Raw genomic sequence first — 72,089 nt, forward strand, 5'->3', positions numbered from 1 at the left:
AAATTTGGTAAGATGTAATGTTTTTAAAGAAAAAATTAAAATAGTATTTTTTATTTTTAAAATTAAAATTTTGAAATTTTAAAATTAAAATGTAAAAGAAACCTGGGGCCTTTCCTTTCTCCTCCCACTGAGCCTCATCTCACTCATACCATCTTTCAGAATTCTTTTCTTTTTTCTTTTTTCTTTGTCACATAAAAAACCAAGTACATCTAAAAACACTACACAATACATGATACCATGTATCAATGTTTTAATGGGACACAGGTGAATGCCACAGCCCATTTCTGCTCCAAAGTAGATGTTTGAGGAACAGTGGTGTCTCCCCACATAGGCTGTCACCTGGTGCAGCCTGCACCCTATAGTGATGCCACTGGTGTCAAGATCCAATGTGGTGTAGTAGTCTGATGCTGGACTATAGCTTAACCCACTCTGAACAAATCTTGCCCAAGAAACCTCATGATAGAGTCGCCTTAGGGTTGCCATAAGTTTGAAATGCCTTGAAGGCACACATCAATAAATCAAGTATCAACAATATTCCTCCACACACACTTATATACTATTAAATTTAACAATATTTTATAAGAAGCAACTATGGCAGCAATGCTCATGCAATTAATCAATAAGATGAATAGATTCTAAACCTGTTGATCAGTAAAAGCATGACCTTAATTAATCTAGAAGCGTATCTCTCATTTTCCCCCCCTTTTTAAAAGAATAAGCGCTGTTCTAATAGAAGGCTTAACAAAAACAATTCTAAATGATAGCACCATCTTGGGTCAAGTCTACATTGGCCAGAATACACTGAGAGCGGTGTGGATTATTCTGGCCCCAGAGCTGCCCCAAATTCCCCTGTTACCTGGGCACTCCAGAGCGATGGTGGGCTGCTGCTTGCACATGCATCCCACTATGTGGTCTTACTGCTGCCATTGTGTCACACTCTCTGAGGTCAAAAATGAAGTGCCCAGCATCAGTCACATGGCTGGGTACCTCATTCTGAGAAGGAGTGACTCATCCAGCAGTGATGGCAGCAGAAACACAGCAGATCACATTGTCAACAGTCACCCTGAGTTATTCCAAAGTGCTCTAAACATTCTGTGAAGTTCTGGAGCAAAATGCAACTTTTAAAAAAGTTGATTAAAGGAGGGATGGCCTGGATTTGCTGCAGAACAAGCTTCCCAAGTGAAGACAGTCCACAAGGGAATCAGGTGTTTGGCTCTGCATCATGTGGACAGGGCAATGCAAGGGCAAGGAGGGCAGAGAACCAGGACATTTGGCCCACATAGACATTCCCTTGGAAAAGCTGTTCTGTGTTTTGGATCCAAGAAGGAATAACATCTTGATGCTTGCTGCAATGTTTGCACCTCAACTCAAGCATGATTTTTCAGTAATATTGTTTTATTCATATGCAAACACTGCAGAGGTAATCGATTCATATAATCTAACAATTGGATAAAGCTCATATGATTAATCAACTAAATTTTCTTTGCATTGGGTGATGGCCCTAATATTAACATTTATGCAGAATTCATTATTTGGCTGAAAAACTAATGCATACTTTTGCAGCTCTAATCAAGAAATTTGCTAAACCAGAAAACCTAGATTTACATTTACTTCTCATTTGGGGGTGGGGGTGGGGGGAGGGGCAGAATTGCTTATACTGTGCAGACTTGTCAGCATTGATCCAAGTCTTATAATATTATTTATGTGATTACTTAAGTGGGGTGCAAGTGATACGGAGTTTAATCTGGTTTAGCACTGATGCCATTGTTGTTTCTCTTTACTGAAGTGCTTTTCACTATATCTTTAATCTATCTTTATGTTTTAATAACATTTATTTTTATTTGATGGGTGCTCTTGCTTGGTCACCTTGAGTGCCACTTTTTGCTTCCCCCGGCTGTGCAGCCATTTCCCCACATCAGGATGGGTGGGACCTCCAGGTAGGACCTCTAGGTCTGGGGAAATGGCTGCATGGCTGGGGGAAGTGCCACACAGGCCATGGAAATGACCACTTTCTGCCTGCCTGGAGACCCTTCCGAGACCTGGAGCAGCACCCACATGGCCCCAAGGAGTGCCTGTGGGGGGCAGCCCCCCAGGGATGTCACTGCTCCCACCTCCTGCTACCTCTTGCTGCCTCCTTCACTCTCTTCTTCGCTCCTCCTCCTCCTCTTCCTTTGGCGCTTCTGCCTTCCTCCTTCTCTGGCCTCTTCTTTCCTCTTATTTCCTCCACTGGGTGGAAGGAAGCCATGGAGAAGGAGGAGGAAGGAGTGGGAGGAAGTGGCAGCAGCAGAGGTCCTTTGTTGCCAGCCACCCATCAACTCAAGTGAAAGCAGGGAGGGAGAGAGGATGCATCAGATGAAGTCCCATTGTCCCCAATGGTGGCGCACAGCCATGCCACCATTGAGAACAATAGGACTTGAGCATGTGTGGATTTTGGTATCCGTGGGGTGAGGGGGGTCTGGAACGGGTCCTCTGCAGATACCGAGGGCCCACTGCATACAAGTTGAACAGCTAGAGTGACAAGATGCAGCCTTGCCTGACCTCTTTGCCAATTGGGAACCTATCTCTTTCTGCATGTTCGGTCCTGAAAGCAGCCTTCTGTCCTGGATAAAGATTCCTGATCAGGACCATGAGATCTGTTGGCACTCTCATGTCTTTAAGGGCATTCCATAGTCTTTCGTGATGTATGCAGTCAAAGGCCTTGCTATAGTCTATAAAGCACATGTTGATCTTCTTTTGGAATTCTTTGGTGTGCTCCATTAGCCACCGTATGTTTGCAGTGTGGTCCCTAGTGCCTCTTTCTTTCCTGAATCCTGCTTACACCTCTGGGATTTCTCTCTCCATGTATGGTTGGAGTCTAAGTTTGGAGAATTTTGAACGATTTCCTGCATGGCAGAATGGGGTTGGACTGGATGGCCCTTGCGGTCTCTTTCAACTCTCTGATTCTATGATTTTGCTTGCATGAGAGATTAGAGCTATGGTCCTATATTGCTGCAGTCTTTTGTATTTCCTTTTTTGTGGATGGGGATAAATAGATAAATATTAATTACACAAACAAGTATTCCTTTGGTTGTTGCCTTTGGTGAGTGACTCCATTTGGTTAAGCAGACACCATATAAATCTGTCTGTTCCACTTCTTCAGTTGTCCCATATATGCTTTTTTCAAATCATCCCTTTATCACATGCACATTTTTACTAAGCGGCTCAATGAATATTTATGGTCTGCCAATAAAATTTCAATTTGTGATTTTGAGTCATGTGACCATTACATTCTTGAGGCCATTCTACTTTGGTATCCACAAGAGGAAGGGTGAAAAACTCCATCAATTAGTCTCATTGGAATAAGTTGCCATTGGTTCCTGACTTTCCAAACAACCTCCTATTGAAATCAGTGGCAAAATCACAATTGTCTCAGTTTGTAGCCAAATAAAGTCAGCCATTAAAGGTTGTGGTGAGACATATACTAAGCAGAAAATATACAGAGTATCAAAACCATTTCCATGAAAAATAATGGCTAAACCAAATTATTTCTTATACAGTGATATTTGAGCCCTTTTCTTCTTTACTTTAGAAATGAAGAAGATGCACATAACATCCTGCTATGTATGGCAATGCACACATTGACCTATGTTCAGTTACTAACCCTACCCAGACTAGATTGACATGAGTTAAATGCTGAATGCATGATCAGTTAACGCTATGCCATTGATTCAGTTGGTCTACCCTAGTTGGAAATTGCAATTTGATTTAAACGATTGTCTCCAACTATCTGCAGACAGGAGCTCAACAGCTATCTTCCACCAGCACAGCTGCTGTTCAGCTTTAATATCAGCTTAAGAGGGTTGGAAAGCCACCCTGAACAGAGTTTGAGAGTAGCCTGAAGGGATTTGGGAGAGGGAGAAAAGAAGAGTGTCCTGCTGAGGGACCTATGTGGAAAGGAAAACCCCCTTTTGCCCAGGTCTTCTGAGAGGACTTCTTCTATTGGTGTAAAGTACCCAAATGAAGTGTTCTTTGAAGAGCTTGGAAATGTTGATTTGGTGAAACACATTTGACCATGCTGGTTAGTGTATTCTGGCAATTGTAGTTCCCCAAGTAACTTTTCCAAATTCTGGCCACATCTGAAATAGCCCTTAATATGCCTTAAATCCAAATAGCCAGTTTAAACAATTCAATTGATGGGTTACCTGAGGGCTCAATCAAGTAAGTTATTCCATAACTACATTTTATATCAGGCCTTATGGGGATATGTGCTGGACTAAAACTTACCTAGTCCTTTGAAAAAGCATACAAACATTAATTTTAGCATAGGAACTTTAGAGGCTTGTTCTATTTTTCAAAACCTTACAGAATGAAACTAGGCTATCTTGGGGAAAGCAGGGCTTTCTTCTACCTTAAATTATATTGGTATGTTTCTATATAAGGAATGTTTAATGTGTTTAATGTTTCAAATATTTTTCAATATTTAATGATTTTAATTTCATCTTTTATATAAAGAATTGTTGTTGCACAAGATCCTAAAATAGGAAGGCTTGAATCATATTTTGGCTAAATGTAATAGAGTTAGACTTTGATCGTAATGTTCTGTTAAGCATTATTAATGGAAAAAACCTGATGACCCAATTATTCAGAGAAAGTGGAAAATCAGAACCCAGTATCTGGATTTGAATATAAAATGCTGAGATGCATAATACATTGGAGTTAGATATCCATTCTGTTTCTATTTCTTGTTAAGAAGGTATAAAATTATCCAGAATTATCAAGGGAGAAAAAATCAGACCGCAGTGAAGCAACGGAGCATTCAGCAGATGAACATAAATTACAGCTTTTACAGAGCAATGATATACCTATGGATACTCATAAGTAAGTACCACTGAGTACAATGTAAATATACATAGGACTGGAGTTCTAAAATTCTATCTATGGTGGTGAGAGGAATTTTCCCCACATCTTCATCTCATCCACATTTGTCTACTCTCCTGTCCACTCTCCTGTCTATTAATGACACCATTCTGATAAAAGTAGGAAAGAGAGAGGCCAGGGGCCCTTTTACACTACACAAATATAGTGCTACAATTCCTCTTTATTTGTCATGGCTGTATCCTTTGGAGACTTCACATATATTCCTTGGTGGTACACTTGAGTTCTTTGAGAAATCTAAATACCCTTCCCTATAGTACAATTCCCAGGATTCCATATGATGAAACCAGTGGAATCACAGCTCTATAACTGTGTAGTGTGAAAGAGCCCTACGTCCCTACTTCCTCTTTTTCTTCACGAAAGTAATGATTCTACAGTATTTTCCTCTTCCTGGAACTGGTCACTGGTTTGGGGGTAAAGTTGGGATGGAAAGTATTGAAAATGCATTTCTCCTTTGACTGCAGCCATGTGTTTGTTTCTCCCCACCATTACTGATTATTGGTAGTAGCCAAGGATGGATGAGATTTTTGTCTCAATTTGTTGCTTGAAAAAGAATGTATAAAAAATCATTTTTTAAAATCCAGCTTCAAATAGACTTCAGATGGAAATAATAATAATAATGTGGAAGAAATGGAAACTGTCACGTTTATCTACCCAGGCCAATGACACTGATTACTTAATTCATAAAAATGAGTTGAAGTCCTGTGTACTCTACCTTGTTAGTAAAGCAAATAGGATTCCTTTCCACCTCCAAAGGAGTTTTCCCTCATTTTTATGGAAGCCTGGTACAACATGCTCTGTTCTCCATGTCAGGAATAATTCTAACTGAATTTGGACTGATGGCAGAAAATTTTGTTTCTGTTTGTTTTTGAAGAATTTACAACAGTCACAAATTTCTTCATATTCATGATTGAAAGAACCTGAGATTTAGAAAACCAAAGTATGAGGGAAATAAAACTGAATTTTCTGATCCCATATGTGAGAGCTGAAAAGGTTTTTGTCACCTTGGTATATTGTTCCCAAAAGGAACATAACTTTTCCTTAGACATTTTCATAGCAGTCACTCACTGATTTGGGGAAATAAAAAGACACACACTTGTGGACACCACTGTGCTGGTTGCTAAAAATGTCCCTAATGAATAGTTTAAAAAAGTAAGCTCAGTTCTGTTCTGACATTTTAGCCTATCCTATAGAGTCCAATGAAAGTCAGCCTCCTCCCCATCAAATTTGCATAACCTAGCAGTATGAAATTCATTTAATGACACCACTCTTCTTTTCTCCTTTTACTGTTTGACAGAACTGCTAGATGCATACAAAAGTTTTAGTACTCTTATGGCATAGTGGATTCCTGTGGTCCTGAAAAAAATATTAATCTGTATTAATCTGTGTAATTTATTGGTGTGCATTGTGAACTGTTCAAAATGAATAACACCCTGGAGCGAAGGGCATGATAGGAGACACGTCTTTCAAAAATAATTCATAAAAGAAAAATAATTAGCAGAACAGTATGAATAAGTGCAAAAGGAGGAAAAATACATTTTTGCATTCTGGGGCTATATTCAGTGACATTTAAAATGGCATCCTGAAACATAAGTCATTCTTCATATTGGGTTGTGGGGCAGTATTTGTCCTTCTTCAAGTCCAATATGACTTTGGGGTGAGGGGTTATTAAAAAAAGGAATGTAGCTGACATAGTATGCCTCTAACATGCAGCACAGTCTTATGAATGGTTATTTGAAAGTGGTTTCCCTCCTAGTAAATATACTTAAGGCTGTATTCAAAGCTGTGTATCTAAGTTGGATGAAATGGCTACTGCTAAAATTGACATCAAACTCTCCACTGCAACCCCCTGTGTACCCTGAAAACCTGGGGCCTATCACACTAGACAATTACAGTGTTATATTCCAATTTAAGTGCCATGGCAACAGCCTATGGATTACTGGGGCTTGCCATTTGATGAAGAACTAGAGCTTGGGAATTCTGAATTCCCCTCACTATATTGCAGATTCAAAGATTTCATAGGTCTGGACCATGGCAGTTAAAATGAAATCATAGCACTGTAATTGTGTAGTGTGAATGGGCCCCTGGACCAGAATGTTTTCCAGCATTAGGAGCTGCAGAAGGAAAGTAGATTTCTGATTGAAGTGGAATAAGTGGGAATTTAAATACCTAACTGGATCCTGGCCTAAATCTGCATAAAACCTCTATATCTTCCAACATTTCAAGGAGGAAAATTGGGATACATGTGACCAAGGAACATCAGAGTGTGGTCAAGATGTCAAAAGTTATTAATAACAAAGAACACACAAGCTAGAAGAGGCTGAAGCAGTTTGCTTTTCCTTGAACTACTGGGAAAGGCAAAATTTATTTATTTATTTATTTATTTATTTATTTATTTATTTAGGTATTTATATCTCGCCCTTCAGCCCTAATGGCTCTCAGGGCGGCTTACATTTATTATTTTTTTAACCAGACAGTTCCCTGCCTGCAGGCTTACAATCTAAAAGACACGACACAAAAGGAGAAGGGAATGGTGAGGGGGGGAGGGGATCAGATCCAGCATTCCCTCTGAGGCCTGGAACAAGGCAAGTGGACCGGAGGGAGGGCTCTGCTTCTTCCAGGCAGGCCTGTTGGAACTTGCCTGCCTTTCTCCCCTTCAAGATGGTGGCTGAAGGGAGGGCTCTGCTTCTTCCAGGCAGGCCTGTTGTGTCCTCTCTTCTCCCTCTGCTGATTTAATTGAGTGCAAATTACTTTTGCATTTATAATTTGGTTTGCAACAATTGAAGTAAAATAAGGACAAAGAGGGGAAATGGGAGGAGGAAAGAGAAACTTGGACATGTTAAAAGTAAATGAAAATGTGAGATGACACAGAGGATTTATTGAGACTATCCTTCCCAAATCAGGACAATTAGACAGTATGCTTTGCCCCACAAATTGTAGATTCATGCTTTTTGGCTACAGACTTTTGAAAATATTTCCAAACTACTGTTTGATATTTTGATGTGTCAGGCACCCTATTTCTGCATCAGATGGGGTGACTGGGGGGCTTCTCAGATGGATGTTTTGCAGGAACAGTTTAAACTACCTCTGTCAGCTAAATGACAATATTTACAACTGAAACCTTTGTTAAAATCCACGTTTGTCCTTGAAACTTTAAGTGCATCTGAAGTTCCCTTAAAATTAGCGATATTAATTAGGGCCAACCAAATATCCAAAACAACAACTGATATGTGTTATGTATAAATAAATATGACATGCAAGGTTTACAGCAATAATAGAGAACTTTAATAGCATGTTCTGGCTAATCAATTGCCACTGGTTTTAACATCTAAAACTAGTATGACTACAGAGCACCAGCTACATCTTATACAACAGAAATCGCTCTTTGGGGTATATTGATTGCTACAACATCTATTCAAGAAAGGGCTTTCTAAATCAAAAAAACTGTTGGAGATGTAATACTGCTAATGTTTCCTTGATGCAAATGCTTTGGAGCTGTCCCATAGCAGCTATATTTTGGGAGAAAGAAAACACATGAGTAAATTTGGTTTTGGAAACTTTCTTAATATCCAGGAAAATGTTCTTTTGAATTATTTACCCTTTTCTTCACATGTGATCCAACAGACAAGAAGATTTAACAACATTTGTAACATTTGAAAGAATGATGTAAAGATGAAATTTACAAATATATTTGGACATTTGGTCAGCCTTTATAGAAACTTATAGCTGATGTAGTTATTTCTCCTCCTCTCATGTTTTTATTTTCTGAGTTTTGTTATAGACTGAAACATTACTGCATGTAACTGAGATCTATCTGAACTTAAATATAATTTTTAAAAAGTTTGGGTCTATTGCAGACCCTATACTGCATATACCAAGGTCTACAAGGAAGTGAGGCTGGCCAAATTACTTCCTATGTGCTATTTTAACAGAATGATCCACTATTTGTCTATTATGTGAGGCCTCACCATTGTATCAACTGCCTCTTTCTAGTAATCATGGGGACCTGGGTTAAAAGTCAAACAACTTAAAGAAGTTAATGTTTCTTAATAGTGTTGCTCACTTCTGTCAATTAACAAGAAGGTAATGGTGATTATTTCAATCCTATTTATATAAACTTTGTGCCATGTGAAACTGTCTTCCATCCCTGAAAGCAACTGTTGTAATTCTACCAACCATCAGCAACCCAAACTTCAAATACAACCTAGGCTATTAAAGTGGCAGGCTGCATAATAGGCAGGAATCAAATAGCAATCTATCTGGAGAGATAGAAAAGAAATGGCATCTAAAATGAAACTTTTGTCAAATTTGTACACTGTCTCATCCCTTGCTATATGTTGTAAAGAAATGTCCTTCTCTACAAAATGCACTACAAATTAATTTATTCACTTGAACCTTACTTGCTACAGTCTCACATAATTACATAATCTCTCCCTGTGTTTCTATATTTAATAGTTTTACAACTATTCCTCTTGCTGAGAGAGGATAAGGCACCACTGAGGAAGAGATTAGCAAGTGGCAGGAGATGGGTGAATGAAAATTGAAAAGCTGAAACATAAAAGGCAGGATGCATTTTTAATAATAAGAGACCTAAATACATCAAAAATAATAAATACTGAAATATCTGTGTTACAGAGAATATCCTAATAGCTGAGAATATGGAGAATCATGAGGCTATGTTGATATTGCTCGTGTGTCTGATGAGTGTCAAAAAATGTCCAGTAAAGGTTGATAGTTACTTAACAGTCATTGCCAGTACCAGGTATTTATCACACAGGCATAGGGTTTCCCCAGTTTTCCTTGTAAATGTTGTGAGAAGAAGTTAGTTTGATCAGGCTGAGGATACAGGGTCTGGAATTCTGTTGATGTACTACTCTGATGTAACTAAGGATTTTAGCACACAGCTAAAAAAACCCCATGATTTACTGCTGCCAAATTCAATTTTAATTCAGGATGTATCCTGATAGTATCACAAGAATTTTGCTGCCAACACCACTCGCCAGGTAAATCCTGGGTAACTTCCGGCTAGAATCCAAGCTCAGCCAGCCTCTTTTCAAAATCGGGAAGCTCCTAGCTTTGCAAATCAGCCGGCTGAGCTCAGATTCTAGCCAGAAATTACCTGAGATTCACCCAGTCGGAGGTGGCAACAGAAAAACGCATGTGAAAATATCAGGATACATCCCAAATTAGAATTGAATTTGGCAGCGGTAAGTTGCTTTTTTTAGTTGTGCACTAAATTCCTAAACCAGTGTAAGGGATGGTTGGTAGCAAAAAAGTTGATGGTACAGCAGCTGGGTGGGGTAATGGTTTGAATGCTGGACCAGGATTCTAGGAGGCCAGAGTCTGAATCCCTCCTTGGCCATGGTAACCTACTTATTGACCTTGGGCAGGTCATACTATCTCAGTCTGGGAGGAAGACAATGGCACCTCCCCCCCCCCCCCCCCCCCCAGGATAACTCTTGTCAAGAAAACCCCATGATAAGTTTGCGTTACAGTTGTCATAAGTCCGAAACAATGATGATGACAACAACAACAGCCATGAAGAAAGTCAACCATAAAATAAATAGGTTGCTTGGAGTCACAGATTTTGTCTTCCTTTCCTCCCCACTGCTGCCCAGCAATGGAAAATACATGTTGTTAGTGTAGTGTACCAAGTCTCTGTTCTTATCCATATTCTGTAATTCCACATTCTTTTGAACTATAGTCTGCACAGAAGGCGAGATACTCCTCTATAGCACTTCTCAACTCACTTCACCCCATACTTTCCTCTGCTTTGAGAATTTTCTCACATGTATCTTCTGTAGTTCCTTGAGGAAGCTAGGCTACTTATATACAATAAGGTTACCCTGTTTCAGCCTCACAAGAAGTCTGGGAGAGAGGTTTTTTATACATGTTTCTCTATCCCACTGTTACTGCTCAGGAAGCAGGTTACTATAGGCTGAAGTTCAGGTACTTGCTGAACCACTGAGCTCCATTGCTAGATAGCGGTTTGAACCTAAGCCTTCAACAGTCTGTACTCCACTTCCATAGCTATCTTTTGAACTTGCCTTTCTAGGATAGTTATCCAGATGCTGAATATATGTTAGCAACTAGAAGATGGTGGGCAGGGGGAGGGAGAGAAGGAAAAGTGGCTTCCTGTCTACAGTAAGACAGAAGTTACTTTTTAAAAAAAATTCTGAGGAATTTTAAAAGATCTAAGCTGAAAAGTTCAAAGAATCCAAATTCTCATATTTTTGAAAAATTGCATTTTCCCCCAGAAACACCATTATTACTTGCTTTCTATTTTCCACCTTGTAAAGTGTGATATTATTCAATGCAAATCATGACTACAGCTCATCCAGTTAAGAGTATTGGAGTAAGATATTCAAAATGAGGCAGTTTTCAGTGGGCAAGGGGAACATGCCACCATTCCCCTTAAACAGGTAGCATACCTTCTACCCGTAGTTATCAAGTAAGCACACCCTCAGTGTACATTCCAAGACCCCTCCAAAAGGCATAACCTTCCTATACCTCAACATGAATAAGTTCCAAGAAAGAATATGAAAGTCCTGCTATTATCTCCCAGAAGACATCTTCACCTGCCAAGCTGTCACTCTAATTTCAGTTTGGTGCATTGAGCAGGAATATGTCAGCAGTCACTACTCTCATTGGTTTCAAAATAGCTTTTTTTCCTTTTGGAGCAATGATAGGTCTTTGTGTGTACATTTAAAGAGTGAAAAAGCAACACTGAATTTTAATTTTTAGGCCAGTGGTGCAGAACACTAATTCCTAATCACACCAGTTGTATTCTGAAAACTGTAACATGCTGGTCCAAAACACACTGCAGAAACAGGGAATGCTAGGGAATTCTGGGAACTATAGTTTTCTGAGACATTCAGCTTACTCTCTCAGAAAGCTCTGGTGCTACAATAAACTATAATTCCTATGATTCCCTAACACTGAGCTAGGACAGTTATAGCAGTCTAAAACTGGATTATTTCTGCAGTGTGTTTTGCACCTTTATGATCTCCCCCCCTTTTTTATATATGTTTAAAGCAAGCAAGTAATTATTTGGAGCCTTTTGTAGAATTATTTTATTTTGCTGTAGCCTGTCCTAACACAGATGCTTCATAAGAACTATTACACAAATTATCCAGAACTGAACTTTTAAGACAGAAAAATAAATAGATAAATAGTAAGCGAATTTGAGTACAAATCAAATGATTAACATAGGTTCATTTCATTTCACTTGCTTACTGACCAAGAATACTTAATTTTGTAGGGTTTTTTTATATTTTTTTTGGCTATGTGGCCGTGTTCTGGGAGATTTTATTCCTGATGTTTTTGCCAGCATCTGTGGCTAGCATCTTCAGAGAATGCTGGCATAGAAGTGAGTGGGGTATATATATTGTGTGACCATTCATTGAGAGCATATGATTTACATGTTAATCTCTGTGTTGGTCTGATGTTGAATGTGTCAGTGTGTCTATTTAGTTAGTGATCCATTGTCTGCTGGGAAACTCCCCCCTGACTCTGGGTGGATTTAATTTGTACTTGCTGGGTCTTGATTTTAGTGTTTTTCAGGACTCGTAGCCAAATTTTGTTTACTTCCATGCCAGCATTCTCTGAAGATGCCAGCCTCACATGCTGGCGAAACATCAGAAACAAACTCTTCCAGGACATGGCCACATAGCCCCCAAACCCCACAAAAAACTATGGAGCTGTGAAAGCCTTCAACTTCACAATAATTTGTTTTGCATGGATTTTGAGTTCTATGATTGGATACATTAAATAAATTCAACAATGTCTTTAGAATGAGCCAGGACAAAAGTCCTATGGTATTCAGGTGTTATTGTACCTGAGTAAAATGAACATGAGATGGAGAAGCATGCTATTCTCACCATTCTGCTTGCCCTTTATCTCACCTGCTTATGCAAGGAAAGTGATAGTCTAATCCAGAGAACCTGGAAGCTTTCTGAATTATTTGGTATCTAAGAGTATTTATACAATTACATCAGTTTAGCACTGTCTTAACTTTCATGGCTCTATCTTCGGATTTGTAGCTTGGTGGTATATTTAGAATTTGCTGCTAGAGAGTTGCAGTTGGCCCTTCTTATACACAGACGTTTTATACACAGATTCAAGCATCCACAGTTTGAAAATATTCCAAAAAAGTATAAATTTCAAATATCAAACCTTGATTTTCCATTTATTATAAGGGACACCATTTTGCTATGTCATTATGTTTAATGGGACTTGAGCATACACAGATTTTGTTATCCACGGGGGATCTTGGAACAAGGCCAATGCGATTTTAGGTTGCATCAATAGAAGTATAGTGTCTAGATCAAGGGAAGTAATAGTTCCACTCTATTCTGCTTTGGTCAGGCCCCACCTGGAATATTGTGTCCAGTTCTGGGCACCACAATTTAAAAAGGATGTTGAAAAACTGGAGTGTGTCCAAAGGAGGGCGACTAAAATGGTGAAAGGTCTGGAAACCATGTCCTATGAGGAACGACTTAAGGAGCTGGGGATGTTTAGCCTGGAGAAGAGAAGGTTAAGAGGTGATATGACAGCCCTGTTTAAATACTTGAAGGGATGTCATACTGAGGAAGGAGCAAGCTTGTTTTCTGCGGCTCCAGAGACTAGGACCCGGAGCAATGGATGCAAGCCGAAGGAAAAGAGATTCCACCTCAACATTAGAAGGAACTTCCTGACAGTAAGGGCTGTTTGACAGTGGAACACACTCCCTCAGAGTGTAGTGGAGTCTCCTTCCTTGGAGGTCTTTAAGCAGAGGCTGGATGGCCATCTGTCAGGGATGCTTTGATTGAGATTTCCAGCATGGCAGGGGGTTGGACTGGATGGCCCTTGTGGTCTCTTCCAACTCTATGATTCTATGATTCTAAAAGTTAAGGTGATGTCAGTCTATTATAACTTGACATTGTGTATAGACTGAGAGCCTGGAATGAACCAGTTTATTCAGATAGTTCAAGCTGCAACCCTCCAGGCATAGAAGTTATTTGACACACTTAGAATGCTTGAATAAGACTCTACTTGCTTTAAATAAGGAGTATTTAAGTCTACTTCACTGGAAAGGCAGACTAATTGAAATTGATGGCATGTACTTCTGATTTAAAAATCTGGACAAATCAAACTGCACTAGTAATTCCTCATGGATAAAAGTAACAAAAAGCACTGTATGTAGGGGCCGGGGTGAGTGGGTGCTGGAATGACAGGGTAAGCATACATAGTCATCTTTTAATGACTTGTAATGCTTTTAATGTTTAACATTTTAACCTGATAAATTATTTAATCAATTTTTAGATAACTTTGTATTTATACTTTTATCTAAATACTTTGTGTAGTTTTTAATCTGTATTGTTTTAGATACATTGTTAGTCACCTGTAATCCCATGTTGGAGGGATGGCAAGATATAAATAATAATGGTGGTGGTGGTGGTGATGATGATAATAATATGAAAATACTTCCTTTTTGTGTTTTGGGGGCCATGTCTTTCACTTATGAAAATAGGAGGCAAATCCAAAGCAGTGTGGACAATGTTGGTTTTACCTGTTGATCTGAAATAAGTTGCTCTTCTAATTGTCATTTCTATGTGTGTTCAGGGTGCAATGAACTCAGCTTTGTGGATGTGATATTACTGACTATTTTGCCTCAGGCTAGTCCTGAGTCTTCCACACTGGAATTTGTGAGCACTTAGAATGTGCATCACTCAAGGCACCTTCTACTTCTCTTAGCCATGACTTTGTTCAGGTTAGGGGTCAGCAACTCCTGTTATGGTCATGAAAACAAAGGGAGGAAGAGGGATGCTGACCAGCAGCCACTTGTTCTTGTTGTCAAAGTGGACACATTATCTTATTTTGGTGGAGGCAGGGGTGGCCCAAAAAATTCTGAACAGCAGCAGGTTGGAGGAGAAAAGAGAAAATAAGGAAGACTCATTTATAAGCCAATAAACTTTAATTCCAAAACATTTAGTTCCAAAGGCGAGCAACCCTTTTGCTAAAACTGCTCCAGGGCTTTCCAATTTCCTTAATATGGCACTGTGAAATTCACTCAACTCTCGATAGATTGCTAGTAACTGAGGACTGGATAGATCCAAAGTCTTCATGGCAAAAATAAATCTTTGACAACACCAACAACAGCAAAATGAAGCTGGGATATGTATGCTAATGAGGAATTGGATGCAGCTCCCTGTGTAGCCATGAGAGCATTCCCTGAGTAGAACTCTGCTCAAAATGGTCCCACTGGTGAAAAGTGTAGCGTGGGTAGTAGAGATCCTGGTAGATTTCCACTCCCTCTTGGGCTCCTAGCAGCACCTTCTCACTGTTCTTAAGGGATCCCCAAGCTTCTAGCAAATAATTTCAAGAGAGGTTAGGAGGCAGAAGTAGGGGAATTAACAGGTATTGCCTGTTCTCTGTTTTTCCAATAAAATATGCCTTGCTACACCAGATGGAAGGAAGGAACTGTTCTATTGCAACAGATTGAAGGAAATCTCTGTTCATGAAAGGAAGATATTGGATTTAATTCAACACGTTATATAGTAAGGGTGACCACTCTTCAAGGGTTGGGGAACTATTTTTGGCCCAGTAGACTGTGCAAAGACACTTGGCAATAGACTCTTGGGACATCAGAAGTCAATTCTGATCACTTTCTGATATTTTTGTGCTTTTGCTGTTGTTATTGGGTGGGAGGGGAACAGCATTTACAAGCAAAAACACATTCCAATGAGTCTATTTTCAGCTGGAATTTTCAGAGTTTCTGGGAGCTTGGACTTTCAGCATGATGGTGGTGGAGAAATCTAGGTGGGTCCCAGTGATCAAGTGCCACAATGGCCTTGATCAAACCATTCTTTGTTCAGAGTCCACTTCAGCTTCTCATGCACATCTTCATATGCTCACTAACACAGAATTCCAAGATACATAGCTTTTATTATCTGGAAGCAAAGGTAGGAAGTGGCAAGAAAGGGTATGTGGATTTCTTGGTTTTCAACCAATCATCCCATCATGTAAGATGATATACAAACCAGCGACCAGACACTCTATAGGTAGTTGTGTAGACTCTTCCAGAAGCTGTTGCAATAGTTTTTCCAGAAACATTTTTACAAGCTATTCTACAAACCAATTCACTGGTTATTAAGCCATTGTACTAGTTATTGTGCCAGTCTTAAACAATTTCAATTACATTGGATTAACTTGTACTTTATTAGCTGTTGTTGCTTCGCGTGTGATTGCACAATCATCTTTTAATGTTATCCATGAGTATAACATTGCATACAACCCATGGATCCCACAGAGTACAAGAACATATAAAGAACAATACTGGATCAGAGAGAACATCTAACTAGTCCACGATTCTGTCCACCCAAAGGCCAATCAGATGTCTCTGGGAAGCCCACAAGTGGGACATGAGTAGCAGTGGCATTCATCTGGTCTGTACTGGTTTGCCCAAACTAGTTGTTGAAGAGAGAGGGTGTGAGGATTGATCATCCGTAGGATTGATAATCTGGAGGTCACACCACCTTGATCCCTTCTGTCCCCTTTACTGCAACCAAGAATGCACCCACACATATTTCTACAATGATGAATTATACAGCAATTTAAAAAATTGGTTAACGTATGCATTTGGACAAAAAAAAATTAAAAGTAGTTGTTAATTATTTTGAATGAAACCAAGGGACAATGTTTTATGGCAATTGGCATTGGCAATGTTTTATTGGCATTGGCAATGTTTTATTGGCATTGGCAATGTTTTATTGGCAATTGGCATACCTTTTATACAGAAGGTAATGTATAGCCATCATGACTAGTAGCCATTGATAACTTTATCTTCCAAAAACTCATTCACTCTCATAGCCATCCAAGTTGGTGGCCATTAGTATATCATCCTGGAATAAATTCCAGTTTAACTGTGCTCTGTATTGTAAAGTACCTCCTTTTATCTCCCTTGCATCTTCCACTATTCAATTTATTTGGGAGACCCAGTACTGTAGTATTTTCACCTGTTTCCTTTTCATTTTCTGAACATGATTCATTATTTTATACATTGTTACAATGTCGTTCCCTTACACAACCTTTTCCTAAGTTAAAAAGTCCCAAACATTGTAACCTTTATTCACGTGGAAGTTGCTCAGATACTTTGATGATTATGGTTGCCTTTTCTGCACCTTTTCCAGCTTCACAATGTTGTTTAGGAGATGCAGTAACCACAACTATCCATAGCACTTCAAATGTGGTCTCACCTGAGCTTTGTATAAGGACATTGTGATGTCAGCAGTGTTATCTTAGAGTTCTTTTCTAACTAAGATGGACATGGATTTTTCCCTTCTTTTCACAGGTGCCACACACTGTATTTGAAGTTTCACCAAGCTAACCAGCACAACCTTAAGGTTTTTTTTTAATAGTCAGTTATTGCCAGGTTAGGATTCATCAGTGTATATGTGAAAATGTGATATATATATATATATATATATATATATTGCTCCTACTTGCATCAATTTAAACTTGTCTACATTGGACAACATTCGTCATTTTAATCACTCCTCTTCTTTGGAAAGATCCTCTTAGATCTCTTTGCAATTTGTTTTTGTTCTCACCACCACACGGTGATTTCATTGCTCATCCTTATCTCTAGAGTGCTGATGAACAAGCTAAGAAACACCAGCCTCAGCAGCGATCCCTGAGAATTGCAAAGTAGATCTCTCCACTGAGATCTACAATTCATTCTACTTTCTGCTTTCCCTTTTTTAAAACAATTTCAATCTCATAAGAGGACTCCTCTTCTTACAACTTCTTCAATGTGATTGTTCACAGTCCTGCACACCCACCTCCCCAATGGCATAAACTAATATAAGCCAAGGCATAAATTTTATGTGCAGTGTTTAAATGGTTGTGTCCAAATTTCAATTGAATTTGGCCTTCTGTGACATCTTGCGGGTGGCTTCAAACTGTTCTTTCAATTTAGTGTTTAGAAGCATTGAATTAGAAAAAACTCTGTAGCTCAGCACAGAGTAAAGTGTAATTATGAGAATAGATTGCTATGGTTTTAAGCATGCCTCACTTTGAGATGAATTTTGGAATCATCAGAATCTGAGATGACAGGATTCTGAACAAAATAATGAGAATAAAGAACAGAAACAATGGAGAGGCCTGTGAACTAAGGGATGGTGGAAGATGGAAGAAGCAAATGTACAAACATGTTTATTTCTGCCTGCTAAATGTCCTAGGGAAATGTTAGGCAGGCCTCCCCCAATATAAATCTAATTGTGTCTATTTAATATAAACATATGTGCATTCTAATTTATCTTGCATATTCACTTACTCATTAGTGACATTTTGCAAATTATCTGATTAAATTACCTCTTTGCTTCACCTCAGTAATATTAAAATGGTTAAATGGTAATAACTCTGGAAAAGTTATAGACATACATGGGAAATTGCTGGTTTTGTGGGTAACAGAAAATCATCAAGGGGGTAGCTTCACACTTTGTGTTTAATCTATAGGCAAAACATATGCACACCTATAATATCCTGCTATAGTTGAAAATTTCTAACGATGATTGTTTTCAGTAAACATGCAATGGAAAGCCATAACTGGCACAGGGCTTCCACTGATATGTTCATGATGGAAATACACAATGACAATGAACATGTAACATGTGCACATGTTTTTTCTGCTGCGATGTTGCCTCATAGAACTTAAATGTCATCTATCCTGACGGATTTCGACAGTTTGTTTTTAAAGGTAGATATGGCATATTGCAAACAGTATAATTGCTAGTTTAATCTTCCTTTGCACTTCATAATCTTTAGAGAAAAGCTGTATTGTTATTTGAGCAATTAATGATACTAAAGGTTTTATTCTCAGTATTTTACAAAGGTATTAATGTATCTGGTTCCTTTTGCTCTTTTTTTAAATTATTGCTTTATAGACTCAAAAAAGATTCACACACACAAAAAGAACAAGTCTACAAGAGCAAGAATGTGTGTTTATGTGTATGTGTGCACGTGTGTGTGAGAGAGAGACAGACAGAGAGAGAGAAGGGGGGAAAGGGGAGAAAAGAAGATTGTAGTCTCAGGGCAAACCTAATTTTACTGTGGTTATTCATTCCCCTCAGGACAAAATAAACAAATTTACAGTCTAAGATTCCAGTTGCACAAATTGGACCACAAATTATTCCTCCTTACCTTTTATTATTCACTTTATGAATTAGGCTTATCTTACTTGTTTTTGTTGGTGTCAACACATTTTTGAATACTTTTAATATGCAAGTCTGGTCTGTTCTCAAGTTATTGAATGAAGTGTTAACTTCTGAAATAAATAGACATGTGGTGTGAAGGATGAGCTGTCACTTTGGGAGAAGTTTACTGATCTAAATTAAAAGGCACTTCTAATTGGTTTTAAATCTATAGACTATTTAATAGCTTTAAAAATAACACACACAAACACACAGACACACCACACAGTCTGGTCTGGTTTTAATATTCTATAAACTGCCTATACCATCAGTTTATTGTAGTGGTTTGAGTGTTGGATTAGGACTCTGGGAAACTATGGTTCAAATCCCCACCCAGTCATAGAAACTCACTGGGTAATCTGCTGCTGTCAGCCTCAAAGGAAGACCATGGCAAACCTCCTGAATAAATGTTGCTGAGCAAACCCTATAACAGGCTCACCATACATTGAAGAGGACTTAAAAAGCACATCAACGAAGACTTGAAAGGCACAGAACAACAAGAACAGGCCACTGTGATGGGATATTAATTAATTAATTAATTGAATAAATTGAATTGAATAATTTAAAAATTGCAGAATGAGGAGTAAATAAAACCCTTTTGACTGTAATCAAGTCAAAGCTTCTAAGGGTGAAGAATTATAGAAGAATTAATACAAGAAAAGAATGAAGTGATACTGTGTAAAAACTTTCCACAATAACTCCAGCACAGTTATGTAGTATTCAAAAAGCCTTATTGCTTTGTTCTGTAAAATACCGTGTATTTATACAATACAGTATAAGACGTTTTGGATAATTTGTTTCATTCTCATTTTTCAGAGAACTAACCTAACTTCCCAGACTAATGGGCAGATCAGAATGATTTTTTGGATTTTCCATTTCTCCCAAGGATATGCTAAAATTCTCAGCTTAAAAATTGTCTCAAAAATGTATGTCTTGATGAAAGACATGTGCAAATATACACATGATAGATACAGATGCATATTAAATGAATAGACTAGTTAAACCTGCATACAAAAATATTGCAAATTTTCATGCAATGTAGAATGATGTGGAAAAAGGATGGAATGGAATTTTGCTTGAATACATGCAAAAGTGATATGGTACAGATACAAGCTAATCTGTACATCCTTAGACAGTGTTAATAAATGGTTAAAGAAGCATACATAGGTACTGATGGCTGTACTCATATCTATTCGTATGCATAGTGTAATAATGGCAAAGATGGATACACATCACTAGATTCCGAAAGAGTTTTTCTGATAGCTACGTTTATTAATTTAATGAGTCTCTGCCAAATTTCATTTTAAAACAAGCAAGTTCATGGAAGGGGGGGGGAGGGGGAGCCATCTTTAAAGCCATCTTAACCTAAATCGGTTAAATAAGCATGTGATTCACTTCTCTGAAAAGCTGGCAGCTTAAAAACAAATTTGTGTTTCAATTTGTAGGATTAAAAACAAGGTTCAGAATTCTGGCTGTCTAAGGGTTAAAAACTGAGGCCTGTCTATAGCTCATTTCTATAGTAACCACAAGATGGAGACTTTTTTTTAATGGGCACCTAATAATTAGAAAGTGCTAGAAGGTATAACAATATAATGAATCAAAACTGATAGACTTGTGGGTTTCCATAGAAACATGTATAATTATGATAATCGGTCCCTGGCGAACCCTCAAAATCGTATACATTCAGTTAAATGCAATAAACATTAGGCACTATTTAGTGAGCTGTGATGCAAATTAACAGTGTGAGATACAGGAAGGCTATGAATAAAATTGTTGTACAGTTTATCTCAAACTAATTTCACAGATTGCTTTAATAGGTATGTTATGTGTGGATGGGAAGAGCAGAAAACTGTGTTTTGTTAGTAGCAGTACTTAAACTAATAATATTTCAAAAAGTGGGATGAGTAATGGTTAATTGTGATACTGATCAAAAATTTACTGTAGCACATTATTACATGTGAGATGAAAGTACCCCAAGAGCAAAATGACCTAGTGGGGTTCAATTTTTTAAAATAATAATAATGGATATACTTCTGCTTTCCTTTCCTCTGGGCCCCCTTTGGGCTCCCAAATCATCCTCCTGTAGTTGATATAAAAAAGCTGTTTTCTCTCTTTAAAGGTTCCAGGAATGGTAATTTTGTCATAAACAAAATAGATTCAACTAATTGCTCCAAGGATGCATTTTAAAAAACTGGACTGGACATGCCTGCCCCATTTGGATCAGAGCCCAAATCTGCAATGGATCTGGGTGCAAATAAATCCAGGTCAAAACAGATCTAATCTAAACTGGTCCCTAAATCCAAACTGAAATTTGGAAATCCAGATTGTCACCTTTCCCTTATTGACTTACATTGGAAAATCACAATGGCTATAATGTTTGGCTTTTCAGACTAATAATATCTCAAAAAGTAGGCTGAGAAATTATTAATTTTTCCAAGTCCCAACAGATATTGACAACAATGAACCAGTTTTTCATCCTGTAGCTTTATTATTTTATTATTATTATTAACCTGTATTTATAAAGCGCTGTAAATTTACACAGCACTGTACATACAATCATTTTAATTAGATGGTTCCCTGCCCTCAGGCTTACAATCTAAAAAGACACCACACAAAAGGAGAAGGGAGTAGTGGTGGGGAAGGGGATGAGGTCCAGCAGTTCCTCTCTACCCCCAAGGCCTGGACCAAGGCAGTTGGACTGGAGGGAGGGCTTGGCTTCATAATGGATGGTTAATCTTCATCCAGGGAAGCCTGTTGGAGCTAGCCTGCCTCTCTAGTAGGATAATACATATAACGTACATAGTAATACAGGAAATGGTTCAATAAAACAGGCACGAAAAGAACATCAAGTAGCAAGCGACAATTATGCAAGGCCTGGGATTGCTTCTCTGAACAGGATGGTCTTCAACTCCATTTTGAAGCTGGTTAAAGAAGTGATGGCTCTTGCTCGCGGGGGAAGAAGGTTCCAGGAGTGAGGGGCAGCGAGTGAAAAGGGGCGAATCCGAGATGGGGCAGACAAAATCCTGGGCTGGGACAGCCGACCTTGACTACCAGAACGGGGGGCCCTGGTGGGAAGGTGTGGAGAAATAAGGTCTGATAAGTAAGGAGGGGCCAGCCCATGGAGGGCTTTACACGGCGACAGCAGGAGCTTATACTGAATGTGGAAAGGGAGGGGGAGCCAGTGAAAGGATGCCAACACAGGAGAGATATGGTCAGAGCGGTGGGCGGATGTGATAATGCGTGCAGCTGAATTCTGGACAGAAATTAAAGGACGGAGGTGAGAAAGAGGAAGCCCAGCCAGGAGGATGTTACAGTAATCAAGTCGTGAGATCACTAGGGCATGGACCATTATCTTGGCAGTAGAGGCAAAGAGATATGGTCGGATTTTGGCAACATTGTACAAATATTTTTGAGACACTCAGGAATTATTTTTCCTGCAATGAAGGAAAACTACACAGCTATTATACAAAATCTATACAGATTTCCCAGAATACAACATAGTTTTCCAGAGGTTAAGCCGGTCTTCCTGAGAATTGCGCAGCCTACCCTGAAATTGGTGCAGTCGCATGTGTATTTTGTACAAGAATTCTTTTTTATACACAGTTAACAGCAATGTTGCTCAATAAAAATATTGCATAACACAAATGTTACATAAAATCAGCAGTATTGCACAGCAAACCGTATATGATTGTAGCTGCAGATGGCCTAAAATTCTTTGCTTGCTGTATAATATTTGGTTTGAGCTACTTTCAAACCAGCAAAAGCTGATGCCACAGCACAGAATATTTCACCACATTGTTTGCATAGAAGTATAGTGTGCAATTTAATGTTGCGTTTTCTGCACTTTCCGCAAGGATATAATGAAAAACAGTGTAAGTTGGTGATGGTGTCCCCCCCCCCCAAGAAACTATGCCGCATTCTGTGTGTAGTGAAAAAGAATGTGAGTGTAGGTTTTGACTGCAAAGCTGTGTAGTTTTTCAATCTTTTGCTCTCAGAAACTGTGCAGTTTATGCTATGCCGACAACAACAACAACAAAAGTTGCCACTATTTGCTGGAGCTTTTGCTGTGCCAATTTTCTTCCCATCTAAATCTCTTGAAAGGCTAGGGACTCCAAATTCAACCCAAGAAGGGAAATTGACGAATTTCCGTTCCATCACTACTTGGTATGCATTCAAACTTTTAGATGATAGACATTTGTACCTGGTAGACATTAAAACATTTAGGCTCATTTAGATCCACAGAGGGTATACTCTTCCTGCTAACTCTTCTGACATTTAGAACAACATGTGTATTTTCAGCCTCATAGGTATAGTTTTCACCTTAATATTATTAATATCAATCAGCCTGCTCAGGTTGAGGATGCATCTATACTGCAGAAACAATGCACTTTGATACCACTTTAAGTGCAGTAGCATTATTCTATGGAATATTGGGATTTGTAGTTTTACATGATCTTTAGTTTTCTATGCAGATACACCCTTAGCTTTGACTTGCTGGCCAGCCAGCTGGAAGACATTCAGAAAATTATGGACCAACAAACAGTGAGAAGCCACTGAGAAACTGAAAGAAAGAATTCATGTGGGAAATGTCAGATGCAACAATTGCTCTTCTACTTCTTCCACAACAAGTGCTACAACTTCTTTTTCTTCTTCATTGTCTTCCTCCACTACCACCACATAAAATCACATTGAGATCAAAATATAAATATTCTAAAAACCATTTTTTGGACAATTACTCTATTGGTAGTGTATTAAGTGTATTCATGAACAGGAATGTCCTGAATACCTTATTAAGTCTCTCTTCTTAAAACAAAACAAAAACAAACCAAAAAAACCAGAAAACTTCTTATATTACCTTTCCTTTACCCTTTCTTAAACACCAATTAATTTGTTTTGACATATGACATAGTATTGTGTACATCACAACAAAGCCTGCATTTATAATTAAAAACGTAGTCTTAAATGCATTCCTTAAGAGGTTTTTTTCCTAAAAAATACTATGCCTAATGGTAAATCACATCATAACACATCTTTTTAGAAAAGATATGTGAATCAAAGCTCACACATCAAAAGTTTGTAGTTACTGAGTCAGAATTATGCAAAATAAAAGAAAAAAGAAACAGAATAAAACTGTCATTGTAAGTGTAGACATTCTATATAAAAAAGAAAGGTGAATGGTAATTATTGTTAACAAGGCAGTAAATATACAGGTAAAAAACTTCTAGCTATTATTCACTATGATTACTATACTCTTACTACTTGTATTATTAGAACCAATTTACTGCCATATTAATAAACTGCATAATCCTTACTATGGCTTTTATTCCAACATCTCTGAAGCTTGGTTGCATTGTTAGGAAATCTAGTTCTGTTATGGACTAATAAAATCCTTGCTGAATGTATAAGGGAGAATAGCAATAAAAATAAAAGTGGAGAGACATTTAAAGTCACTGCTTTTGATATGATTCTTCCTGTGGTCTGCAGCAACATTGCAATTGAAACTTTTGTCTGATCCTGATGATCTGTTTCTAATTGGCCTTTCTCAAATGGATGCCCTCCAGAAATTTAATACTGCACCTACCACCAGCTTGACATAGCATGGCTAATAGGAAGAGATGATGAGAGTTCTAGTCTAAAGCTTCTGGAGTCAGATTTCGGTCCAAAGCCCACTGCAGAAACTAGTTTGAGACTGGTTTTATTGCCCTGGCTTAGTGCTAGGGAATCCTGGAAAATGTAGTTTATTGTGAAAAGAAGGCTTAATGTCTCACAAAACTACAGTTCCCAGAATTCTCTAGCATTGAGCTAGGACAGTTAAAGCGGCCTGCAGCCATCCCTGTTTGCGCTGGATTGGGACCAGGGCAACCTCACCAGCAGCCCCTGTGGCTCCAATCCAGCATTTTTCTAGGCCAAAAAGAAGCAGCAAAATGCTGCTTCTCTTTGGCCTGGGAAAGGGATGCCCTGGTGCCTTAAGTGTTCAATGCACCCCGGCTGGGCTGGTGCTACAGAGGAGAAGGGGAGGGGGCTTTCCCCTCTGCATTGTTGGCACGGCAGTTTGGTTGCCGCAACAACAATGCGTGCACTGAAAAAGAGCTCCGCTTTGGAGCTGCTTTCTGTGTCACCACCTGGCTGCCATAAGTGGCCTGGTGCAGCGCAAAGTCATCATGCCAGTGCCACGCTGCTTAGACACAGTGCATGTGTGATATCATCATGGTGGCGTCCATGTGGACGGGATGCTTCCATGAGGCTGCCAGCACATTCTAGGGCTAGGGACCATGCAGTTGGTGTGCGTTCCCTAACCATAAAATCGTCGCAGCCAAGCTGCTTTTGGGCCATCTCGTTTGGCCCTTTGAAAGCCTGGAATTGTATTGCTGCCACTCATTGTAGGACCTTATATAGGAAGGAGAGATTAGATACTAGCTGTCAGTTGCCAAGGTAGGTGGAATTTAGGTTTCCCCTCGAATCTTCTTCAATAGAAGTTTTTTTTCCCCAATAGAGCTCTTTCAATTCCTTCTTTTAAATAAGTTGGCACATAAGAAGCATTTAGAACCTTCACCACCCAACTGGCCAGTTCTTCTCTGGCATCTTTGATTAGCCAGGATTGAAATGGGCCTAACAGACAAGTGGCTGGCCTCACCTTTCCAAACAACTTGTTCTTGAACAAGTTGAAACTCATCCATCAAAACTGGACATGTAGGTGCCTCGGTTACTATCCCAGATTCTACTGTCAATGTGAAGTCAAGTCAGAACAAAACCGAGCAATTTTCTATGCAAAGTATTTAGCAAATTCATCACAGCACTTTTTGAGTGCTTCTCCTCAGCAGTTTGAGACCTAGGATGTAATAGCCCTGGAACAGCTGTGCTGGATGAGACTGAGCTGATATAATAGATACTGAAAAAAATTGTTCCATTGCTGCTGTTCCACTGTTGCAAAGATCAGTGCTTGATCTGATTCATTTGGAGTCTTTTTCCACCATTGTTGTAGTCATCAACCCAAGTACTTCCTTACACTGAGTTCCACAACCAACCAACCAACCAACCAAGGAGTTTGTTCTGTACCCCCAAGTAAAGAACACCTAAGAGCAGTTGTGTCAGTTGCCCAGGTCAACCCCCTGTTCCACTGATCAACCAGGACATCAACAGAATCACCAACTCTAACAGCTGGGAAATCCCTCAGAGCATTCAGGGATACCATTTTAATGGGTCTACTACTCCTGCAGAAGTTAGGAATCCCAGAAACTCTAAACCCTATCAAGTAGTGTTATGTTCATGACAATGAAATTCTTTCAAACCTCCCTGTCCTCACCACCAGAACACCATTATCCTGACCAGCAAAAATCAGATTGAGAGTGTTTCTATCATGAGCAGCTATTGGAAGAAGTGGGTTCTTATACCAATCTGTTGATACATTGTATCCAGGAAATGAACTTGCTAGGTCAGAGCACAGAACTCTGCACTTCAACTTGTTGTATGCCATCTGCCAAATAATTCAATTCCCCTCGAAGGTGAATTTTTACTCCATTACACAGCTTAATTTTCTAAAAAATTAATTATGGCTAAAATCCTGTTGGTGTCTTAGACATGCATACTTCCCCTACAGAAGTGAGTGAGCATTTTTATCTAATGGAGAATGGCCACATTAAGTGGAGTTCTGCATGGACTGTGTATAGATATGCCCTATATATTGTGCCTGGGTGCATGTGCATGTTGGTTGGTATCTTTGGTTCCACATTTGGTGCCTTGGTTTAGTCATGCTATGTTGCTGTTCAACACAGTTGCTACCATTATTTATACATAATTCCATATGCAGAGATTTTTGCTATGCAGTCCCAATGTAATCTCTTAACCTATGTCTTCAAACATGGACAGGCAAGCAATGGTCATCAGACCAGCTCTTTTCAACACTTTGGTCCCATTCTTGATCCCAAATGATCCCACTGCCTATTGTGCCCAACAACTGCCATTGCTGGTCATTGCACTGAGTTAGAAGAAGAAGTGGATATTGGAGAAAGCCAAAATGACAGGACACAGTAACTCGTGGTTGTGTGAATGAAAGGAGAAGGCAAAACTGAGCAGATGAGGCTGGATTGCTGACCTGATGAATTTAAATAGGGTGAGGATATCTCCACATACTGAATTGGAGAAGGGGTAGACTGAAAGCAAAGATAAAACAACTCCCTCTTCCTCTTGTCTGAGTAAATAGATAGACAGATGGATAGTGCATGATAAACCAACTATCTCCACGATCACTTCCATATGTATGGAAGGTGGCAGGCTGAAGAAAAGTTCTCTCTCTCTTTGTGACTGGGAACTCTGATTTTCTAAAGTTCCTGATCATGTGGAGAGCCTCTGCATACAGAGGCAGTTCTTCTTCGAATATTGCCCTTCACAAATAAAGGACAATGAAAACAACAAAAGAAAGAGCAGGGGAACAGAGACACTAGGGATCTTCTCCTCATGCCTCTGCCTCAGTCAGGTTTCAGAGTGCCTAATTAGAGCTAGGGATGAGGAAGGGAAGAGGTGGTGGTCTTGAGAAAGAGAGTATGGCATGGATCTGGGCCTGGCCATTCCAGCCTTGCAGGCATGAAGACAACAACAGACAACACCTGGTGTAACATGACTTTTAAGAAAGAAAGAAATGACTTCTTCATAAGACAAATTGAGGGGCTGTGAAGACCGCCCCCAGGTGTGTTGCATTGGGGCTACAGCAACCGCATGCCGCTATCTGGCCTTTCCAGGGTGCAAAAAGGAGCAGCAAAAAGGGCACAATAGTCACAGCAGTGTGGCTTTAAGGTGCTCCTTTGGTGCTGTGTCGTGTGGACGCAGCGCCAGAGAAGTGCCGTGATGCCTCGTGCCAAGTGGAGCAGTGTACGGTGCGTGGTGTCACAGCACTCTGGGGTGGAGTCAGGGCATGGTTCATGTGGACGCCATGCCCGACTCCACCCCCAGGCCAGCCTTAATGGCCAGTTTGCACAGGGCCTCAGTGAATCAATACTCCTCTTATTTTGTTAATCCTATTTATTTTCTTGGAGAGTGGTTAAAAACTCAAATGATTCCAAGTAACCTGTTCCATTCCTTGTTATTCCAATAGCCCCGGTGATGCAGTATAAGTAACAAATTTATTATACCGTTTTTGCAGATATAAAGCAAGGCAGAATATCTTCTCTCTCCCTCCAGTTAAATAGGTTCCTAGGAATTAATCCACACTAATCATTTTAAAAGTATGCTTTCTAGTACCTTATCTTCCTCTAATGGATGTATGATAAAATAAAACTTTTATGTAATTCTCAGTATTTTATACCAGGCAGTTCCAAGGATTCTTCTCTTTATATATTTTTAAAAATTACAATTGAATCTTGAATTTGAACACTTAGCCATAACTCACATTTTAAAATATCCATTTTGGTATTTTAAAGACTACAGTATGCATCAAATAGCTTTTTTTATTGCTGGGACTTAAGCCCAGAGTTATGCACAGGACCAAAAGAATGTACCATGCTAATCTTCATCCCCATCGTGCTGTATATTTCTGAACCTCACACTGCCAACCATTTCAGTCATTAGTGACATTTTTGCAGCATTAATAGTTCTGAAATATATTTTTCTATAAATATACAAGAATATATTTCAGAACTATTAATGCTACTGGGAACAACAGCAACAACAATTAAGGACTTTATCACATGGGGTAATTGGGGGATTCGAAAGCCATTATCCAGGGAAAGTCGTGCAATCGCAACTAAGATTATCACACAGCGTCAAAATTAGAGAGGGCTCATCCGGGGAATAACCAGCAACAAATCATTCGCAGGGAAATCATTCAGGGAAATCCCCTGAATGATTTGTTGCTGGTTATTCCCTGGTTATCCCCCTGGGATAAGCCCTTTCTAATTGTGATGTGTGTGATAATCTTAGCCGCAACCATGTGACTTTCCCTGGATAATGCCTTTTGAATCCCCCAATTTCCCCCCTTGTGATAAAGTCCTAAGACTCTCATAGCACCTTAAAATCTAACAAATTATTATGCTATAACCATTGGTAGACTGAAAAAGTAGGATTCTGCATGAAGTCAGAAATCTGCTTCTTTTCATATTCCCTAAGCAAAGGTAGTCAAGAAAACCATGACTGTATTTTTAATTCCTGAGCAGCCAAACAATAACAATGAAAATCACATTCTGTAATGATGAGGGAAGGTCTTGAGTGGGCAGCATAGCTTAGTAAAAGTTGCTTTTTTGACTACAATATCCAGAGTCCTCTAGAGAGCACGACCACTGACAATGCTTGCTAAGGGATTCAGAGAGTTACAGTACAAGACTTTTCCCAAGCCCTTATAGTCAGGTGGTGCAAAGAATTACATGGTTCACAGTGGGACCCCGTGAAAAGAGAAAGGGAATGCTAGAGTTCATGGATGCATATTGGTTCTACTCCATAACTCCCATATTAGAAGATATGCCAGATTGTAATTAATAGTATCAAAATGTAAACTGAAGCAAAATTGCTGGAATGTATGGACAGGAAGTCTTAAAAATCCTCATAAACTGAAAGCAGTAGAATAATGGAACAAACAAACAAAAATCTTCCTGAACAATTATGTAACTCATTTAACTACTACCAGTGAGAGCCAATGTGGTGTAGTGGTTTGAAAGTTGAGTATGGAGACCAGGACTTGAATCTCCATTTGGCTATGAAAATCCACTGGGTAACCTTGGGCAACTCACACGCTCTCAGTCAAGGGAAGGCACTAGTAAACCTCTTCTGAACCAATTTTGCCAAGAAAACCCAATGATAGGTTTGTCTTAGAGCTGCCATAAGATGGAACCAAGTTGGAAGCACACAACAACAACACACCAGATTAGAAATCATGTCATCAAAATGCATCTGATAAAATGGACTCTGATTTACAACAATCTTCAGAACTCTCCTCCAGCACAACATTTCAGATGAGTTGATTTTCTTCTTCTCAGTTTTCTTCACTGTCCTGCTTTCACAATCATATATGGAAATCAGAAATATGATGGCATGGACAATCCTGATTTGAGCATTCAGTGATACGTCTTGATACTTGAGGATTTTGTCTAGTTCTTTCTTAGCTGCACTCTCAAGTCTTAGTTTTCTGATTTCTTGACTTCAGTCTTTATTCTAATTAATGACTGAGTGAGGATATGGAAAGTATTTAATTATTTCAATGTCTTCATCATCTACTTGAAGGTTACGTAAATCACCCATTGTCATTTTTGTTTTCTTAATGTTCAACTGTGAACCTGTCCTTTACTTTCTTCCTTCACTTTCCTCAATAGTAGTTCTGAGTCTTTCCCATTTTCTGCTATGTAGTATGGTCTATGGTGGGAAATTGTTTATGTTCTCCAGTTTTCAAGGCCCCTTCCTCTGAATATAACCTAGTGTTATGTATGATATAGTCAGTGTGTAAGTTAAACAGACAGGGAGATAAAATACAGTCTTACCTGACCCCCTTGCCAAATGGAAAACATTCTCTTCCTCCATATTCCTTGTCCTGATGGTAGCCTCTTGTCCTGAGTACAGGTTAACACATCAGGACAATCAAATGTTGTGGCACACCTATTTCTTTAAGAGATATACACAATTTTTCATGATCTATACAAAGGTTTTGCTATGATCTAGAAAGAACAGGCTGATTTTATTCTGAGATTTTTTGGTGCCCTGCATTATCCAACAAGTGTTTGCAATATGATCCCTAATGCCTTGCTCCATATATGGTTAAAAAAAAAGGAGGCTCAATTGTAAAATTGTGAGAATCATTTTGCTTGCATGGGAAATTAATTAGATGATTCAATGGTTGCTGCAATACTTGGTGTCTCCTTTCCTGGGGACTGGCATGTATATTGAGAATTTCCAATCTTTGGGACAATGTTTTGTTATCAATATTTGCTGGCAAATTTTGGTTAGGATTCTGTTTTTGTAGCTTGAAGTAGCTCTGCTGGTATACCATCTGCACCTGATTTATTTTTGCCAAGTGCTCTGAGTGCAGCTTCCCCTTCACTTTATAAAACTGTGGGCTCATCTTCAAATGGCTCTTCCTTGAATGAATCTGTCATCCTTTCATCTATTTTATATACTTCTTCAGTGTCGTTTCCATAGTCTTTTTAATTTCTTCTTGATCACATTGTGTATTCTCTTGCAGCTCCCATAGCATTCCGATTCGTGCTTTAATTTCCCTTTGATTTCTCAAATCTTGTGGATGAGGTCTCTTGCTTTACATTTTTTGTTGTCATATTTCTCTGCATTGATTATTATAGCAGTACTCTTTGTTACTGTGCACAAGCCACTGAATGGTTGCATTCAGGGTTCTGACCCTATTTCTGCCCTCTTTTATTTTTGCTTCTCATCCTTCCTTAACTGCTTGAAGATCTTCATGGGTCATCCAATGAAGCTTTTCTTTCTTTTTGACTGTAGATAGTTTCTGTATTTCCATTCTTCCCTCTCAATGCCACAGGCTTTAGCCCACAGTTCATCTGGTTCCCAGTCAATTAGACTTAATCAAGCCAATTTATTCTTTTACATTATCTTTAAATTCTATGGGGATGTTCTTCAGGTTGCATTTTGTTTGTATTCTTTTTTTAGCTTTACTCTAGCCTAACAGGATGCTGGCCTATATATGCAGGATTAGAAAGTTGTTTTGTAAGTCTCATGGTAATGAAGGACTTTATCATTACCTTGTCTGAAATCATTAAGACACTTGATTCAATGGTATACCTAGAATTTGTGGTGGTTGTTAACTACTTTGAGTTGACATTGACTCATTGTGATCCTATGAATGAGATATGTCCAAGACCCCCTATTCTCAACCTCTCTGCTCAGATCCTGCAGGTTCAGGCTCATCACTTCCCTGATTGAGTCTATCCATCTGGCATGTAATCTATCCTCTCTTTCTACTGCCTTCTACCTTTCCTACTATTATTGTCTTTTCCAATTATTCCTGCCTTCTTATGATGTGGGCAAAGTACAACAGCCTCAGTCTCATCCTCTTAGCTTCCTGAGAAATTTCAGGCTTGGTCTGCTCAAGAACCCATTTGTCTGTCCTTTTGGCCATCCACAGTATCCTCAGCATTCTTCTCCAGTACCACATCTCAAGTGAGTTGATTTTCTTTCTATCCACTTTCTTCACTATCCAGCTCTCACATCTGAATGTGGTAATGGGGAATACAATGGATTGTACAATTCTAACTTTAGTGTTTAGTTGTACAGTCATCCCTCCATATTTGCGGCTTTGATATTTGCAGATTTGATTATTCACGGATTTCATTAATATGTTCTTTCTAGGACTGTCTAGGTCCTCCAGTGCACCTCTGTGGTCAACTTTAACTAAAAATTGCACTGAAAGACCATTTGTAGCTACTCTAGTGCCATTCTTTGGTCAGTGTATGTTTGACATTGACCACAGAGTTGCACTGGAGGACCTAGAAATTCCTAGAGAGGTGTCTTTCAGGTAAAAACATGGTGTTTTTGTTATTTGCGATTTTTCCATATTCATGGGGGTCTTGTTCCCCTAACCCTAGCAAATATGGAGGGACAACTGTATATCTTTACATTTTAGGATCTTGTCTAGTTCTTATTCACTGCCTTTCCCATTCCTAGTCTTCTTCTGATTTCTTGACTGTAGTCTCCTTTCTAATCAAAGTTTGATCCCAGGTATGGGGAATCTTTGACAATTTCAATTCCCTCATTATTTAGGTTGAATTTATTTTAATCTTCCATGGTAATTTTTGCTTTTGTTTATATTCAGCAGTAAGGCTGCCCTTGCACTTTCTTCTTGATATCAAAAGCAGACCCACTTAAATCAGCTAGATGTAATTGTGACTAACATGTCCCATTCATTTCAGTGAGATCACAAAGTAAAAGTGACTGGATTTCACCCTAAGGAATCTCTACCATTACTTTATATTTTGCCATGCTAGACTGGAGATAACAATGAAAAAGTTACCATTGCAACTTGCAACTAGTTTGAGTCTGTAAGAGTACATTATGTTTCCTGTCCTTTCTTTTTGGGATTTTGTCTAGCATCCTCAGCATCTAGAAATTCAAAAGAAGTAGGTTGATTAGACTTCACCTGGAGCAATCTCCTTTTGCAGAAACTATTACAACAGATTTTGCCTTTGGGGAAACATAATGAAAGTAATAATGAGTTGTTTGTGAATATTTTAATTAATTCAAACAATGCAGAACTGAAAATACAAGTATGCCAGCCAATAAATACTATTTATTGCAACAGTGCACAAATATTTATTTATTTATTTATTTGTTTGTTTGTTTGTTGGTGACGTTCAGATACTGTATACTAACATGGCTCTTGTCATTTCACAAAGGCAGAATGTATAAGTCCAAACAATGAATCAAATGTAAAAGAAAAACTAATCACAATTTGTATTAAATTCATTTGCTTTAGGCATACCCTTATTGCAAGTGATGAAATTATAAAATAACTTTATTCCAGAAAGAAACATTTCTGGAAGACAAAACAGTAACCAAACATTTGTATCTTGGCTCATAATCAATTATCCTGAAATATTATTTCGTTTCATCATTTCCCCCCTATTCCACAAAACCCACATGAAAAGCAGGTAGAGAAAAAAGAAAGTTAGGCGGGATACAAACCGCCGCTTTGCGGCGCTTCCCCGCCGCCACCGTTTGCTCCGCGCGGGAGCTGCAGCAGCCAAACCGCGCGGCTCCCGCGCGGAGCAAAAAAGAAGCTCCAAAAAAGAAGCTCCAGGGGCGCACTTGCTACGTCACAAAGGACGCAACGCGTACAGACGCTCAGCGTCTGATACGTCAAGATGGCTGCGCCCGTATGAACAGGGTGCCACCATCTTGTATGTATTCAATACGTATTAGGGTTAGGGGGGTGCAGAAGCACCGCCCCTTCCTAACCCTAGTACGTATTGATGACGTACTATTTGGGGGTTTGTATCCCGCCTTAGAAAAGAAGTAAAACCAAATTAATTCCAGAGAATAAAGTGGCAAAAAATAAATTGAAAATAAACCAAATGAGAATCCATTTATTCATAAACATCCTGAAAAGATTACTGATGATAAGTAACACTTAAAAGGGTCATACTGTACATATACAGCAATGCATACCAAAATCCCTGAATCATGAATGAGTGTACTGTTGAAATTATCCTAAGAGCTCTTATGAGACAAAGGACTGAAGCAGATGTCCCAGAAGGAGTGATCTCCAACTGCTCTGATTGTCATTGCTCTGGGACCACGACAATCAAACTGCCTGCTCCCAAAGCGGGCCACTGCCATGGTCCCAAATGGGCCACTGGCAGGAGCCGATAAAGTCCGCTTTTTGCTGGCAGCTTTGGGCTGTCTTAAGTGACCTTGGGTGTGTGTGTTGGTTGGAAGCCTCTCCATTTGGTCCATCTGTTTTGGGTCAAACATTTTCCCTGAGCCTCTCAGTGTGAGACATTGGCAAGCTTTCCTTGGGGATCTAAGGGCCCATACGGACAGGCCAATATAAACCTGCTTCGGGTCACTTTAGCGGTATGCTGTTTAAATGACACACATATCTTAAAAGGCCAGAAGCTACACTAAAGCTGCGCTCTAGACCTTAGGACAGGTGCGTGACTTTGGTATAGCTTCTGGCTTCTTAGGATTCATGTATCATTTAAACAGCATACCTCCAAAGTGACCCAAAGCTGCTTTATTTTGGCCTGTCTGTACGGGCTCTAATTCTTCAATAAGGGGCGAAACAGACCAACTCGAAGGAGCAGCTTCTGGCTACCCCTTTGAGCACAGGATCAGAGCCTTGGCAACTGCTCACCATGGCCCTCTTCCAACATTTTCCTGGTGCAAAAAGAAGCAGCAGAAAGCTACGCCTTTTTGCACCAGGAAAAAGGTGCCTTTGCCACTGCGGCTGTGTTTTTTCCACGTTTCAGCATCATGAAATGTCTAAATGCTGCACTGCCAAAATGCTGCAACACATCGATGTAGGCAGGTGGGCAATGTGATGCCAGTTTGGGGGCAGAGTTGAGGTGTACGCTGTGCTGATGCCATGTCCTCAAGGCGCCGGGAAGCTGCCTCTTTTGCTGGTTTGTACTGGCAAAGGTACAGTAATGAATAATTTCAACAATTTTCTTCCTTCTGTGAGAAAGTCTTTAAAAAAAACCACACCCTTTCAAAGGCTGTTCACAATTCAGGACTTTTTTCTGCACAAAATTAGCATGTGGTTGTTTTGTGCAAAAAACAGCATTCATTGCACAGAAAAGAGCATTTTTCTGCATGAAAAATAATATTTTAATATAAAAATATTACTTCCTACACAGAAAATTCTGCTTTCTGTGCAGAAAATGCTGTTTTCTATGCAAATCACCTAAGTGCAAATTTTACCCAGAATAAATCCACAATTATAGCATTTACATGCAAAAACAGCAATAGTTAATATTTCTGTGATGAAATGTTATTTTCTATGCTGAAAATGCTGTGTTCCAAGCAGAAAATGTTGTTTTCTGCACAAAACAAACATGTAAATTTTGTGCAAAATACATACTAGAGTGCAAAGATTCTTGTCAGCCCAGGATCCTTCTCATCAGGGTTTCTTCCTGCTGACATAGCTATACAGTCTTGAATAGGTCTTGTGGAAACTTTTTCTCTACACACAATTTATCTTGAAATTCACTACAAAACAACATATAACAATAGGTTGACCCTTGGACAATTCCAAATGGAAATTGAAGTATATCAGGAGCTACACATTTTCCAAATTCAGCCTAAATCTAATTGCTAGTCTCAGTTGGAATAGGCCCATTGAATTAACTGCTGAATGGTAAATCCACACTGTAAATCTCATCTTTGTTTAGTACCAGTGATGTTGGCTGTACCAAATTTTCTTCAGCACAATTTATCAGCTTCCTGATCTAGCTTTGATCATGGGGTAAAAGCAGAACTGTAGAACATTCGCCTCAGAACTTCATTGAAATGTTTGTAAAGCATGTTTTATGCTAAACATAGGCTTAAAATGCATGGTCCAAAAAAGGTGGCTTCCAGAAGTTTGGGGCGCAGGGCATTTACATGACGCACACCCCCAAAGTAGCTGAAAGGTGCTTCAAGATTGTGCTAATGGGGGAAAAGCTGGCCCTCAAAGGACTGGATTTGATCTGCTCCTGCTGATGGCCCATTTGGGACTGCGGTAATGGCCCGCTTCAGTTCTGGTGCAAAAAGGGCCGGCCGCTCCTTCCAGAGTATCTGCTTTGGTCCTTTGTTTTAAAACTATTAACATCCCAAAACGATAAAAATAATGATATCTTTATTGGAACAACCAAAATGTACAAATATACATACGATGTACAAAATAGAGAGCTCCACTGGCTTCTTCATCAGGCAAAGGTGTTAAAAATCATACAGGAGAAAGGGAATAAAATGATGATGTTAGGAATCCTAAAGAGAGAACGAAGTGCCTGGGACTTAAGTCTTTAAGGTTTCTACCTTGAACAAATGTAAAACTTTTAAAAATTTGGACTACATTGGGCATGGTTTGCCTAACAGCACCTAAAAATAATCTAAATTCAATAGCACAGAGACTTCTTGAGAAATTCAATGCTCTTGCAGCTTGGAAATCAAGAAGCTTCTTTTTGTGTTGCTAATCAATTTTAATTTTTATTTCCTGAACTTTATGACTCTTTACCTCACAGCGCCCAATGGTCAAAAGGGAGGAGTGGCCCCTGCCTACATACATAGCCCTCTGTACCATCTTGACTGAGAGTGAAACAACAACAACAAAAAACAAAACATCTTGATAAAATGGATGTCTGTGACTCTAATGTTATCATTTTTTTCTTTCTCCTGTATTATTATTTTTATCCCTTTGCCTGATGAAAAAGCTAATGGAGCTTCAAAAGCTTACATCATGTATTTTGTACATTTTGGTTGGCTCAATAAAGGTACTGCTGTTTTGTGGATTTGGGGAGTTATTGTAATATGGGAAATATGTTACACTCTCAGCATCCATTCACTTCCATTTTGTGCCATTTATTAACAAGTTCCAGGTTTCTATTCTTCTTACTTGCTTTTATTATATTTTTTCCATTGCTTGCCTTCAGTTTTTTCATTTATTCTTAAACAAATGCATTCTCCTAGTTTGATAAACCTTTGCTTCTGTCTAGGAATGTTCTTCTTGTGTTCTTGCATATGCTGCTGAATTTCTCACTTTACCTTATCATCTTTGCACATTACTTAGATTTCATTCTTCTCTAGTTAATTACTTTTTATATTCTGTTACTCTTTTGCCTATTATAGGATGCATTAATTTTATACTCATTGCTTACTTTTTTTATGAAGCACTGTGGTTAGCAAGGTTGTATGTCCACAGCTGAAATGGCTGGGCTTAATAATTTAGTGTCTTTTTCTCATAATACAACTCAATATCTTGTTTGACTTTAATCACTGCAGCTGTATATTGAGTTTGGGGATGAAGGGATATTATTTTGCAATGATTCCCAAATCTCTTTTCTGATTAGTATGCTCTAACACCTTTTGATTAAGTAGGCATTTGTACTTTATTATTATTTTATTTTATTTTACTTAAAGAAAACTTTACAGCTTATGCTGTCTTTGTGTTCATCACCAGTGAGCCAGCTTTGGCATCTATTAGTTAGAGCTCTTGAACAGTATTCATCCTCTTGATTTAGATTGTAATAATTCTTCTCCCCCATGACACATGACATTTTAAAAAATGTTTCTGCTAAGAGCATCTGTATTATGCTTTTGTTTTTAAATGTATGAAATACACAGTAAGACTGTAACATCATACACATTGAGAAAGGGAAAAAGGAATAAAGTGATCATAAGGCCTAAATGCAGTACAGCCATATTGAGAAAAACAACTTGCTTAGACACAGAAAATGTCGAAGTTCCTAGAGATTTCAAATTAGGTTAAATGTGTAGAAATTCTGAGCCTTATTTTAAAATATCTTGACATATAATAACAGTTAGAATCTTGGAGTAATTTACAAAAAAGTGTGATGTGCATAGTTATGAAATAGTGCCTTCTCCTTATTGGTGAGAGTTTTCTATTTCTTTCTTTTCTTTTCTTTTCTTTGTTTTTTATTTTTTGGTAGGCTATTCAGTTGCTCCTACTGCAATTTTTTTTTTTTTTTGCATGAATTCTATATAAAGTTGGTTTAATTGCTTGTTTGGATGGAACCCAGGGTTACCAAACCAATGTCTATTTAACAACACTATGTTGTTAAATAAACTGCTGAGTTCAATTTACTATCAGACTCCATCCATAAACCATAAACAGTTTACAAAGCGCTTTCACTGATTTAGAATCATAGAATAGACTCATATAGTCCTAGAGTTGGAAGAGACCACAAGGGCCATCCAGTCCAATCTCCTGCCATGCAGGAACTCATAATCAAAGCATCCCCGACAGATGGCTATCCAGTCTTTGTTTAAAGACCTCCAAAGAAGGAGACTCCATCACACTCCAAGGGAGTGTGTTCCACTATTGAACAGCTCTTACTGTCAAGGAGTTCTTCCTAATGTAGAGGTGTAATCTCTTTTCCTGTAGTTTGCATCCATTGTTCTGGGTCCTAGTCTCTGGAATAGCAGAAAACAAGCTTGCTCCATCCTCAGTATGATACCCCTTCAAATATTTAAACATTTTGGAGGACAATTTTGAACCATTCTTCAAAATCAGCTGGCAAGAATGGCTGGGGAATGGCTTGGGGACTCCCAGCAGCATCGGCGGTGTTCTCCTGTTCTCTTCCCGTTCCGTTCCGTGCTGTTCTGTTCCGTTACATTCCCATTCCTGCAAGTGCCGTGCAATAAGCTTATATCACCTTTTGTCCTTTCTGCAAATGACAACACAGTCTAGACTTTCATATATGTGATATATGGAAAGTAATGTGATCAAAGAAGAATGTACATTAAGGGTCAACAAATGTGGAAGCAGCGCTATAAAAACTGGCCAAAAATGAAACCAGAGGTAATTTCCTGTTTCTATTTTTATGTGTTTTCAGGTGTGTGTGTGTGTATTTTCATGGAGTGTGTGTGTATGCAGCAGATAGCAATGCTAATTAAAGAGCAAAAACACCAATGGCTAAAGAAAGCCAATTAAAGCTTTATTTTAAGAATTCCATTAAAGAAAGCAATGCTCTCTAAGGGATACTAAACTAATCTAGCTTCATTTTTAGTAGAAGTGAGAAAATAAGGTTAGGAATAGAAGAGATGGAAAAATTCCAAACAATATCTGCTTACATTCCAGAGAGGTTAGGATGGGCAGATAAGAAATGAGGAGATTATGGATTACTGGAAAACTGCTTAATTCTATCTTCCTAAGAAATCTTTAACACAGAACACTTTTTTGCTCTTCAAAATATGACAGCCCAACCATTCCATTGTAACTGCCATGTTTGCATCCTAGGGAATCCTGGGGTATGTAGTTTGGTGATGAGACACTAGAATTCTGTGGCTGAGAATTCTAAAAACCTCTCCCTAAACTGTAAATCCCGGAATTACTATGCTTTGTAATGTGAAAGGGCCCTAAAGATCCCAAAATACTCAATGACTTTTTCCATGGCCACTACAAATTCCTTGGTAGAGAGCAGAGGAAGGCAAATTTAGTGAAGCCAAGCATCACTGTGCAAGTTGACCAAGTGATCAAGGGCCACATTTAATTTTTAGTGGAGAGGTAAACACAGAATGACTAGTTGTATTTCCAAAGCTTGTTCATTACTGAAAATATAGTCATGTTTCTTGATACAGCTATGGGGAAAAGGTCACAGAAGTTAGCCATTTTCAATTTGCTTTATCACACATTTTTGCTTTGTTGTTTCTGTTTTGTTTAATACAAAATGTTGTATAAATGGATTGGCTATGCTTTTATTTCAGTTTGAATGTCTGTTTTATAGTTTGTGAACTGGAAAAAAATGGTGAGGAAGAAGAAATTGTTTTACGTCAAAGATTCTGGAGTGAGGTACAGTAAATTACATCAAATTGCACCAAGCAAATACCAGTCCATCCCACAACAGAAACACACATATATGTCCATGTTTCTATATACATACATATCACACAAAGGGAAGTCTGTTGGAGACTTGTTTGAGGGGAAGTGAATTTCTAAAAATCTTTTTTGGGTCTTGCCATTAAATATGAGGTGCCCTAGAGCTTGGTTCCACCATTTCTTTTGTAAAAGAAGAAAAGAATAAAGGTAGGATGAGCAAACAAAGTCTTTTTAAGACTTCAAAAAGTAGTGGAATTCCCAGAGACAGAATATTCTTGGAAACAATGGTGTGTCATATGTGCTGCTTATTGTAGGGGCATTATTTTTGAGGGCTACTCCTATGAGATGGGGCACTTTCATGTCAACAGTCAGAATACCAAGGGCACCTAAGCAGTAGTTACACTATCACTATTCCAGTTAAAGTATCAGTAAGGCCTGAGCAGCCTCAGTTCCTCTGGATGTAAAAGCAGGTTAACAACTAACCTCCTTTTGATGGCATTGTTGAATTTTCTCCTGTACCTTTCTACAAGTTTATTAGTTAATTAATATTCCCATGCCCATCAGCAGCACATTGCATTGAATTTTCATAATTACTTTATGTTACAGCTCCCAATAAGGGTTTAGCAATCTCACTCTACATGGGATTTTTTATCACACCAGTTAGAATCAAGAACATAATTCAGGAACTTGTCCTATGACAACTATTAACATATTGGCCTATGCAAAAAGCATACATGTAATATCAATAATTTAGCACAAAAATGTGCATGCACACACCTGATGTCTCTCATAAGATTGCATTTTCTTCTTCTATCTATCAAAATATAAATAGCCTTAACTTATTGCAAAGAGAGAGAGAGAGAGAAGAAGAAGAAGAAGAAGAAGTTATCTATGGTAATCCCATCATCATAATGGCAGAACAAAGACAGAATTCAGTAACTTCCATTTATTCTATATATGTTTGATCAAGGGTTTTTTTTTGCAGTTGTAGTTAAGCTCTCTGAGAGATATAAAGGTCATGAATTTCACAGGTAGTCCTTTCATTCAATATATATAAAAGTCATGATTAGCACCCTGAAAGTAATACCTAACACCTTAAAATAGCATCTGAACCAATCCACAATCCAATGGGGACATAGGCAAGGTGGGTAACAGGGAACAACAGATGAGATTTGAAAAGGTGAAGTAACAGAGCATACAACCATTTCACTGTCTATGGTATGACATTGTGAAATGAAAACTCCAATATTTCACCGATTGATGACACTAGTATTTTAATACATATATTATATAAACACAAGTGTGTTTAAATTGCATGAGCCAAAGACCACTCATACAGTATGGTTTTCCTATACCATTATTTTTCAGTGATACAAAATGGCTTCTCTGCCCCCTTCTTATATAGTTTCATAGCTCACACTGTTTAACCCCCCTTCCCCAACATACTCTGTAGAGGTTTCTGGAGCTGATTACAAAGGAGAAACATTAGTTCTTAGGCTACATTCAAGATTGGATGGAATTAGAGTCCAGTTGTGACAAACAGGTACGGAAAAATGTCAAGAGTTAGATTCATAGAATCATTGCACTTTTGCACATGTGGGAAAATTGGGGGTTTAAAATGGGCATTATCCAGCAATATTTGCGGGATTGTGGTGAAGATTTTCACATGCATTGCAATTAAAGATGACTTATCCTGGGAATAACCAGGGAATAACCAGCAACAAATCATTCATGGGGAATGTGAAGTCGAAGGCTTTCATGGCCGGCATCCATAGTTTTTTGTGTTTTTTTCGGGCTATGTGGCCATGTTCTAGAAGAGTTTCCTCCTGATGTTTTGCCAGCATCTGTGGCTGGCATCTTCACAGAATGCTTGCCTTAACTTACACACACACACACACAAACAGTGTGAGCCTGGGGAAATTCATGGGGAAATCTGCAATCATGCAAATATCGCTGAATAATGCCCGTTTAACCCCCCCCCCCCAATTTTCCCCACGTGTGATAATGTGCTATAATTCTGTGATTCTAACTCTTATGCTCTGTCTCTACCATTTTCAAATCTCACCTGTTGTTCCCTGTTACCCACCTTACTTATGTCCCCATTGGATTGTGGATTGGTTCATATGTTACTTTATGGTGTTAGTCATTACTTTCAGGGTGCATGTGAAAATCTTCACTGTGATTGTGCAAATCTTGCTGGATAATGCCCATTTAAACACCCAATTTTCCCCATCTGATAATGTCCATAGAGTTGAAGAGACCACAAGGGCCATCCAGTCCAATCCCCTGCCATGCAGGAACTCACGATCAAAGCACCACCAACAGATGGCTGTCTAGTCTCTGTTGAAAAATCTCCAAAGAAGAAAACTTCACTATACTTCAAGGCAGCATATTCCACCGTTGAACAGTTCTTACTGTCAGGAAGTTCTTCCTAATGTTTAGTTGGAATCTCTTTTCCTGTAGCTTTAATCCATTACTCCATGTACTAGTCTCTGGAACAGCAGAAAACAAGCTTGCTCCATCCTCAATATGATATCCCTTCAAATATTTAAACGTGGCTGTCATATCACCTCATAACCGTTTCTCCTCCAGGCTAAACATACTCTGCTCCTTAAGGCACTCCCCACAGAGCAAGGTTTTCCAGACCTTTCGCCATTTTAGTCATCCTCCTCTGGACATGCTCCAGGTTGACAATATCCCTCTTGAATTGTGGTGCCCAGAGATAGGAGGCACAGCCACAGATGAGCTAGAGAAGAGTCAGAAAATGCTGTAAGTACTGATGTAGTCAGATAGCAGCCCATGAAAACAACACACCAGAAGTCATTCCTAGACTGAAATGATGATTTGACTGGAAAGGGTTTGTAGGGTCTTAGGTGTTCCTGATTGACTTTTGGAGTCAACAGACAGTATTAAAATAGGAGGTCAGTAAATCTTCTCAGGTTCGGACAACCTTAAAGCCTAGTCCACCTGGACTTCAAAGAAGCCAGAGCAGTGGTAGTATGGACAATTAGAGGAAGGTTGCTAGGGGTTCTGGATCAAGGTAAACAGGTGCAGAATTTTATAGGAGAAAAGGAAGGGCACCACTTCAGCTGCAACCCATTATTTTTAATGGTAGAAAAACTATTCATGAATAAAGAATTGTTAGGATGACCATTGTAATGTTCCAGATAATTTTAGAAGAAATTGGGGTTAGTAGCACATTTAATTGAGAACCATTATATTGTCTATTTTATTATGTAAGTAGGAAGAATTTTTTATCTCTTTATTTTCAGCCTCCTAAACATAAGGGAAAATGTTTATCTAAAAACCTGAAAAAGTCTTTGATTAATAACAATGGGAATTGCAGGTATTTAAATCAAACCCTCATATCCCCCATATTGTTCAGTGAATCTATTATAAACTTACTCTAATGTACAAAGGGAAAAATAATTAAAAAATATAAGGACTACTGAGCTAAAATTCAGCTCCCCTGAGCTCAAACTAAGATGCCTGCAGTATAATTCACAGTATAATTTTCTTCTCTGCTAACAAGAGGAATGCACAGAATAATGATTTGTATTTGTTGGTATTCTGTGCCATCAATCACAGTTCACACTGCTTCAAGGTTTACATTAGAGGATGTGTAACTGTATGAGAGCACAAAACATTCCGCAGTTGATAGAATAATAATGATTGTCTTGAAGAGAGAACTATCGCAGTAAACTTTGTAACACTAACAGTGCAAGCCATTAAAAATTGAAGGAGTGCTCTGGTGGCTAATAGTTACTGCTATATTCAGAGTCACTACATTGTGTTGAGCAACCAGTGCAAAGCTATAACACCACTTTCCACACTAAAAAAATCAATCCCATTTTATGGTCTATAATTACTACAAAACATTACAGTTTGGAGTGTGAGTTTGTATATACATTTATTGAAAAATATTACAGGTTGAATCTCCCTTATCCAAAATGCTTGAGACCAGAAGTGTTTTGGATTTCAGACTTTTCATATTATAGAATATTTCCATATACCTAGTATACATTTTGGAGATGTGACATCTCCCATCTAAATCTTGTAGCTACATACTATTTTAAATAATTTTGTGCATGAAACATAGTTTGCATACACTGAAACATCAGAAAGCCAAGCTGTTACTGTCTCAGCCACCCATGTGGACAGTTTTGTAATTCAGAGTATTTCAGAATTTGGAATTTCAGATAAGGGAGATTCAACTTGTAGTGGCCTGTAAATTCACCAGGATGATGGGCCCCCATTGACATTGGGATCAACACCCTTGTTTCTCACTACCAGCTGTCTTTCTGTTTTGTCTGTCTGAACAAGTAGCTCAAAGGAGCATGCCACACAGGGAAGCACAATCTCTTTCTGTCAAAATACAGGTCTCAGCTTGTTGCAAAACTATACTCTATCTGTTCTAGAGAAAACCAGAAACTGTTCAAAATGTGGTATGTTTTGCCCCAATACTGTTTCTGATTGGCTCTAGTAAATCTCAGAAGATCAAGACATTATATAAATTGAGATAGGAAAAAAAGATTTCATAAATATTCACAAGCATGACCAATGATTTGTTATGGTGATGGGGTTGTCACCTGGGTTGCCCCATTCTCTAGGGCCTCATGTTTGAGTGCTTCTTCACATGCTGTGTTGGTACATCCCTTAAATCTGATGTATTTTAGCTGCAAATAGCAAAAGAGCAATGCCTTTATTGGCCAACCAAAATGCACAAAATATATCATGCAAGCTTTTGAAGTTTCACTGACATCTTCACCAAAGATGTTGAAAGTCTTACAGGATGTGATGTTAGAGTCACTGGCCTATGTTTTGTCTCAGATGTTACTTCTACTGTCAGTTAATATGGTCTGGAGGGGTTTCACTACAGGTATAGAGTATTCCCCTCTTTGGTCATGTGGGAACTACGGACAAAGAGCAATAATACAGGTGCCATATATACTCAAATATACGTCGAGAAATTTATGCCCCAAAATTGCCCCTAAAATCTTGGGTAGACTTATATAAGGATCAGTACATCAGTAGTGCTTAGAAAGGTCCTAAAGCAAGCAAGCTTGGTGCTCCAATCTCTACTGAACACTAATTCCTTCCCTCTCCAGTCCATTTTGCAAGCCTTTGCTTCCTCCTATCAGAAAAACTCCCCATTTAAATCCACTTGCTTCTCTTTCTGTTCCCTTATCCAAGACCTGGCTTCCCATGGAAAAACCTCTCCATTTAAATCCACTTGCTTCTCTTTCTGCTCCATTTTGCAAGTCCTGGCTTCCCATGGAAAAACCTCACCATTTAAATCCACTTGCATCTTTCTCTGCTCCATTTTGCAAGACCTGGCTTCCCACGGAAAAACCTCACCATTTAAATCACTTGCTTTTCTCTCTGGTCCCTTTTGCAAGACCTGGCTTCCTATAACCCCCTCCATTTAAAACCATCTCTCTAGTCCATTTTGCAAGACCTGGCTTCCTATGGAAACAATTCTCCATTTAAATCCACTTGCTTCCTTTCTCTATCCAATGTTAAAACCTCTCCTCCAGCACCTGGGAATCAATTGGGAGAGGTCCAGAGAATGAGAAGGAGGGACAGAAGTGGTATTTCCCGATTTCCATCCTTCCATATAGCCCCTTAGATTTTACCCTTGATTTATCCATGGATCCTATCCAAATCCAGGATTTTGGCCCTGAAACCTTCCCTCGGCTTATACATGAGGCCAGCTTGTACTTGTATGGTAATAAAATTTCAACTCCATTAGCAATGGAACAGTTATTTTTTGGTAACTTCAAAAGCTTGCATTATTTTTCTGGGCATTTTGATTAGCCAAAGAAGGAATCACTCCTGTTGATTTTGTATTTTGTTGTATTTTGCTGCATGGCTACCTCTGAATATGTTTCTGTTTTTGAAGATACAGTGGGCCCTTGCTTTATGCGGGAAATCTGTTCCAGATCCCCCCCGCATAAAGCAAAAACCGCATAAGCTTGAGCCCCATTATATCCAATGGGACTCATGCTCACTGCACGGCTGCGTACGCACCCCATGGCCGCGCACATCATTCACGAGCCCCATTGCATATAATGGTGCTCGTGCTCACCATGTGGCAATGCGCATACGCAGGGCATTCATCTGTTTCCCAGGTGGCTTCAGCATATGCTGAAAGCCACCTATAAGGAGCCCACATATGGTGCGGCCTCACTGTACCACATTTTCTGTAACAGGGGGTATTTTAACAAGAGGGAGCTAATGGACTAGGGCTTAACACTTTGAGGTTTTTACTTACTACAAAGATAAAACTCTTTCACGTGGACTACAGTTGGCAGGCTTTATTTATACAGCACCTACATTTTTTTCCACATGGAACAGTATAGGGGCTATAGTTTTTGTGGGTTTTTCGGGCTATGTGGCCATGTTCTAGAAGAACATTTCTTCCTGACATTTAGCCAGCATCTGTGGTTGGCATCTTCCACAGGGACTTCTTGGGAAATTCAATGTTCTCTGCCTAAGAAAGGGACATTTAGTTTCATGCAAACTGATCAGCTAACTGACTAGCCTCTTGCCCATGCCAGCCTTGCAGCTCCTTGGTCACTCTTCCATCAGCTGCTCTGGTGCTGCTCCAAGGTGAGTGGGTGCAAAAGGGGAGGCTTCTCCTCAGCAAGGAAGGACACTCAATCTTTTTTCACCAGGGAAGAGATGGGTTCAGTCAGCTTCCCACTTTTCTTCCCAGTGAGCAAGGAGAATCAATCTATGAGAGGTGAGAGAGGCAAAGAATCAACCCCAAATACTTCTCCCCTTTCTTCCTCAGATATGGTTTCCATGGCTAAGCAGGGATTTGAACTCTGGTTTCCAGAGTCATAGTCCCAATGCTCAAACCACTATGCCACATTGACTGTTAATCCTTAATGTAAAAGCTTTGAAATCCAAGTGAAGCATAGAGATGGAAGGAGTCATAATCTTCATCTCTCTGTCTTGGAACAACCACCATTCAAGCTGTCTTTTTTCATCAAATGGGGTTTCTCTACAGGTGAGTTTTAGGGATAGTGGGACAGTGGCAAATGTGAATACCACAGTTTATGAGATCTTAATTGTGTATATGTGTCTCCAAGTTACCTGATGATCTATGGCGACCCCATGAATTTCATGGGGTTTTTAAGGCAAGGAATATTAGAGGTGGTTTAATCAGTTCCTTACTTGGAAATGCAGCCTGCCCTACAGCACCTGGTATTTCTTGGTGGTCTCTCAGCCAATAACTAACTAAAGCTGACCCTGCTCAAATTTTAATGTACTGTGCAGGATGCCAGCCAGTAAGACCTGACTCACCATTCTACTAAGTGGTTAGATTTTGTCCAATCATATTTATTACAACACATCCAATTAACTGCTAGATGCTTCAGAATATTAGAAATGCACACTGGAAAGACAAGATTGTACTCATTATATTCTGAACCATCTGGAAAAGCAAATTCCACCTGAAAGCAAAACCTTGGATTTTTTTCCACAGAACAAACAAAAATTCAGTGAACAAAATACTCAATCTCACATATTGATCCTATGGCTTGATTCCACAGTCATTATATTACCACCATTTGACTATTGTGACAGTCTATCAAACACACCTATCACAGATGGTTGTTGAAGTTCTTCGGACAACAGTAATTTATTTCACATGCCTTGGCAGCTCCCCTCAAAATCAACACAATGCCAAACCAACCTGCTCTCTTTTTCCAGCTTAGAAAGCTTCATATTATACTAACACACCATATTCTAATTTCCTCATTTCATATTGCTTGGGAATCAGTACACTGTTCTATGATTTTCTCTTTATATTGGGAGCATTTTCATTCTCAAATATTGTTCATCTTTATTTCAAGGAGGACCTTTGCTGCATTGGTAAATTCAATGACATAAATAAGGTTGTCAGCAGTAATTAAATCTTACAGGTAAACTGTGTATTCATTTTGCCTGGAGGCACTTGGCAAATCAAGCTGTTTCATTAGCTAAGGTCATGATCCTTTGCATAATTGTCTAGAAGTAAGTCTTGTGAACAGTGGGATATAGTTCTAAGTAAACAAGTATAGCATCAAACAGTATTGAATAGTATACAGGTTTGTATACTATTCAGTTAATAGATGTGTTCCTAGCCATTACTTCTTTAACAGAAAATGTGGTACCAGAGGCAGACAGTAAGGATTAGGGACAGATCCTTGACACCACAGAAAGAAGGACAGTTGGACATATTTCAGTACATACATACTTTATTGCTTTTGGACAATGACAATTGCAAAATCAAAGTAATAAGACAGTACACATAAAATTTCCATAAAAACAATATACAACAAATTGTATCAGATAGCAAAAGTTTAATATTAACAATTGTGGACAACTTAGATAACATGAATATGTTAAAATTCACAGTTGGACCCTTTTAGATCAAGTTATCCCCATTAGAGGAAACAGCAATCTCTGCTATGTATTTCTTCCTAGTAGCAAGAGCAAACAATGCTATGCACCAGGTCACATATTTATCTGTGTCCATAAGGAGGTAAAGTACTTTTTCTTGAGAGTTTGAAAAGATTTTATTATTGATTATGGGTAAAATAAAATGCTTCCTAGGATCTTTATACAAAGGGCAACAGGTTAAATAATGTACCAAATCCTCTGAATATTTCCGTAAACATTTTATTCAAAACTAACAATGGGCATATATGAAATGGAACAACTAGGTCAAATAACCCTTGCCTAAGTAAAGAAAATGTAAAGAAAAAAGGGATGTGGTGGCTTAATGGTTAAAACACCAATTCTGATGCCTGGAAGATCAGAAAGTTGGCAGTTCAAGGCCCGAGTGCTGCATGATGGGGTGAGCTCTCATCACTCGTCCCAGCTTCTGGCAACCTAGCAGTTCAAAAGCATGCAAATGCAAGTAGATAAATAGGTATCACTTCAGTGGGAAGGTAATAGTATCCAGTGCAGTCATGCTGGCCACATGACCACTGGAGTCATCTTCAGACAATGCTGGCTCTTCGGCTTAGCAACGGAAATGAGCAACACCCCATACCATCAGTTGCGACCAGACATTCATGTCAAGGGACTACCTTCACCTTTTTAAGTAAAGAAAAATATTTTTAATCTTAATCATTTTAAGTGTTTTCCAAAATGCATCCAGAGATAACTTTTTCTTTCACCAGCTTCCACTTTTCTTATGATTTCTTTTGCAAATTTATAGATCTTTGCTTGTTTCTTTAACATACTGAAGACAGCAGATAAGGCAGGGTTATCTACTTTTTCCTTTTCTCCTCATTTGTTTCTTGCTTTCTTTATCATAGTTAAGATAATCACAGTTTAGGGTTTGGATGACACACCATACTGTAGTTAATCTAAAATGGAGGCAGAAGCTTCTAGTCTCCTCATGGTATATCAGAAGAAGCAGAGGACAGCAAGAAATTTAGAATTCCAGAATGGAAGACTAGCTTCATTTTTGTAACAATAAACCATAATTTGTGTAATGCTCAGTCCAGTCGCCATAAACAGAGGTTTTTTTAAAGCTACCTTTAGCTTAAAGTTAGGGCCAGTACAGACTAGTGCTTTGTGCCGGCCTCAGCCCAAACTAGGGGTGTGCGGGGGCTGAGCATTTCCATGCTCAGCAGCCCTACCACACACCCCAGGCACAATCTTGGTGTGTCCCTGTACAGATGGGGCATGCCACAATGATGTCCATGTGATAGAGCACCCAAACAGCAGTGCACTGCACGGATGTCATCTTTGCATGCAAGCACGTCAATAGCGCCCCGTGTGCACCCTAAAAAGAACCCATTGGGAGCAGGTTCTTTTTAGGCCTACCGGAAGCCATGCCATTTGATTGGCGCAGTCTCCACCCAGGGTAGAAAGGGGTGATGTCTTGCCACCCTTTTCTCCTCATCTGTTGAGTCCCTTAGTTTTGAATAAAATGTTTACTGAAATATATCCAACTGTCCTTCTTTCCGTGGTGTCAAGGATCTGTCCCTAATCCTTCCATGTTCTGTCTGCCTCTGGTACCACATTTTCTGTTAAAAAAGTAATGGCCAGGAACACATCTACTTTGTTAACTGAATAGTATACAATTCAGTGTTGTTTGATGCTATACTTGTTTACTTAGAACTATATCCCACTCTGTTCACAAGACTTACTTCTAGACAATTATGCAAAGGATCATGACCTTAGCTAATGAAACAGCTTGATTTCTCTTTCCAAAAATGTCAGCATATCAGGTGAGCATCAGTTCTTATGGGTACCTCATTTGGTGCATGAGATGAAGGTATGGAATAGAAAGGATGAACACCATCTTCTCCTGTTGATATAATATTTGAGGAGGGGACTGCACCCATTGCAAGCCCCTGTGTTTCCCTAGCTTGCCAATCATAAACTGGATTAGACATCTAGTGCAGAATTCTCTATGCAGACCTAGAATGGTACATACTTCTTTGGGCTGCCTGGAATTTATATAAGCACTCCTGCTCTTGCAGTCAGCAGTGAATCAGCTCTGATTTCTCCCACTTTATCTATCTATCTATCTATCTATCTATCTATCTATCTATCTATCTATCATCTATCTATCTATCATCTATTTACATTAATTTATGTCTTGCCTTTCTCTCACTATGGACCCAAGGTGGTGTCTACACCTTGAAGACAATACAATTAAAAACAAACAACTCAATGAAAAAATTATGATAGAGTTAAACTAACTTTAATTTAAAGACATAAGTTAAAAATACAAGTTAAAAAAGCATTACAAAGATATTGAAAACATCATAAAATAAAAACAGTATATCCTCTTTCCATTCAAACTCTATCTGTCATACCAAATGCCTCCTTAAATAAAAATATCTCCACTTACTGGCAGAAAGCATGCAGGGAGGGGACCAACCAGATCTTCCTCAGAAGAAAGTTCCACAGCCTGGGTGCAGCCACAGAGAAGCCTTTCTACCAGTCCTCACCAACTATACCTTCAAAGGTGTTCGGACTGGGAAAAAAACCTTTTCTTTTGTTCAGGTCTGGCAGCATTATTCTGGATGTTAGTAGATGGAATTTTATGGTTGTTTCTTCTGTCCTTTCATCACAACTTCATGGCTGACAGTTTTGTCTTTTGATAATATCGGGGTTGGGTTGGGGAAGAGAGGCTGAGTATCCATCTTTCATGTTTTTGGGGATCCCCTTTACAGATTTTGAAGTAAGTCATTTGGGGATGAGTGTAACTTGGGGGTTGGCATCACTGCTTCATTCATAGATGACAGAGGAACCATTATACCAGGTGGCAGGCTGTTTTCTGTCATCTCATGATTTTACTTAGAAAGGCGATTGGGCTGAGAAATTTCCATAAATCAGCAGGCCAGGATCCATTGCCCAATACTACACCAGCACTCTAAAAGCTGTGATCAATAAATGTGTGGCCATTTTAGCTCCACCAAAATATTTTGTGTGCTTTCTTGTGAATTCCTTTTGCACCTACTACCTTCCCCCTTTCCTTTAGGTTTGCAATGTGTAACCTTAAGGTCCCATTACCACTGAGCAAAAAAAGCAGCTTATTTCACTGCGATTCTGACTCGGATTCTGACCCATCGTTCCCATTAAAAATGGGTGCAAACAGACCCAGGTTTTTTTACCCCTGTTTTTGTTCCCATTGGTATTATCCCTGCGGTAATTTGAAGCGGGTTATTTTGCTCCCCATTCCCATTGCCCTTACGGGACCTCTTTTTTAAAAAATCAGCTGTCAACCAAGTGCTTAAGCGCTTGACATCACAGCCAATCAGTCGCTTAGGTGCTTTTCCCTTCCAGGAAAGGAAGAATAGTCCATCTGGGAAAGAGAGAAGGAGCTTCTATTTGCCCTAAACCCCTTTGCGTCCAGGCTCTTCTGTGTGTCTCCCCTGACTCCCTCTGGGAAAGAGAAAAGGAGCCTCTATTTGCCCCAAACCCCTTTGCGTCCAGGCTCTTCTGTGTCTTCCCAGACTCCCTTTGGGAAAGAGAGAAGAGGAGCCTCTAATCATCCCAAATCCCTTTGACTTCCCCATTGCTCCCTGGGCTGTCTGGGGGGCGATCAAGCAGGCATGTACTACAAAGCCCATCTGCTGCTCAGGCACTCAGGCGGAGGCAAAAAAAGAAAAAAAGAAAAAAGAAAAAACAATAGTTTAAAATGGTGTTCAATGGCTCTCCTCACATGTCGGTCTATGACTGTGAAGCAGAGGGGAAGTTGCAGGGGGAGTAATGTGTTTACTGCATTTGGAGCTCAATGTAGTGCGATCGCCTTAACCTGCTTCCCAATCCACTGAGGGAAAGCCTATGCGAATGGAAGAAAATGGTGCCGGCAATGCAGAAAGAGAACAAAGAGGATGACTCCCCCAGGCCAGCCCCTTGAGCGCTGCTCCTCCCATCTCCAGGTTCCTGAATCAGACATCCTTTCGTTCCCATTCATTTGCCCTGAATCAGACTAGGGAGGCACAGGAAAATTTGCTAAAAAGCCATGCTTTATCGACCTATAATTTGGGTTTTTCAGGATAATTCGATTCAGATTCGAATTCCAATGGAAACGATATCGGAGCAATGCGGGTCGAATGCGCGCTCAAATGGAAATGATGCACCCATGATTCGTGTCCTGATCCGCATTATAGGTCAGTGGGAATGGGGCCTTAGTCATTATCTTCTGTAGACAGTTTAACAAATTTCTCCTTTTTCAAAATCCTCCCCAGCTAAAGCTCAGCACTATGCAAAAAGAGTGGACTGTCCAGCTCTAGATACAGTGATAGATGAGACGTTTGCTTTATATCTCTCCCTAATGTGTTGCTTAAATTTTATTTTCAACATCTGTGGATATGGGTCCATAATATGCTTATGCATCGATTTTAGCTGCCTCAGCTCAAACAGAAAGTTATGCTCCTTCAGCTAAATCAGAATCCCAGTGGGATGGAGCAATTGGGTTTGAATACAAATTTCAAATACATATATTTCAAGGCTACCTAGTTCTGATTATGGCTTAGCCACAACATTTTACACAGCATGAGCTGTACTTTGGGAGCCAATGCTAAGGAAGGACTGTAGTTAATCTCAATATATAGCCTACATATCAGAGAAGTAATAGGAGGTAAAATGTTTCTGTATCTTTTACATGATCATAACTTTTGACTGTAGTTGATCTGTAAGAATCACTCCTATAGCAACAACACTTGTGTTAAGCCCAGTTGTGTGAACAGTCAGAGCGATTGGAAAAACATGTTATCACATCTGTAATCATACTGGTACTTGAATTTTAATGAAGGTGAACTTCTGTTCATTAGGTTTTGATCATGTTTTGATGATGTTGTACAGCACTGTAAGCCCCTTGCTGGTGATAGGAGGGCTTTATAAATAAGTTATTAATTATTATTTATTTAGCTTCTGGAAGAGAGCAGCTTCAGAGGCAGAAATAATCTTCACTCTCAGAACTACTTTCATGGAAAAGCCATTTTAGTGAAGTATTTAATGTATTTTTTAACCGTTTTTAATGAGATTTAGCAGCTGGAAGCAAGGAGCAGTGATAGAAATGCATGACCCACCTGCTCTCAACAGACTGGAAAGAAGTTTTAGGCTGATCGTTGATGGGCCATTGAATGACAACTCTAGAATCGTTGTTCATAGTGGTTAAAATGAACTACATGTTGTTTAAACTCATCATTTTTCTCCACCTTTAAGGCTCTTTGTTACAGCCAATTACTACAATCCAATCTTAAACTTGTTTTGCTTTAGTGGTGAAATAGTTAACCAAGTGCTCAAGATCTCAATGTGCCAGGATCCCAGCAATAATTTAGGACTGTAATTCAAACATAATGGGAAGACAGAATAGGGGAATTTCAGAACAGAATAAGTAAAGAAATAGTACAGAAATATCTGGTTAATCTAAACGAATATATGTCTCCAGGACCAGATGAACTACATCCAAGGGTATTAAAAAAACTGGCAAATATTGCCATTGGCAATAATCTTTGAAAACTCCTGGAAAACAGGAGAAGTCTCAGCAGACTGGAGGAGGGTAAACATTGACCCCATCTTCAAAAAGGGAAAAAAAGAGGATCCCAATAATTATCGTCCAGTTAGTCTGACATCTATACCAGGAAAGATTCTAGAGCAGACCATTAAACAGAGAGTCTGTGAACATCTAGGTGGTAATTCCATAATCACAAAAAGTCAACATGGCTTTCAGAGAAACAAGTCATGCCAGACAAAACTGATCTCTTCTTTTGATAAAATTACCAGCTTGGTAGATGAAGGGAATGCTATGGCTATAGTATATCTTGATTTCAGTAAGGCTTTTGACAAGGTTTCCCATGACATTCTTGCAAACAAGCTAGTGAAATGTGGGCTAGACAACATAACTGCTACATGGATTTGTAATTGGTTGACTGGCCAAACCCAAAGGATGCTCAATAATGGCTCTGTTTCATCCTGGAGAGAAGTGACCAGTGAGGTCCCACAGGATTCAGTCCTGGGCCCAGTGCTATTCAACATAATAACTTGGATGACAGAATTGAGGACATACTTATCAAATTTGCAGATTAAACCAAATTAGGAGGAGTAGCTAATAACCCAGAGGACAGGATCAAAGTTCAAAATGACCTGAATAGATTAGAAAGCTGGGCCAAAGCTAACAAAATGAATTTCAACACAGAGAAATGTAAGGTACTGTACGTAGGGCAGAAAAAAGAAATAAACAGATATAGGAGGGGTGACACCTGGCTGAATGAAACAACATGTGAAAGGGATCTGGGAGTAGAAGTAGACCACAAATTGAACATGAGTCAACAGTGTGATGCGGCAGCTAACAAAGCCATTGCGATTTTAGGCTGCATCAATAGAAGTGTCTAGATCAGGGGTAGGCAACCTTTTTGAGCCAGGGGCCGGGTTGCTGTCCCTCAGACAACTGGGGGGCCGAAGCCAAAACATAAATAATTAAATATTTTTTTAAAAATTAATTAAATAAATAAACCAGGACAAATGTAGGACAAAATTTTTAAATGGAGGACACATTTTTTTAGAATGGAGGACACGTACAAAAATTTGCTGATTTTTAAAAAATGTTAATATAAAGGCATGTTTCGGAGGCTTCTATAGACAACTGCCCCCCTTGCCTACCGCTTGTTCCCCTTGCCTGCCACTTGCCCCCCTTGCCCGCCTCCTCCTGATAGGCCAAATGCTCCAGCAGCAATCGGAGGCAGGACCGGGCGGGGGCCGGTCCCAAGGCCTTGTCGGGCCGCATCCAGCCCGCGGGCCGCAGGTTGCCTACCCCTGGTCTAGATGAAGGGAAGTAATAGTGCCACTCTATTCTGCTTTGGTCAGGCCCCACCTGGAATATTGCGTCCAGTTCGGGGCACCACAATTCAAAAAGGATGTGGAGAAACTGGAGCATGTCCAAAGGAGGGTGACTAAAATGGTGAAGGGTCTGGAAACCATGCCCTGTGAGGAACGCCTTAGGGAGCTGGGGATGTTTAGCCTGGAAAAGAGAAGGTTAAGAGGTGATATGATAGCCCTGTTTAAATATTTGAAGGGATGTCATATTGAGGAGGGAGCAAGCTTGTTTTCTGCTGCTCCAGAGATTAGGACCCAGAGCAATGGATGCAAGCTACAGGGATATTCCACCTCAACATTAGGAGGAACTTCCTGACAGTAAGGGCTGTTTGACAGTGGAACAAACTCCCTCGGAGTGTAGTGGAGTCTCCTTCCTTAGAGGTCTTTAAACAGAGGCTAGATGGCCATCTGTCGAGGATGCTTTGATTTAGATTTCCTACATGGCAGGGGGTTGGATTGGATGGCCCTTGCGGTCTCTTCTAACTCTATGATTCTACTATTCTATGATTCTACATGTTTTCCAACCATATGAACAAACCTTGGAACATGAGGCTTGGACTCACACTCACTATTTTGTCTACCTTCTCCGGGATTTCTCTGAGAATTTTTCTATGGACTTTGTTAAGACCCTCTCTAGGAAACTTCCCAACAGCCTTGTGCTATCATTTTTTTTCTGCATACTTTGAAAATGAACACTGCAAAGGGCAAAATAAACCAATAGTGAAGAGAGCTGGTGATAACCTCCATCTCAAACACAGTGTCTGTTTTTATATGTCCTAAGATCAGTTGCTAATACCTGGCTAAAAGAGTAGAAAGTTGGCCAGCCACAAGTGGAATAACAGATCTTGTCACTAATGAGAGTGACATTTTCACCTTCACCATTTCCCTTGACAGGAGATGTTAAGCTTACCAATCAGATATGCCTATGGCAGCCAATGCTGAGCTTACATTTGAAACTTTTGCTTATAGTGTGAAGGATGGATGCATTATTAGTGCTTGGATACTTTGAAAATAGTGAAGAAACCAGACGGAGAATTTTAGACACAGACACAGAGACAAAATATCCTTTTAATGAAAGACACTAGTTCAGCTGTAATCCTTTTAGCATAGACATGAGAATCATACAGCCTACAGACCAAATGAGAATGTGGACATTTTTGCAGACCTCAAAATGCTCCCAGATTCCTTCATGAAGAATTGCCTCTCTTCAAGTCTCCAGCCATACCACATCTTTTAAAACCTGGGTCCTATATGTGGGAAATAAGTATGTGGACTCCCAGAATCTGCCTATCCCTGCTGACATGACAGACTGGAAAGTCATGTTTTCAATGAGTTCATCCTTTCATCTGGTTTAGCTTTCCATCTAGCAATGGTGAACTGACATGTCTGCTTTCATAAGAAAGCATACTAGAAAAAAGGCAAAAGTTAAATTAAATAAATAAACAAAGCCAACAAATAAAAATAAAAAGTGTGTGAGAGCAACTAGTAAGGTTGTGTGCTGGAAGCCCCATCTCTTGAGGAAGCTGGTGCATTTTATTAAGTTTGAAAAAACTTTTAATTGGATAAGTTTGAGAATATTCATTTTGGTGCAACTGTGGCAAGCTTTATGATCTTAAATAAAAAAAAAAGCTCTTAGAATGTGTTTTTAAAAATATTCACAACTCTTGCAAATCTTGGACATGACAAAGAACACTTTAGCCAATTCTAGGGGGGTTGTATTTACCCATTGGAACATCCTCTCTTTGGAGAGAAACCATCCTGCATCTTACATCACATGACAAAGTACTTTTGAAATTTCTAATATGGCTTGCCATGCATCATGGCACTTAACTCAGGGTGAGTTTATCTTTGCCTTCAGGATGGTTCTGTGAGATACAGAAGAAGGCTATTTATAGTATCTAAGTTGGCTTCAAGTATCTTTAATCTTCTAGTCTGGATCTAGGCAAGTAGTGTAGGAAGGAATAATGAAGTTATTAACATTACAGTATCCTTAATGAGCCTGTGATAGGCACTTCTGTGACTTCAGAACCTCAAACAGAAAGTACATTGTACAAAAAGTTAAGAAATCTGGGGCCAAAATTTAGAAAGCTAATTTATTCTGCAGCTGCAGTAGCCGCAGCAGCAGCTGGTGCCTTCCATGTGAATCAGGTGGTGAACCTGTTCTGGATTTTAGTCTAATCTTTAACAGTCTTGTCTACAGTGCTGAACTGTATATCAAAAACAGATTCAGCAATGTTGATAGCTTCTTTAATGGTCATACTAAAGCCAAGGATGCCCCACTGACAAGGAAGGCATGAGTTACCACTGCTGAGCAGAAGTTTTATTCGTCATCCCCGAGAAAACAACAGCCAGATCTTTCTCTCTTCAACACATGTACACCATATTATAAACTGATGTTTCAATAAAAACCTGGAGCAACTCCAAAGCCAGATTTGCAATGCAGCACAAGGGAGTGAATGGAGATAAGGGCTGAAACAGATGGCCCGAAAAGGGCAGGTTGGGGCCACCCTGGAGCTGGTGATTCCATGGCTCCAATCTGCCCCAGAGCCACCCAAATAGGAGTGAAAAAGATCCGCTCCTATTTGGGCCAGCAAAAAGCTGCCTTAAGCAGCCCAGCAGCAATCCCAGGGCAGCTTCTGGGCACTCTAGTGGCATGTAGCATGTCAAGCCCCCAGAGCATCCTGAAGCCATTCCTGTGTGACTGGCTCAATGTCTTCCAGGTGGCTTCTGGTTGTCTTGGGAGTATGTGGCGTGTAAACACTGAGTTCCAAAGCCACCCAGAAGGCAGTTTAACTTGCTGGGCTGTTCCACTCCTAAGTTAATCAGATGTTTCCAATGTTTAAAGACAAGGGTAAGGGTAATAATAATAATAATAATAATAATAATAATAATAATAATAATAATAAGTTTTTCACCCAAAATTGGGACTCATAATGACTCACAATTTAAAAGAACAATACAATTAAAAACATACAAAAATGAACACAGAAACAGAATGAAATCATTTACAACATTAAATAGTTTAATTTAAAAATCACCTCAGGTTAAAAGAATAAAACACAATTTAAAAGATAAAAAGTTCTTGAAAACAATTCAGTTAAAACAATACAGCATCCCCTAGCCCATTTTTTTAAAAACCTTAGTTTTTAAAAGCATGTTTAAATGAAAAGGTTTTACCATAACAACAGAAGGACAACAAGGAGAAACCAATGCTGTAAGTCTTAATAGGAACAGTATCTTTCATTCTAAACATCTTTCCATCTCTTTCTCATAGAGAATATTGTGATTAGTAGCATCCAGTTTTTTTTACTGCTCAGAGTTAACTTTCATAATGGTACTCCCCATTCTCCTATTTTAATTATTACAATAGTGTTTTTGGTATTGTTGATGATTATAGCCATATCATACCAAGGAATTTTACTTATAATAACTCAAAGCATTAATCCAATTCAAATTTGTTAATCCCAAATGTACATGGTCTCATTACCTCCATATATTTTAGACTACAAACATAATAATCTCTCACCAGTGAGCATTACCCTGACCATATGTTAATCCAAAATGCTGGGGGCCCTTTTAAGCTACCCAATTATTACCTTTCACACCAGACATTATAGCACCATGATCCCACTTTAACTGCCATGTTTCCATCCTATGGATGCCTGGGGTTTGAAATTTAGAGAGAAGTATTCATAATTCTCAGACAGAAGGTTCTGGTGTCTCACCAAACTACTAACCCCAGGATTCTGTAGAATGTGGCAATGCAGTTAATGTGGGGTCACAGTGCTATAATTTGTCTCGTGTGACAAGATACCTAGAAAGTACTGGTTGACTACATCTGGCCTGCTTTAATTGATAGGCTTTCCAAAAGTAGTCTTTCCCATTCCTCCATGGAATTACTATTGACTGAATGTGGGATCTTTCGGCATGGAAACACATATATACTGTCCCAATGAATTATAAACTGTTCATTAAGACACCAAGATAAGGGATTGGTTTTTTGGGTATTTTAAAATAAACCTTTAAAAACAATAATATGGGCTTTGATTTTTCCATCTTTGAAAGATTTGGCTGCTATCAGATTTGTTTTTCTAAAATGAATGAAAATCCACTGCTTTCCAAACATTAGTCTTCAATAAGCTGACCCCCTCCCAAAGTACAATGCATTCATAATGCAGCACAGAGAGAGAGAGAGAGAGAGAGAAACATTTTGATTTCAACAAATCTCACATCACTGTGCTGTGAGGGTCACAATGATATTTTCTGTGCCATATGTAATCAAGATAGTTCAAGCAAATGTTAACAGTTCATTGTGGTTCAGAAGCTTATGGAAGATAATTATGTATGGTTACAATTTACATGTTTTGTAATGGAAAGGGGAGACCTTGGGGTACATTGATAGATATGCAACCTTTTCTGTACTAGACCAGATCTGGTTGAGACATGGTGCCTTTTACTATGGAGCAGCTATGCATGTGTCTTGACAAATCATCTCAGTCAGTTCTTATAGTATAAACCCTGAGCTTCTTTGGTCTGGAAAGGGAGAAAAGTGTATAAATATTTCAAATAAATTCATAAATAAATAATTCACCTAAGCATGACTTGCAACCATGTGGCGTTATGAAGGTTGCTGGATAAGAAACCACAAATAGCAGTAGATGATTTATTAGGTTTATTATAAGGTATATTTCTGTTAATAGAAATATAGGATATACTCAAATTAAGATAGCTTGAGTGACAATCATTAATTATTAAACTGTAATAATTGATTCTCTCTGTTGGTAAATGCATCAGTCATACATTTTCATCTGTCAGGTTTACGTTTACATGAAGGGTGAAAAGCGCAAAGCTTGGGAAAACTACATTTCTGGACTCTGATTTCCAACCAAAAGTAATTTTTACTCAAGAAAAGAAATATCAGTGATAGCTACTGGCTTCCATGTCAGTGGGGTAGTAAATCCACTGCAGGTTTTACATAACTCCTTCAAAGTCTGGACTATAACTCAGTGATAGGACAGGAAAGCTATTGGCCTTCTGTTTTGCTCACATCTATTTTCAGATGAAAGGCTGTCATTACTTATATAAAGGAATACTTGGGCTGTCTGTGGTGTATGTTGATGGCTATTTAGCTATTACTCTACCTGGAAAGCTGCTTTGTTGACTCTCAGCACAGCAGTTTCCTCATGGAAATCAAGTCATCACTGGAGGCTTAAACCTGAGTTGCTTCATGTTCCATCTGAATTATGAGATGAGCTTGAAGAGATTAGGTAAAGGAACCAGGTGGCATTGTCCCCTGGAGCAGTTTTGGCTTCACATTGTTCTGAGAATTTAACAGGAACATAGCAGGAAAGAATCAGCAAATATAGGCTTTCATTTTGCATGGTGATGAGAAATTGAATGGCTGAGTAATATTGCGCATCTTCGCAGAGTATGTTTGGCACAGGTTTCTATTTCACTGAAGTAAATTGCTGCATATTGCTTTAAAAAAGAGCAGGGAAACTTGAGTGCCATTTGGGAGGGGGGAATAATAATAATAATCATCATCATCATCATCATCATCATCATCATCCCCAGGTGGAATTCCCCGCAGGAAGCGTTTCACAAAAATGAGTACCATGGAGGTTACATTTGGTTAAAATACAATGATTATTCGACAATAGTCAATGGGAAAATATAAATGAAGACCCAAATTCAATTAGAGCAGCAAGGAATAAAAGTTAATTGGCTTCAATATGCCCAAATAAGGAATGACTTCAATAAGGATGTTAATAAGGAGGGAATATAATCAAAATGGACAGAATTTGATAAAACTGTTTTAGGAGGAGAAAAAGGGTTTGTTAAAAAGACATACAGAGTATTATTGGACATTGAAATGAAAGAAGAATCAATCAAGGAAACTATGATAAAATGGATGCAAAATTTAGGAAAGGTAATTTCTATTACAATGTGGGAAAAGGTTTGGATAAATACTCAAAAATTTACAAGGTGTAACACTCTTAAAGAAAATTTTCTCAAAATATTTCACAGATGGTACTTAACTCCCTCTCGCCTATCAAGAATGAACCCAAATTGTAGCCCACTTTGTTGGAAATGTAAAGGGAAAATTGGAACAATGTACCATATGTGGTGGAAATGTGGGGAAGTACAGAAATATTGGAAAAAAATCCATAAAGGAATACAAGAAGTGTTAGAGATCAATATCCCCCTATCCCCTGAACTATTCTTATTAAATATTACTGACATAATTAATGGTAATTTGAATAATGACTTTACTAGCATAATATTATATATGATCACGGCAGCCCGACTGGTGCTCGCGAGATATTGGAAAACAAGTATTCACTAGACTGGAAGCATAAAGTACAGGAATTTATTATAATGGATGAGCTTACGATGCTTACAGCAGGAAAATCAAATCAAGCATATGAAAAAAATGGGGGGAAATTAGCTTTTAAAAGATGGTAATGTACCATAAAAGGTAAACCCTACACGCTCAGGGATCTAGAGGTAAAAGATATTTACAATGGGGTTTTTTTCTTGTTTTTTTTCCTTCTTCTAAGAATGAGCATTCCTACGTCCTATGACAGTGATTAAATTATAATTGTGTTCTACATTTGTACAATAAACTTTAATGTGGAATATTTTGTATATAGTGAAAAATTTAATAATAATAATGATGATAATAATAATAATAATTTTATTTATATACCGCTTTTCCAGCAGATCAAAGCGGTGTACAGAACCAGTTGAAATACACATATAACATCAATTACAATCTCAGATACACTCCAATAAAAATAAAACCTATAGAAACAACATATAAAAACAATCTTAAGATATCTCAGTCGCAGGTTAAACTTCTTGAAGTAAGCTTCTGTTAGGGAATATCTGGTGGGTTACAAACCGCCGCTTTGCGGCGGTCTCCTGGCACTGCTGTTTGCTCCGCGAGGGAGTCGCAGCAGCCAAACCGCGCGACTCCCTCGCGGAGCAAAAAAGGAGCTCCAAAATGGAGCTCCTTCTCACGGCGCGGCTATGACGTCGTGAAGCGCTGCTGGCGCACTCGCAGCATCATAGCCGCCGCAACACGTGCGGAAGCACAGCGTCCTCTACGTAAAAATGGTGGCGGCCGTCTGGAATGGCCACCGTCATTTTTTACGCGCAGAGCGCGTATTAGGGTTAGGGAGGTGCAGAAGCACCGCACCTCCCTAACCCTAGTACGCGCTCTGCACGTACTTTAATGGCGGTGTGCAACCCACCTCTTTCTCTATAATGAGTCAGGAGGGTATGCTAGCCCGAAGAGATGAGTTTTCAGTGCCTTTTTAAAGACAGTCAAGGTAGGGCTTAATCGGATCTCTTCAGGGAGTTTATTCCAATACCTCGGAGCTATCAATGAAAATGCTATCTGGTGAGTTACTGCCAGTCTCACCTTGGGATACTCAAGTAGGTATTTCCCCGTTGTTCTGAGAGTGTGGGGCGGATTGTGTGGGGAGAGGCGTTCCCTCAAGTAACTTGGACCCAAGCCATGTAGGGCTTTATAGGTAATGACCGACACCCTGTATTGAGCCCGGAAGCTAATAGGCAGCCAGTGAAGAGATCTTAATACAGGTGTAATATGGTCCGACCTTGAAGTGCCAGTGACCAATCTGGCTGCAACGTTTTGAACTAGCTGAAGCTTCCGAACCTGGTACAAAGGTAGCCCCATGTAGAGCGCATTACAGAAATCTAAACGAGAGGTTACCAGTGCATGTACTGTTTCAAGGTCCTTTCGGTCCAGACAGGGACGCAGTTGGCGTATCAGCTGAAGCTGGTACCAAGCACTTCTGGCCGTAGCATCCACTTGAGATGATAACTGTAGGGATGAGTCCAGGAGTACTCCCAAACTGCGAACTTTGTCCTTTAGGGGAAGTGTGACCCCGTCCAGGACCAGATGGCAAATTTCCCTGTCTGGACTTGGGGCACCTATCACGAGTACCTCTGTTTTCTCTGGATGCAACCTGAGTTTGTTTTCCCTCATCCAGCCCATTACTGACTCCAAACAGGCATCCAGAGAAGAGAATGGCTCAGTAGTATTGGTAGAACTCTTATTTCACAGAGATTATTGCTTCCCTAAATTGGCCAGTCAAACAAATTCAGATCCTTGGTTCAGAAAAATCAAAAATATATTAATATCTACCTTAACAGAGAGGGAAAAAAGCAATGGTAAAGAATGGCAGAACTGAAAAACTGTCAAAAGTAGGATGTCAGGGTATGAAACTGGAAACAAGAATGCAATTTAAAAAATCGGGACAACATTAATACATATTATCAGCTCATGCACTGTGTATGAAAATTTAATCACAGCTAAAAACTTAAATCAAGTCATCATTCTCTTGTGGAGTGGCTAGCAAATGGCTAGCAAGCTATGGGGGCAATAGCACTCTCTCACCTGTGTTCCCCAGCAGCTGGTATACAGAGGCACCACATATGGAACAGGGTACAGTCATAAGAACTAATAGTCACTGATACTACTCACTATTACCATTCTTTCATTTAGGAGTATGAAATATTGTGTGTGAGATTTAAAAGGAAATGGACTGGGCAAAAGTGAAAATGCATTACTGTAGTTTCTCTCTTTTTTGTTTTTATTGAATGAAAATATTTATATCCCACTCAATAGCATATTATCTCAGGGTGGCATAAAATAAAATGCATAAAGCAGTGAGGAACCATTTAAACAACATGGAAGTATATTTTAAAAACTGATAGGTTAAAACAAGACTGTTATAATCAGTTTAAAACATTTGGAAAAAGTAATACCCGTGTGGATTTGGACAAAATCAATTAGAGCTAAAACGCTTTAGTAAAAAGTCCATATCTCCCAACTGTCCTGATATGGCAGGGACAGTTCTGATTAATCCTGTATTGTTCCACTTTTTCAATTGCTTTCAAAATGTCCCAGTTTCTTTCTCCTGCTCCCACCTTCCTCCTATGTCCTCACCTTACTTCATTTGCTGCAAACTGAGTTCAAGGTGCAAACAGTACTTTGCATTCAGTTAACTCAGCAGGGGGGGAGGAGGAGAGGAGGGGCAGAGTTTGTTGCTTTCTTTAGATACATACACCTCACTACTACCTGATTGAAACTATATGTGAGGTAGAACATTTTCAACTATTCTTTCACATCATCCAACTCCAGAAATAATCTGGCTTACTACCACTTAGAATCACAGAATCGTAGAGTTGGAAGAGACCACAAGGGACATCCAGCCCAACCCCTGCCATGCAGGAACTCCCAATCAAAGCATCCCCAATAGATGGCCATCCAACCTCTGCTTAAAGACCTCCAAGGAGGGAGACTCCGCTACACACCGAGGGAGTGTGTTCCACTGTCGAACAGCCCTTACTGTCAGGACGTTCCTCCTAATGTTGAGGTGGAATCTCTTTTCCTGTGGCTTGCATCCATTGTTCCGGGTCCTGTTCTCTGGAGTAGCAGAAAACAAGCTTGTTCCCTCCTCAATATGACATCTGTTCAAATATTTAAACAGGGCTATCATATCACCTCTTAACCTTCTCTTTTCTAGGCTAAACATCCCGAGCACCCTAAGTTGTTCCACATAGGACATGGTTTCCAGACCCTTCACCATTTTTGTCGCCCTCCTTTGGACACACTTCTTTTTGAATGTCCTTTTTGAATTGTGGTGCCCTGAACTGAATACAGTGGCACTATTACTTCTCTTGATCTAGACACTACACTTTTATTGATGCAGCCTAAAATTGCATTGGGCTTTTTAGCTGCCACATCACACTGTTGACTCATGTTCAACTTGTGGTCTACTTGGACTCCTAGATCCCGTTCACACGTAGTCTCGTTCAACCAGGTGTCCCCCATTCTATATCTGTGCATTTCTTTTTTCTGCCCTAAGTGCAGTACCTTACATTTCTCTGTGTTGAATTTCATTTTATTAGCTTTGGCCCAGCTTTCTAATCTATTCAGGTCATTTTGAATTTTGATCCTGTCCTCTGAGGTATTAGCTATTCCTCCTAATTTGGTGTCATCTGCAAACTTGATAAGTATGCCCCCAATTCTGTCATCCAAGTCATTGATAAAGATGTTGAATAGCACTGGGCCCAGGACAGAGCCCTGTGGGACCCCACTGGTCACTTCTCTCCAGGATGAAAAGGAGCCATTATTGAGCACCCTTTGGGTTCGGCCAGTCAACCAATTACAAATCCATGTAACAGTTACTTTGTCTAGACCACATTTTACAAGCATGTTTGCAAGAATGTCATGGGGAACTTTGTCAAAGGCCTTACTGAAATCAAGATATACTATATCCACAGCATTCCCTTCATCTACCAAGCTGGTAATTTTATCAAAGAAAGAGATAAGAATTGTCTGGCATGACTTGTTTCTCTGAAACTCATGTTGACTCTTTGTGTTTATGGAATTGCCTTCTAAATGATCACAGACTCTCTCTAGAATCTTTCCTGGTATAGATGTCAAACTAACTGGATGATAATTGTTGGGATCCTCTTTCCCCCCCTATTTGAAGATGGGGACTACATTTGCACTCCTCCAATCTGCTGGGACATCTCCTGTTCTCCAGGAGTTCTCAAAGATTATTGCTGACATTTGACAGTTCCTTTAATTCTCTGGGATGTAGTTCATCTGGTCCTGGAGACTTATATTCATTTAGATTAACAAGGTATTCCTGTACTATCTCTTTGCTTATTCTGTGCTGAAATTCCCCTATTCTGCCTCTGCTCCATTATTCTCAGGTTAAGCACCCTTTTCCTTTTCTGAGAACACAGAGGCAAAGAAGGTGTTGAGTAATTCTGCCTTTTCTCTGTCTTCTGTTAGCATTTTGCCATCTTCTCCGTGCAGTGTCCCTACCATTTCCTTCTTCTTCCTTTTGTTGTGGACATATCCAAAAACGCCCTTTTTATTGTTCTGAACATCTCTAGCATGCCTGAGTTCATTCTGCGCTTTAGCTTTTCTGACCTTACCCCTACATGCGCTTGCTATTTGTTTGAATTCCTCTTTAGTGATTTCCCCATTTTTCCATTTCTTATACATATTCCGTTTCAAACTTAGCTCAGTTGAAAGTTCCTTAGTCATCCATCCTGGTTTCTTGAGACACCTCCCATTTTTCTTCCTCACTGGAACTGTTTCAAATTGTGCCTTCAATACCTCCATTTTGAGAAACTCCCATCCATCCTGAACTCCCTTCTCTTTTAGTATTCCTGACCATGGGATCACCACCAGTATTTCTCTATGTTTACTGAAATCAGCTCTCCTAAAGTCTAGAATGCATGTCTTACTATTCCTGGCTTCTCCTTTCCACTGTATAACAAACTCCAGGAGAACATGGTCACTTCCACCTAATGATCCCACCACTTGCACCCCATTAAATATGGCGGGTTACAGACCACCCGTTTCCTCACCGGATTCGGGCCTCAGTGGCCAGAGCGGCAGCCGCTGAGGCCCCGATCCGCCGCTTTCCAGGCCGCGGGGAAGCGGCAAAAGGCTGCTTCCCGGCGGCCTGGAAAGGGGTGTCCTTGGGGCTTCAAGCCCCAAGGACACCCCGCGGCAGCAGGGAGGAGGAGAAAGGGGCCGCTTAGCCCCTTTCTCCTCTGCACCACTGGTGCAGCTGTCTGAAGGCTACGCCAGCGACGCAAACTCCAGAAGGAGCTCCATTTCGGAGCTCCTTCTTACGCTGCGTAAAGGGCACTCTAAGCGCCCTCACGCGGCTCAAGGACGTCACGTTCGCGCCGCCTCGTTTGAAGGCGGTGCATTCATGACATCGTAATGGCGGCACCGTGTACATAGGGCGCTGCCATTTTGTACTGACTCGGTCCGTATTAGGGTAAGGGGCATCCGGAAGGGACACCCCTTCCTAACCCTAATACACACCAAGGCAACCCTACCACGCACTATCGGCACATCTGTAACGCGCCCAAGTCATCTTTGTTGGTTAGGATCAGATCTAAAATAGCTGATCCCCTTGTTGTCTCTTGCATCTTTTGGAAAATGAAATTGTCTTCGAGGCAAGTGAGGAATTTGCTAGACCTTGAGAATTTGGCTGAGTTTGAATTCTAGCAAATATCAGGATAGTTGAAGTCAGCCATCACTACTACATCTCTTCTTTCTGAGTGTGTAGTCCACTGTTCGAGAAAGGCGTCATCAAATTCCTCCATCTTACTGGGGGATCTATAGTAGACTCCCACCATAACATCCTTGTTGTTTCCCTCCCCTTTAATTTTTATCCAGATGCTCTCCATCTGGCTTCCAGTATTGATGTCCTGGATCTCTTCACTGGTGTAAATATCGCTGACATATAGTGCTATTCCACCTCCTTTTCTGTTTGGCCTATTTCTCTTAAAAAGGTTATGCCCCTCTGTTTCTACATTCCAGTTCTGAGACTCATCCCACCAGGTTTCAGTGATGCCTATTATATCGTTTTTGCTTTGTTGTACTAGGAGTTCAAGTTCATCTTGCTTATTTCCCATGCTCTGTGCATTAGTGTAGAGACATCGCAGACCATGGGTCCTCTTTACTTGTTGCCTGTGCAAGTTTTTTTTTTGCCTCCCACTGTTGGGTCCTTGCACTATTTGTCTTGTTTCCTCTATGTGAGTTTATTTTGACTATTTTCTCCATCCTTTTCACCTTCCATAATATTGTCTCCCTCCCCACGGAACTCAGTTCATAAAAATTATTAACTTTCACTTAATAAATCCCTTGATCATACTGTACAATGTATACAGAGTATAAACTTTGTGTATTATTGCAGATTGCTTTACTTTCTGGATGCTATATCTGATTTTAAAAAATAACTGTTATGGATGAAAATAATATAGTGTTCCTAAAAAACATTAGTATCAAAATTCTTATTTTCTACTTACATTCTGAGACTAGTTGAATAAGGCCCAAGACAAACAGGCAGGAAGCGCTGTCCTTGGGCCAAAATTAGGGTTTGGAAACACGCAGCAACTGCATGCTCCTGAACCCTAATGTGGAGCAGTGCTGCCTTGAAGACGCAAATGCGGTGCCGCAATCACACATCGCGCACAGCGCTTGTGTCATTGACATGACAAGGTGTGCTAATGGTGCACTGATGTCAGTGCCTGCACGCGCCAAAAAGAACCCACTTCTATTGGCCTGTTACAGACAGCCAAAATAAAGCTGCTTCGAGTCACAGTGGAGGTATGGTGTTTCAATGATGCATGCGTCCTAAGAGCACAGAAGTCGCACCAAAGCCACACTTCAGCCCTAAGGACTGGAGCGTGGCTTTGGTGTGGCTTCTGGACTCTTAGGACGCATGCATCATTGAAACACCATATCTCCACTGTGACTCGAAGCAGCTTTATTTTGGCTGTCTGTAACAGGCCATTGTGTTCTTTTTGGTCTGGAGGGAGCCCATGCAGTTTGGTTGCTGCGGGCTCCCTCCGGAGGGAAAATGGGTGGCTCAGCACTGCCCTTTTGGGGCGGTCTGTTGAGTCCCTAGGTTTACTGAAATGGACCCAAACCACTGGGTTCAAACTACACGAAAATAATAATAATAATAATAATAATAATAATAATAATAATTTTTATTTATATATCCCGCCTCTTCCAAGGATCGAAGTGGGATTGCATCATTAAAATAATACAGTACAATTCAAACACTCAATAAAATACTAATAGTGAATTACACATCCCTATTAGTTCCTTAAAATATCCAGTTGTCAAATCATTATATCATCATCGTCTGGGTGGTGTCTTAAACATAGTCTCTATACAAAATCTGTTGGATAAGCCAGCTGGAAGAGATCCGTCTAAAGTGCCTTCCAGTAGACTATTCCATAATTTAGGGGCTGTGGCAGTAAATGTTAAAGAAAAAGTTTAAATGTTCTATGTAAGTTGTGGTTAATTGAGTATTACAGTATTCCCAGATGTTCTAAGTGTGCAGGGTGGATTATGTAGGGACAGGCGCTCCTGCAAGTAACTCAGGCCCAAGCCATGTAGGGCTTTAAAGGTAATAACATACACCTTGTATTCCACCCGGAAGCTGATTGGCAGTCAGTGAAGAGAATTTAGCATTGGTGTAATGTGGTCAAACCTAGATGTACTGGTGGCCAATCTGGCTGCTGCATTTTGAATCAATTGAAGCTTCTGAACTTGGTACAAGGGTAGTCCCAAGTAGGGCACATTACAGAAATCTAAATGAGAAATTACTAGTGCGTGTACCACTGACAGGCATCCAGAGGGGAGATGCTATCCTTAGTCACTGTAGCAGTCGGAGACATAGAGAAGTAGATCTGGGTGTCATCAGCATACTGATAACACTGTGCCCATGTCTCTGAATGATCTCGCCCAGAGGCTTCATGTAAATGTTAAACAGCATGAGGGATGCCACATGCTGTTTAACATCACCATCTGGAATCTACCTGAGAGGTAGGAGCAGAACCACTGCAAAGCAGAGCCTCCGATTCCCAACTCCCTCAGGCTTTCTAGAAGGATAACAAGAGCACCAACAGGGTCACACTTCCCCCAGACAGAGATCATTGACTAAGGCGACTATGGCAGTCTCCACTCCATATCCCACCCTAAAGCCAGTTTGAAATGGGTCCAGATAATCGGCTTCATCCAAGACTGCTTGGAGCTAGTGGGCAACTCCCCTCTCAATCACTTTGCCCAAGAATGGTAAAAGAGAGAGTGGTCTATAATTGTTTCTTACCAAGGGGTCCAGGGAGGGTTTCTTTAAAAGCGGTTTAACCATTGCCAGTTTTAATTTTGAAATTTCCCATTCCTGATTCCACCTCAACATTAGGAAGAACTTCTTGACAGTAAGAGCTCTTTGATAGTGGAATGTGCTCCCTTGGAGTTTCCTTCTTTGGAGGTTTTTAAACAGAGACTGGATGGTTTGGCCATCTGTTGGAGGTGCTTTGATTCTATGTTCCTGCATAGCAGGGGGTGGACTGGATGGCCCTTGTGGTCTCTTCCAGCTCTAGGATGTTATGTATCTATGATTCTACGAAATAAATTTAATCCAAAGAATGGTCATGAAAAGGCAGTTATATTGTTAGCAGATGAGACAGAAAGAGGGGTAAAAACAAGATTTGCTTAATGAGAATTCAATATCACCTACTCCTTTCAAGGCAAAGAAGGAGGCTAAGAACAAATACAAAGTAATCTACCCAGCATTAAACTATAGAGTTCAGACTGATGCTTTCTAAATGTGAAGCAAATGGGCTATCCTTGTGCCATTCTAACAATCTGAGCTTTTGGCATGCCATTTTGTAGAATTAGGGAGGGCCGAAGAAAAATAATTCTAAGTAGTTGGTGACTTACTTGTTTTACCACTCAGTCACTTTGAACCCCAGGAACTAAGCCTCACTCAAGAAGCTAAGATGTTATGCCAGATGAGCCCTAGAAGCAAACCCTACTCTCTCTAGGGCAGTCCTAAGACATATACAGAAGGTATCATCTCCTTCAGCTTCTGTTGACTGTGTAGTGTTTGACAGAGTCAGGAAGAAAATTGGCAAGGTCAGGAATCCCTTTGTATTCACTCGAAGAGGCCATATCATAGACCACAGTGTCACTTCCTTCATTCCTATCTGACAGTGTCCATCTTTCAGAGGCTGGCAATGAAAAGTAACATTATCTATCAAATCTGGCCTTCTATTCTCTGAGAAAAGTGGAAAGCAGTAGGAAAATCTGAAGTGGAAGGCAGATATAATGACTAAGTCATTAGACCCAGGCCCTTGAATTGGCAAGACCACAGCAATGTATTGCCTCTTTGAGGTGTCTCATTCATAGTGCCACTGACATGGACACACATAAAATAACATCTGTGCCCTACATCATACAGTGTGCAATGATACATTTAATCAGCATAATATTAAATGCCATTATATCTTTCTCTATTATTATAATAAATATTTATGGAGACTCTGATCCCCTGTGCAAGAAAGTTTGGCCATACAAAAATAAAAATATAAGAAATCTTCTTCCATAAAGGAGCACGTGAGAGGTAGAAAACAGTGCCTATCATCTTAAAATGTTTCAAATGCTCACTTAGACAATTTACCCTTCACTAAAAATGAAGGTTTGCGATCTAAAAAGCCACCACTTTAAAATGTACAGGGTGACAACAGCAAAATAAGCAACCAAGGAGAGTGCAGTTTAAACCTCCCCCAGTTTGTCATGATTAAAACAAAAGTATGGCTCCCTAAACCTCAATGAACGAGAAAAACAAAAGAAATGTGTCAAAACAATATAGTTTGACTAAATCTTTTTTCAAAGGTATAAATTGCCAGTCTGACACAGCTGCCTATCTGAGACGCTTTGTTTAACAATGAGTTTTACCCTAACAGTTCCTCCATGAAGAAATAAGACAAATGTGCTAGGCAGAAATTCGACTTTTCTTAAACTTCAAACTGTCATCTGCACATCTTGTGAATCCTAGAAAGTCAGGGCTCCCATGTGCTGTTGTATTAAGACAGGTTTAATGTTTCAAATCATACCTCAAAAAGTCTTCTAGAAGAATTCCAGTTTAATAATTAATTAATTAAAATATTTATATCCTTCCCTTTATCTGAAGATCTCAAGGTGGCTAACAATAAAACCAATTTAAAACAACAAATAAATAAAACTTTAACAATCATTG

The sequence above is a fragment of the Sceloporus occidentalis genome, unplaced genomic scaffold, assembly GCF_023333645.1.
Source record: "Sceloporus occidentalis isolate IW3139 unplaced genomic scaffold, rSceOcc1.0.p SCAF_3, whole genome shotgun sequence".
NCBI classification, from domain to species: Eukaryota; Metazoa; Chordata; class Lepidosauria; order Squamata; family Phrynosomatidae; genus Sceloporus; species Sceloporus occidentalis.